The sequence below is a fragment of the Oryctolagus cuniculus genome, chromosome 3, assembly GCF_051225735.1.
Source record: "Oryctolagus cuniculus isolate XC-2025 breed Fujian yellow rabbit chromosome 3, ASM5122573v1, whole genome shotgun sequence".
Lineage (NCBI taxonomy): Eukaryota > Metazoa > Chordata > Mammalia > Lagomorpha > Leporidae > Oryctolagus > Oryctolagus cuniculus.
Window position 1 is genome coordinate 150,219,977 of NC_142869.1, and position 72,089 is coordinate 150,292,065.

General features: G+C 38.5%; 1 long non-coding RNA gene and 1 pseudogene across 1 annotated transcript; both read left to right on the plus strand.

The window, feature by feature from the left end:
- Window positions 1-1,094: 1,094 nt before the first annotated feature.
- Window positions 1,095-14,839, plus strand: LOC149127556 (uncharacterized). The gene is made up of 3 exons (XR_016231007.1): window positions 1,095-1,183; window positions 13,266-13,475; window positions 13,629-14,839. It is a non-coding gene; the product is annotated as an uncharacterized LOC149127556 (long non-coding RNA).
- Window positions 14,840-46,186: 31,347 nt separating this feature from the next.
- LOC127491938 (U2 spliceosomal RNA) lies at window positions 46,187-46,408 on the plus strand (annotated as a pseudogene).
- Window positions 46,409-72,089: the final 25,681 nt, after the last annotated feature.

Genomic DNA, 72,089 nt, shown 5'->3' on the forward strand with positions numbered 1-72,089 from the left:
GGCATATCATGGTCTAACACCCTAAGCCATATTCAATTTCCATTCCTCGATGGGGAAATCTTTCTTTTCCACTTTGCCCCCTCACCTCAATTTGGGACATCTTTGTAGGGGCATTCTAGCTCCAGTGCTCCTACATGATTGGCTGTGGATTGCTACTACACTGCGAGCCAATCTCTCCTTCTTCCCATTCTGCTTAACTTTATTCCTTTTCAGGCAGGTGTTGATCCAAAGAACAATCATGTAGAGGATAGCACTGATTTACAGATTTCCTAGAAAAACTCTCTTTACCTCTAGTGACACTTGAATGTCTGACTTTGACTCTTGGCTAAGGCAAGGGCAACAGGATTTATCATGTGCTGTTAAACGTCTGAAACTTCCCTGACAACCCCCAGAGTCAGTGCTTTTTTTTAATGATGATTTGCAAATAGTTTAACAGGTTAAGCAGCCTGGTTTGACAGCATGACCAGAGAAACATAAAAATTTTATTGTAGCTTCTGCTTTGAGTTCTCCCAAAGCCAAGATATCTCACATAGATCTTGGTGCAATCCAGATATGAAACATGGTCCTTGTGCATATAAGGGCCTGGGGAGTTAGCATCTGGATATCTTTCTGCTTCCAATGCTTGCCTGAGCTTGCTTTCTTTTATGGCACTGCATTCTTTGCCTTTAAAATAAAAGTCTCACTGAGTGTGCTCGGAGATGTCTCTAAGTCCTTGAAGTATATGTACATGGAAAATCTTTGCAATTCTTCAATAAACTTCCCACATGCATATCTTGGTCTCAAAGTCTATTTCCTGGGGGAACCTTGACCTATGAAAATAATGAATTCTTAAAAAGTGTAGTAATCGGATAAGCTCTAGAGTTTTCAACAGCAGGAAAGTGGAGATTGTCTATCTGGTGTCCTTTAACCTCTTTTTGACTTCTATGACTTTGCTATGAATTGAACTGTGTCCTCCAAAATTCATTTGTTGAAGCTCTAATCCCAGAATCTCAGTATGTGGCCTTACTTGGAAATAGGATAAGTGAAGTTATAATTAATTTAAGATAAGGATTAAGGTGGTTCCCTCATCCAATGTGACCATTGTTCTTATGTACAGGGGAAATTTGAAGATGAAACTGAGATCAGAGTGATGGAGCAGAAGCTAAGGAACAATGAAGATTGACAGCAAACCATCAAAAGCTAGGTGAGAAGCTATGAATAGATTTCTCTCTCATAGCCCTCAGAGGGAGCCGAGTCTGACATCACCTTGATCCCAGAACTCCCAGCCTTCAGAATTGTGAGACAACGAATTTCTATTGGTGAAGCCACCCAGTTTGTGGTGCTTTGTCATGGCAGCCCTAGCAAAGTCTTTGCTTAAGATTCACACCTCCAAGAACCTAATTCTGATTTTTATGCTGATCAAACAAACAAAAAATGACTACCACAGGAAACAAGGTAGCAAAGAAGGTAAGAAACAATCTGAAACAAAGGTGATGGATAAAAATGACTTTTGTGTATTTGGCTTCATAGTAGTGATGAAAATTCTGTGTGGCGATATCAAGAGGGAATTAAAAATTTAGCTTTAAAGTTTCAGAGACAGGCTGGTATTAGGCATATACATAGAATAATTTTTACATTATAGAGAAAATTTTGAAGAAATTGAACTGTTTATCAGGAGCAAGAGTGAGTCCAATGAGGACTTACAGGTTGCATCATAGCAGAGATGTGATGGTTTCTGTGGTTAGGGCTGGAGGAGTTGATGAGAAGCAAATTGCTGGCTGGTAGCTAATATTTTCAGGCCAACCAAAAAAGAGGAATTTACTCAATGAAGTTTGGGTGTCAAGTTTTATAGCAAGCAATAATGTGGTCTCCAAGAACTTGGACACATAGCCAAAAGCATATTGTAGAAAGAAAATCTTCAGAGAAGTCATATTAAAATCTGGTTGGTATAGGAAATTCACTGAGAAAAAGAACACTCTTTTCAACAAATGTTCTGTGACAGTTGGATGGCTACATGCAAAGGAACGAAGTTGGACTAGTCACACAGTATATAAGAAGTAATTAAGAGAGAAACTTAGTATACTCTTAGGAGGAAATATAGACATAAATCTTCATGATCTTGGATTAAGCAATAGTTTCTCAGATATGACATAAAAAAGCAACAACAAACAAATTGATAACTAAGAAAATAACAAAGGTTTTATAGTTTAAAGGACATCATCAATTCACAACTACAGTTTGCAACTACAATTCGCAGAATTAAAATAAGGACAAAGAGTTGACTAGGTATTTTCCCAGAGAAGAGAGAAGAGATATAAATGACCAATAGGCACATGAAAAGATGCTCACATAATTAGCCATCATGGATATGCAAATGAAATCCATATGAGTGGTCGGTTTGTGGTGCAGCAGTTAAGTCACTACCTGGGACACCCTCATCCTATATTGTTGACCTTGGTTAGTGACCTGGCTACTTTGCTTGGGATCCAGCTTCCTAATAATGTGCATACTGGAAGGCACAGATGATGGCTGAAGTACTCTGTCCCTGCCACCAATGTAGGAGACCCATATTGAGTTCCAAGGTCCTGGTTTCAGCCTGACCAGGCCATGGCTATTGCAGACATTAGGGGAGTAAATCAGTGGTTAAACAAGTGCTTTCTCTCCCTCTCTCTTGCTCTCTCTCTCTCTCTCTCTGCCTTTCAAATGAAAAAGAAAAGTAACTAAATAAAAAATCACAAAGAGATCATCACTCACACAAACTAGAAAGGTTATCATTTAAAAAGAAAGCTGGGGGTGGGATTTGGCCTAACAGTTTAAGATACCTATGATCCTACATTGGAATACCTGGGTTTGATACTTAACTCCAACCCTTAATTCCAGCTTCCTGTTAACAAGACCCTGGGAGGCAGCATTGATGGCATAAGTAGATGAGTTCCTGCCATGTAACTAGGTGATCTGGGTCGAGTTTACAGCTCCTGGCTTTGATCTGGGTCTGGCCTTGGGGCCATTGTATATTTGGGTAGCCACCTAGCAGATGGGAGCTCTCCTTCTCTATATCTGTCTGCCTCTCACATAAAATAAATATTTTTTCTAAAAATGTAGCAATAAGTTTTGATGAGGATGGAGAAAATTTGAAACTATTATAAACTGAAGAAGAGTATAATTGATTTGGAAAGAAGTCTGACATTCCTTAACAGATTTAACAGAGCTGCTATGCAACCCAGCAGTCCCACTCCTAGACCTGTTCTTGTGAGAAATTAAAATATATATTCACACAAAAACATGTACACAAATGTTTGCAGCAGCTTTACTCACAATAGCCAAAAAATGGAAAGAAGCCAAATATCCATCGACTGAAGAATGGATAAACAAGATGTAGCATAAGCTTGTTTGGTGATAAAAAGGAATGAAGTTCTGTCTTATGCTACAACATGTATGGCACTTCAAACAATAATGTAAATGAAAAAAAAATCAATGACAAATGACCACATATTGTATGATTCTCTATACTTATTATGAAATATTCAAAATAGAGAAATCTAAAGAGAAGGAAGAAGACTAGTGGTTGCTTAGGGATGATGAGGGTTGGGGATAAGATGGAAAATGGGAAATTATGATGAAGCAATGTGGGGTTTCTTTCTAGAGTGATTCAGTATTTTAAGATTAATTGTGGTGATGGTTGCACAACTTTGTTACACTAAGAATGCTTGAATTACATTCTTCAAGTGAGTGAACTGTATGATATATGAATTCTGTCTCAATACAGTTTTTAAAAATCCAAAGATAGAGTTACGAATGTAGACATGGAGTGTGAGTTTCAAGAGTAGGCACAGTTTTAGCCATGTGCAATATTAGGATCAAATAGATACAAGGGATTCCCATGTTGTTAATCAATGGGACAATGTGAGAAAGTATTCCCTGACTAGCAAGGATCCATAATTGGCTTAGTGAGGAGTCCCAATCAACATTAAATTATTTTATCTTTTTAAGTAAATGTCAGATCTTCTCTATTGAGTCCCTCCGTCTATTTTCTTTTCTTAATGACCTCTTAGCCATTGGTTATTAGAAGAGTTTAATTCTGGTGTTTAAGAACTGGTCGTTCATGTTCAATATTTAAATTGCACATTTGGTGTAAAGCTATTCTTTCCCACTGCCACCCGAAGAGCCTGTAGCTGTGCAGCGCAGGGGGCTGTTGTCAGCTTTTAAGACATTTTCCATCTCTCCCCTGTTCCACCATGTCTCTTCCATATTTGAGGCAGTAATGAAGAAACTTAAGAAGGCACAACTTTGCCTCACTTATGAGCAGATCCCTGGGTTCACATAGAAAGAAAACCATGGTCCTGCTGTTAACACTCTGATGAGGACTTGACTTGAAGAAATGTTTTAGTTATTCCTTGCCTTATTTACTCCTTTTCTGTTATCTTTCTGAAAACTGGTACAGGATTGCTTTCTTTTTCCAAAATGTCGCAACTTCCTTCTGCTGCTAGTGAACCTTGAACATTATTACTTAAGCTATTTTGCCCAAGTCTTTTGGAAGAATGTTTAATTTAAGCAATCTCTACTCTGGCCCCAATCCTATGAGTTACTCATCAGCTTTTAGTAATTACAAGTTGCTTATTTTAACAATTGATTGGAGGACTTTGTACTCACAGAGTCCTATACCTGCGGAGTTGACTTTTCCTGCTTCTGATATTATTTTCATACAAGAAGTGTGGGGTCTAAATTGTTAAACACATCAGCAGATATTGTCATTGACTACCCATGCTCTACTCTTCCTCTTTCTTATTTCTCTGCTACATTTCATGCTATTCATTGCTTTTTCAAACATAGGTTGCCACTGAAACTCTCTGTTCAAATCCAGTGCAATCATTGGCAGCTAGACACAGCATACTTGTACCTCATCACTCATTGTCTTTCTACCTTCTTTTGATATAAATCATACTACTTAGGTGGTGCCATGCTGAACACAAAGGGATGTTAAGTACTAAATAGTTGACTTCTGCCTTTCCCAAACACTACCATATTCACTGGTGACTTGGGCAACAGTGGGACGGTATTTCTATGCTCATCAACTTATCAAAGTTGGTGGTATCTTTTTTGACACCACAAAAAATGACACTGATTGTACAGAGACCTTGGATGGCTCACATTTTTTCAAGAAAATAAATGGCCCTGGATTGTGGAAATAATCATATTACTGACACTTAAGCCATCCCTCACCATTCCAGGGTAAAAATAATTTAGGTTAACATTTATTATGTTGATTAAGAATCTTGTGATAGGGGCCAACACTGTGGCCAGAGGATAAAGCATCCACCTGAGGAGCTAGCATCCCATACATACTACACAAGTTTGAACCCTGGCTGCTCCACTTCCAATCCAGCTCCCTGCTAATGTGCCTAGGAAAGCAGCATAAGATGACCCAAGTTCTTAGGTCGCTGCATCTGCCTGGGAGGACTGGAAGAAGCTCCTGAATCCTGGCTTTGGGTCATCCCAGCTCCAGCTGTTGCATCCATTTGGAGAGTAAACAAGTGGATGAAAGTTCTCTCTCTGTCACTGTCTCTCTCTCTGTCTCTCTCTCTGTCTCTCTCTCCCTCTCCCTCTCCTCTCCCATCCCCTGTAACTCTGCCTTTCAAATTAATAGATATATCATTTTTAAATGATATTTTGTGGAAAATGGGGAGAGAGGAACCAAGCATTTGCCACTTTTTCATTCCAACTCCACAGGGTGCAACAATTCAACCTATGAGCTGTTCAAGAATGAGAAATTCTCACTTCACTTTATATCCTTTTCAAGTAGATACTTTTGGACCCACAGCTGCTAACATTGCCAGATGCCAAGCAACATAGACTTCTAGACAACTCTCAGATCTACAAGGAAAAGTAAGAACCGCAAATGGGTAGGGGTGATTCAGCACCACTTGACCTCAGAATTAGAAGTGTGACATTTACTTCTCCTTAGCCAAGGAAGGCCCATTGCACACAAGAAAAAAAATGGAAAAATTATTTGAGTTCTTTCTAATTCTTGGCAAAAAAAAATATCTATTCATTCTTGAGTTTACATGACCATCACATATATAACTTGAAGGAGAAATTGAATCTCCTTTCTATAGTATGTATTTTTTTTTAACCAGTGAAAAACTAGGAGAATGACTACTTAGAGAAATTACGTAAAGGCATGAGATACATGGAGCCTTTGAAATCGAGTCCCGCCCTTAACTACTGAGTGTTTTCCAACTAACTGCCCTTTAACTGCATGAGGAGGGCATGCCTGCATACACTCTGGGGAGGGAAGATTAGGAGAGTCGGCACAATTACAGTAAGTCTGCTTTATTTTCCTAGACTTGAAGTCATAGCCTTTATCTTCCTTTAAGATAGAAGAAAATCTACTAACCTCACTTTATTCCCAACTCTGGCTCATCATGTGTGAATTTTTCCAATACATTTTTCATTTATCTTTTCTATTTTCTTTTTCCATATTTATTTTCTATCCTTTATGAGTATGCATGACTTTCATGTTTTCACACCAAAATAAGCTTATCTTAGAATTCTAGTTTCCATGAGTGTTTGAAGCACCCTGCTATCATAAGTATCAGAGAGCTCAGTTTTCTTACAATCCTCTCTCCCTAACAATCTTTTGCTTAAGACTTACAAATAGCTCTCTGCTGCCCAGCAAGTCAGTTTCAATCCCTTTAGCTTGATCCTTTATCTCTCAATGATACCATTATCAACTAACACCTCTCTCCACTCCTGTGTCTTGAGCTTATTCCTCACACATCTCCCTACCTTCCTACTTCCTCCTCATGCCTCATGCCTCCTAGTCTCCCATCAGAGTATCCTTCCTACCCCTCAGCTCCAACCTGCAGCTTTCCTCAATAATGGTAAACCAGTGTTCCTGATGCCCCAGAATTTCTGAGATGTCCCTCATTCCTTCACCCCATTAGGAATCAGGGCTCTGTTTATATTACCAGTATGGGATTTGGGAAGACTTACTTTCCTTAATTTGTATTATGAAAGCAAAAATTGTTGGTTTTGTTCTTTGCACACACACACACACACACACACACACATACACACAGGCACACCTGCAACATTGAAAATACATTTTTTACTTTTCACTTTTATTTTTTTAAGATTTTTATTTATTTATTTACAGGTAGAATCACAGCCAGTGAGAGAGAGACAGAGAAAAAGGTCTTCCTTCCATTGGTTCACTCCCCAATATGGCCACAACGGACGGAGCTGCACTGATCTGAATCCAGGATCCAGGTGTTTTTTCCTGGTCTCCCTCGTGGGTGCAGGGCCCAAGCACCTGGGCCATCCTCCACTGCTTTTCCACAGCAGAGAGCTGGACTGAAAGAGGAGCAGCCGGGACTAGAACAAGTGCCCATATGGGATGCCAGTACCGCAGGTGGAGGATTAACCTAGTGCGCCATGGTGCTGGCCCCGTTTTCACTTTTAAATAACTCATATTTTCCCTTACCGGAAAAATCAGACCTGATTAAGTCCTAAATTCCTCACAGTCCACATAATTTTAGCTTTCCTTAACATCATCTTCAGTCTCCCTTCTTTGAACATGTATGTCACTTTTAAGTAACACATGTCCATTTATTTCTCATATTTTGCGCTTTTTTCTCTATTATTCAATGAAATGCATGACCTTCTTGAGAACAGCAGCCCTCCTGTTTCTATTTCTGTCCAGTCTAGTGCCAGACATAGGAAAAATGCTTACATTTCTGTTATCCATTATCCTCCCCAAGAAGTAGAATTTTCTGCCATTTTGACACATGTATCTGTCTAAACTATGACTGCTCATCAACGTTTGTAAAAACCAAACACATTGATAATCCATGTATTTTATAGAAGGAAAATTACAGTCTCTAAGCTCTGGGCAAATTTCATACACATGCAAAAATACTCAAAAACATAACTGCAGGGATAATGAACTGCATATTTCTGAGTTGAATGAGGTTTTCAAGGTAATCACTACCATATATTTAGTGACAATTCTTCTGAATGCCTAACAGTTTCTGGGAATCCGTGGATGGTTTACTCATTAAGCTGTTGCTTACAATCTATCCCAACTTGTTTTTCCAACACTAATTTATCCCTTCACAAATTATCCCTTGTTCAGGAAAAAAAAAAGTGTATGAGTAACACTTTCCATCCATCTTGCCAAACCTGTTAAGAAACATTCCACTTATTCTTCCAAAGCTAATGTTTACCTTTTCCAGTAGACATGACTTTCATGTGAAGTCTGATATTTTAGAAGTTTTCATTTGCTAATTTAGAAGCAATATTTTGCCTAGGTTATATAGGTATTCACCACCATTATTTTTACTGAATCCTGTATCAAATTTGATTAAGAAACAAATCACTGGAATACACTAGTGAGAAGTAAATCACAACTATTTTAACATGCACCTGTAGTAGCCTGAATTTGTACAGATATGTGGAAAATCCTACAATGCTGGAAGATTGCCACTTTAATTTAAAAATAAAACAAGTTTGCTTCCAAATGAATTTTAATAATATATTCCAAAATGATACTCTCTTATCCTTGGCTTTAAAGCATTCAAAGAAGTACAAAAGCTTTCTGGAATTTTATTTATTTAAATGAGTTTTGAAATATATTACTCAATAGTGGCTTTTGTTCTTCTTTTAGAGAAAAAAAGAATAAACATGTGACTTCATTTCTTAATAATTTGAGCACATGTACTACACATTTACTTATTCTTTCATAGAGAACCAAGCCGATTTTGTGCATATGTAATAAATGATCTTTAAAGATAATGAATGTTTTTATGCATTTTTATGATTTATATTATTGGCTCACCAACTATTCCCAGGGAAAATGAGGTGGAATACTTCCAAATATGCCCTTCTCACCTTCCTCCTCACACCTCTCTTTCCTGCCAAAATCTTGTTTTCACAGTTGTATTTTGTTACTGATGCTCTCTCTGTGTGGTCCTTTTCTAATAAGGAAATAGAAACAGAGAAACACCCTGATTGATTTTCTCTTTTACCGTAATCCTGGTCTTTTGGGAATTTGCAGGCCAGCAGTTTGCTGGCAGTCTCCCCTCTTCCATTCTTCCTCAGGTGGTTATTGGATGGGGAGAGCGCATTGTGTCTCCTGGCTGGGGGTGGAACAGCTGTTGACCATAGTCCTTTTCTCTAGTTTCATCTATACCTGCAGTTACACCACTGCTGCTGAATGGTCACAAAAGTCAAACAATGTGATCGTTTTTACAAATTAAACTGGAGTTTAACTAAAAAGTCAAGTTACGGCTTTGACTGGCGGGGTGAAATACTGATTGGTATAAGGATGGCCTAAATTGTTTGCTGAAAAATTTAGAGCCGTGTCATGCTTGATATGCATCCTAGAAAACACTGAAACCCAATGCCACAAGGCTCCACTATTGCAGAAACAGAAGGTTAAGTGGACATTCCCGCATTTAATTTATTACTCAGATATAGTTTATGAGTGAAGGTTTAAATGGAGTATTTCCAAAATATTAGTATATTGAACTAGATTCAAATTAAAAAAATTTCTTTTAAAAGAGCAGATTCAGAAGACATACAAACCCCAGATTTGTAATTGAGCTAGAATTTGGCTGGTAACAGAGACAGCAAAAATCAGTTGACCTTCACTGAATGCAGCATGCATGGCACTGAGAAATTAGTTGTCATTAACTTCTTCAGACTTTACAAGGATTCCGTGACTGGACTAGGACTGCCATACAAATTACCACAAGCGTGGGGGCTCAAAACGACAGAGAACCTATTCTCTCACAGTTCTGCAGGCTGAATGTCCAAAACCTGGCACAGATGTGCTACTTCTGAAGGGTCTCAGGTGGAATCCATTGTTTGCTGCCTCCACCTTTTGGTGGCTATTGGTATTCCTTGACTTGTACTATATCTGTCCAATCACTGTCTGCATGGTCACACTGCCACCTCCTCTTCTTTGGTTTATCTTTTATAACAACACTTGTCATTGGACTTAGCTCCTCCCTCCAGATATTACAGAATGATTTCTTCATTTAAAGGTCTTTAGCCTAATTACCCTTGCAAAGACCCCGTTCTCAATTAAAGTAAATACAGGTTCTCAGGATTAGGACACACTCCACAGGGATCATCATTCAATTCACTGCAGGTAGGTGTGAATAGGATTTCCATTTTACAGACGAAGAAAATGGAGCACTACCCAACATTGTGGGGCTATGTGATAGGATCTTAATATTTTAGATACACGGTAATCTCTATTTAATGCTCATATTATTCATGAGGCACATACAATTGTTATTATTGACATTTTACAGAAAAGGAAACCAGGACTGAGCAAACTTAATTTGCCTATAAAAACAACCCCTTCCAAAAGAGGAATTATTTAACAAAATAAATGATAAAATGAAATATGCAGTATGTCAGATAGCTTTAAAGGCTATTGATCAGCTGGCATGTGGCATAGAAGATGAAGCTTCATTCTGAAATTCCTGCATCCCATACGGGCACTAGTTCAAGTCCCTGCTACTCCACTTCTGATCCAGCTCCCTGCTAATGACCTGGAAAAAGCAGCAGACAGTGGCCCAAGTGCTTGCCACAGCAAACCTAGAAGTTGTTCTTGGGCTCCTGGTTTCCACTTGGCTTAGCCCTGGTTGTTGGGGCTACTTGGGGAGTGAACTAGGGAACTGAACTTCGCTCTCATTCCCTCTCCATCTGTAACTCTGACTTGCAAGTAAACAAACAAATAAATAAATCTATTTTAAAAAGAGCTATTGATAAAAAATAAATGAGTGAAGGGGAATAGAGGACACTATGAGTGCATTATATTTTTACAAAGGTAGTGATTGGAGGAGATCCAAGAAGGAAGAATGTGAGAAAATGAGCCAAGTGGGTACCTGCGAGAAGAGTATTCCAGATAGAAAGAACAGGAGATGCCAAGCTCATGGAGCATGTTTTGTAACTCTAGTGGAGTCTTAGCAGTGGTATCTGTGTGAATGAGTGTATAATGATGGGAAGTAGTGACTTTTCATTTAGCAAGGCTAGGTGTGAGGCACCTAAAGAAAGACTCACATATAAATAGAGTAACACATATGGCTCTAGATCGGGAGCAAGATCTATATAGGAGAAAAAAAATTTAGAAGTCGTTATCAAGTCCAGGCTCCAAATCCAGTGCTCATTCCTCCATACCAGAAGGAAGCAATTTAAATAAATGACACTTCTGTGTGACAAGTGCCAATTTGTACCATGTTGACAATTGCATTATAGAAAGTAAGATTTCATTTTTAGACTTATCCTGACATTGGCACACTCAATGAATTTCATAAAATGAAACCACATGCTCACAGAACCATAAAATAAGCTCACATAGGGTTTTCCCTTACATTTTAAAATCATGGACTCAGATATGGGTTGTATTCATCATCTAAAGGCCATTTATTCAGTATCATAATATTGTGTTTGATGTTAGCCTAGTAGTTATGCTGTGACAAAGGGAACAGGCCTAATATCCAGAGTGTCTGGTTCAGAACTCAGTGGAGCTCCAGAAAGTATACTAGATGGATCCTCACAGCCTAATCCTCTCTGCAACTGGAAGAGGATGATTTTTATTCCACTACTATTTTCATATCTAATGAAATACGAACTTCCTAAGAATAAGAACAAAAACCACTTTAATTTATTTGTTTATTCTTGACAGTTATAACTGTTGGGCTATATCTGACAAACTTTCAGTGCAAACAAAACCAAGTTGCTGCATTGCAAACAAGCCCAAGTGGCACATCACGCAGTTTCCTGCCAGTCATTGAAAGGAGACATCGCTACAGAGAAATTCCTACAGAGAAATTCCTACTGGGTTCTATATCTTGTATATGTTTCAGGAAGAATTACATTCATGGCTGTCGCTCCCAGTCTTCGTGGAGGAACGACACAGGACCCTGCGTTGTTCTTTTGTCTGCTCGGCCCTTCCCGGGTTTGCTGCTGGTTCTTCCCGGGTTGGCTGCTGGTCCTTCCACCTCCATGGAAGGGCAGTTCCCCCTGCCACATTCCCCACTTCCGCGGGGGAGCGGCACACCGCCGGCCGGCTCTCCTGGGGGCTGCACAGGTGTTCCCCTTAGATGTTCCTGGTGCATGCCGTCTCTCTCCTCCTTTATAGTCCTCCTCCGCCAATCCTAACTCGGCTGCCCACACGCCGAGTACGCTGCTCTCCTCCAATCAGGAGCAGGTCCCACAGTTTATTGGTTGAACTGGAGGCAGCTGTGTAGAAGCTGTTTCCCTTCTCAGCGCCATATTGTGGGAAAGCAGATGCATAGAATAAGTCTTAATTCCAGTAACTTAGTCTAGTCCGAGTTGCTCCCCACAATGGCGAGCTAATGGTCACTTCAGAATCTTCTCAATTCTTAAGATAGCTTGATTTGCCCTTCTTTGCTGCAGGAGGAGGTTGGGGAGGGGAGGAAGAGTAAGTAGATTTCTAGGCAATGTCGGTTAAATGGGTGGGAGTACTGTATTGTCAGCAAAGACTAAAGTCTACCTGAGCAAGAGATTTGCTAAGCCTGTCCTGGATAATGGGCAAAACCAAAATCTTAGCTTCAAAAAGACTAGACTTGGGTGGGGTGTGCAGTGGGGTGGGAAAAGGACAGGTGCAACAATGGGCAGGCAGCTAAGAGTTTGGATTCTGGGAGAGGAGACAGAGCATCAGCAGGTGCAGATATGTAAAAGGTTGTCAAAGTTGGACCTAAACAATATGTAGATAGCAGCTGTCACACCTGATTTGCTATTAGGCAATATGGTGCTTACATTGGCCGTGAAAGGTTTGTTAATAAATGTTATCGATTAATTTGTAAGACACATGGGTATAGTTACGGTCTTTTCTATAGACTACATACCACATGTTTCTTCTTCTCCTTCTCCTCTTCCTCCTCCTCCTGCTTCTGTTTTCTCCTTTTTGCTTTCTCCTTTCTTCGTCTCAGTCTCCTTCGCCTTTTCCTTCTTCTCTCTGCTTCCTGTGAAGCTCTGGCTGTTGCAGCCATCTAGGGAGTGAACCAACAGATGGAAGACTTCTTTCTCTCTTCCTCTTTGTAACTCTGCCTTTCAAACACATAAATAAATCTTAAAAAAAAAAAAGCAGTTGTGAAAGTAAACCTTATTCTTAGGTCTGTGACACAAACAGTGATGTGCTTTACTGACTGTCAAGTTAAATCACTGTGCTACAACTTTCTGGTAAACATCACTACAATGTGAATTTAAAGAGATATCACCTCTTTTTTTTTTTTTTTTTATTTGGCTAGAAGATGGTAATCACCTGGTACCCAAAGGACAAAGTAAAACAGGGGAACAAATGCCTCTTCCCTCTACAAATAACTGCAAAAATGTGGATCTGCCAGGATTCCAGAAGACAGAGGACATTCTGCTTCTAAGGAAGGGCTATCTCTCTGACTGTGCTGTGTGCATCTTCTCATGGGGTGCAAGATATTTAGCAACTGCCACATTATTTATAGGTATGAATTACACAAATTAATCTCATAAATAATTCATTTTGGGAATTGTGAATTAGAAGTGCACTGCAGTAAAGTAAAAAGTCTATTTTTATAAACTGATATCAATTGCCATTGTGAGTTAGATGACAGTATTTTTTCTAACCATATTTTTAGAACACTGCCTGTGGCTTTGAAGGTTTGGGATCAAGATTGTGCAGAGTGAGGTGAAGAACACAAGTACTGAGGTAATCCATTGGAGGACTCCACCACTTTACAGAGAATTGAGGTAAATTAGTTGGGATTTCTGGTGTGAATTATCCAGATAATTATTTCAATTTTGCAATTCACTTTGGGTATATACATAAGCAAAAGCTTTTAGTGTGAAATTTAAAAATTTTTTTTTCTTAATGAGAGCTCTAATAAATACCAACTCATGTGATAAACTAGCTTGATAAACAAGACAGTAGCTCTTGTGCTAAGAGAATGTTGAGTTGTCAAACTAATTCACCAATCAAAGAACAAGAGTCTCACTAAGCTACCCCATAATTCATTTTAAAAACTTGAAACAGAAGCAAAAATCTGACTTCCTCGCAGTAAGACATAAGAATGTCACTGTGGACCTATGAGAAAGACAGTCGCAAGTTTGTTTGCTAGTAGACTCCTAGGGAGCTGAACACAAAAATCCAATAAATAATTAGCTCTCCTGTGACAGGCTTCTGAATTACTGTGATACATTAATTGGACAAAATTAGCATGAATTAAGGCAAATAAGTATAACATGTAATTTATTACTTACTAAGCATGGTGCTGCAGTGGAAGCTTCGGATTTCCCTTAAGATTGCTTTAACAGCTATAATGCATTCCTTAATTTACTCTGTGGAAAATCAATTTTTTCAGAGTTCATTAAGCACCAATATGTTACAATGCAACTCTCTGGAGCATAGAGCCTCAATACATTATGCAAATCCATGCCAGTGTGGTACCAATATGTAAATAGCAGTAATATTATTGTCAGCCTCCTATTGATAACTCTGACCAGAATTAGAACATCTAGAACTTCTTTAATCTGTTGACTTATTTTGTGTGTGTTAAGGTTGTTTTCATGCTGCCCTTTGCTAAATAAAAAGGCCATTTTTTGGTAAGGGATAACGAAGTTTGTCAATGGCTGGAAGCTGTGTCACTTCTGTTTAATTTCATCTCTTTTTGTCTATACTAAGCAATCAATCAACAAGTGTTTTCTAAGTATACATTATGAATCCTCAGTGAGAAAGAACATGGATCTTTTATTCACTAATTTGTATCAAATATATATATCAAACACTTTTTCACCACCTCCATTTATGTCCTCTGAGCCAGAGAAATCATCTAAGACATCAAAGCCAGAAATTCACAGAAATATATCCCAGTTACTCATTTCTTTTTTTTTTTTTTTTTTTTTTTTTTATTTTTTGACAGGCAGAGTGGACAGTGAGAGAGAGAGACAGAGAGAAAGGTCTTCCTTTGCCGTTGGTTCACCCTCCAATGGCCGCCGCGGCCGGCGCACCGCGCTGATCCGATGGCAGGAGCCAGGAGCCAGGTGCTTTTCCTGGTCTCCCATGGGGTGCAGGGCCCAAGCACCTGGGCCATCCTCCACTGCACTCCCTGGCCACAGCAGAGGGCTGGCCTGGAAGAGGGGCAACCGGGACAGAATCCGGCGCCCCGACCGGGACTAGAACCCGGTGTGCCGGCGCCGCTAGGCGGAGGATTAGCCTACTGAGCCGCGGCGCCGGCCCCAGTTACTCATTTCAATTGGCATTGGTCTGCATCAGTCACAGTAGCAACAAAATGAAATACATGATATGATAGCAAATGATTTTGTAAAAAGCAAGATGTTAGTGAAGAATGCAATCCAAAGCAATTTGATTGACTCTTACATTTTGTAGAATGATGACTATTAAAAAATCTACAACATCTAAGGTTTAAAAGTTGATAATTTTGGTGTCTCAATAAATTGCATTTATATAATTCTTTCTGGTTTTTTCCTCAGATTGTTCCTTTTCATTTCTAATTAATTTCTCCATCATTTATTTCCTTGGATTATTATAGCTTTAAAAATCAACTTAGTCCCAGTGTTCAGTAACTGAGTGCTGTGGACTGGATTGTTTCGCACGTACCTCTTCTGATAAACTCAAATGTTGAAGTCCTAACTCCCCATTTGATGGTATTTGGGATCAGATCCTTTGGGAGGTAACTAGATACAGGAAAGCGGAGCCCTCATGCTGGGATTAGTGCCCTTGTGAAAACAGACACTAAAGAGAGAACTTTCTCATCCTCTATGTCTCTACCCTGTGAGCATACAAAGAAAAGGCAGTCCTTAGTAGGCCAACAAGAAGCTCCTTAATAGAATTCAGCTATGCTGGCACCTTTTCTCAGACTTTCAATATCCAGAGCTGTTAGAAATTTATATTATTTAAGCCATTGAGTCCATAGTATTTTGTTAAAGCAATCTATACTAGCCAAAAATAGGGTAATAATTGGACCAATATAAATGTGTCTAATTTGGTGGTCTAAATGTTTTGCACGGGCTGGCACTGTGGCTCACTAGGCTAATCCTCTGCCTGTGGCGCCGGCACTCCGGGTTCTAGTCCTGGTTGGGGTGCCGGTTCTGTCCCGATTGCTCCTCTTCCAGTCCAGCTCTCTGCTGTGGCCAGGGAAGGCAGTGGAGGATGGCCCAAGTGCACCTGCATGGGAGACCAGGAGGAAGCACCTGGCTCCTGGCTTCAGATCAACGCGGTGCACCAGCCTCAGTACACCAGCTGTAGTGGCCACTTGGGGGATGAACCAATGGAAGGAAGACCTTTCTCTCTGTCTCTCTCTCTCTCTCACTATCTCTGCCTGTCAAAAAATATTTTTTCTGTTCATTTTTAAGATATTAGGTAGAGTATCTTTATTTTGGCTGTAAAATATCACATGCATATAGAAAATCTTTACAGAGGGTAAAAGTGTAGGAGTTGTCTCTCACTGATTCATTGGTGTCCTGTAATGAACTTGCATTGATGTAAGAGCTAAATATTATTTCAACAAACAGAAACCATATAAAACCATATGAAGATTTTGAAAAAGATTTAATTATTGGAAAGCTAATAAAAGAAAGAGAAAGAGAGAGAGAGGAAGAGAGGAAGAGAGAACTGATTCTATCCACTGGTTCACTCCCCAAATGGCCACAACAACTGGGGCTCGACCAGGAGCCAGGAACTCCATCCAGGTCTTCCACATAGAGACTCAAGTGCACCATCATCCACTGCTTCCCAGACACATTAATGGGGATCTGGATGGGAAGCAGAGCAGCCAGGACTCAAACCAGCACTCCAAGATGGGATGCCAAATTTCAAACAGAGGCTTAATACACACCCCCACCATGTGGAATTTTTTCCAACTCAATCTATTTCTAATCCTTCCCATACTCCATTCATACCATTCCAGTCATACTGTCCTCTGTATGTACTCTGTATTTTCCTTCCAATGTGCACCATGCAAACTCCTTCACAAGGCCCCAAGTATCCTTTTTAAATGTGCAATTACTTTTTAAAAAATATATTTGAAACAAAGGCAGAGTCAGAGCAAGAGAGTGAGAGAGCAAGATCTTCTATCCACTGGTTCACTCCTCAAAGGCATGTGACAACCAGGGCTGGACCAGGTTGAAGCCAGGAGCCAGGAACTCCATCTGGGTCACTCATGTGAGGGATACGGATCCAGATATTTGGTTTATCATCTGCTGCTTCCTGGGATCTGTGTTAGCAGGAAGCTCAATTGGAAAGTGAAATAGTCAGGACTCCATCAGGCATTCGATACAGGAGGCAGGTGTTCTGAGCAGTGGTTTAACTTGCTGTAGTGTCTTAACCAGCAGATAGCCTGATTGCTGGCAGGCACCTTTCTCCATACCGTCACCTTCTGCCACTCAGGTAAACTGCCCAGGGGTGGCCCAGGCCCACCTGGAAAGCTACGTGACCTTTAAGCTGATTGGAGAGGCATATTGGCACCAGTGTCGGCTCTGTCTGGTGTTCCCTAGAGTTACTTACTTTCCTTCTCCCTGCCCTTTAAGAAGTACATGGATGTTGATAAATGGACATGTTCGCCAAAACTTGTCTCCAGTGCTCTTTGTGGGGAAGAACGCTGCCGCCCTGCTCTTCCCGCCGCAATACCACATGGCCCACCCCAAGAGTTTTAAAGGAAACCTTAGTGATCTGCCTTGCTCCTGCATCCTACCATTCTCACATCCCACTGTTTTTGGATCCTACAACACATGAACATTGTTTGACTCTCTTGATGCTGCCACCTTCACACTGGAGTGAGTAAGTTCTGAAATGACTGGGAAGAAATCAAATAAGGAGGCTAAGTGAGGGACTGGTGTTATGGTGTAAAGTGTTAAGCCTCCACCTACAAAGCCAGTTTCCTGTATTGGCCCTGGTTTGAGTTCCAGCTGCTCCAGTTCTAATCTAGCTCCCTGCTGATGTGACTGGGAAAACGGTGGAAGATGGCCCAGGTGCTTAGGTCCCCACACCCACGTGGGAGACTCAGGTGAAGTTTCTGGTTTTAGCCTGGAGTTTCAGCCATTTGGGGATTGAAGCAACCAATGGAAGCTCTCTCGTAACTCAGCCTTTCATATAAATAAAATACATTTTAAAAGAATAATAAAAAAGAGGCCAAGGGAAAGGTTTAATTGCATGACTTTGTTTCTCATGGGTACAAAGATTATGTGGGAATACCCTGACACCTTTAGAATATTTTGACCACACCTGGCTAAAGTCTGGCAGCAAGAGCACGTGAATATTTATTTTATATTGTAGATTTTGTGAATGTGTTTGATAAACATATGTGATGTTAAGGTCAACAAAGCGTGACTCATAAAATATTTATAGGACAGAAGGTTATGATATACTGTGTGAGATCTCTGATTTATAAGGAGTGGCTAGAAATGAATTTACTTGATAAAATAGAGCCTTTATCATTGCTGCAGCATATAAAATATGAACCCAATCTGTACTATAGAACTTAATGTGACTTTTATTGCAGGTGCTTTGGTTGTTTCTATTTGCTTTAATAGTTATTTTTAGGGTTCTTTGTAACATTCATTTTAAAAATTAATACTCTCAGATCAAATTAAAATTTATATGTTGGTAAATAACATATATCATGAAAAGATTATGTCGTGAATGAGAACATTTTCTGAATATAATAGCAATGGAATGTTTTTATGATTTGTCATCCAAGTAATGCTATTAGAAAAAGCTTTTAAAGGTAACTAATTTCTCAAACATTTTCCAAGCACAGTTTTTTCTTTTCTACTATATATGTATGTGTTTGAAAGCACTTTGAATCACTGAATCTTTGGGTATGAGATTAATAACCACTTTTACTGTTTGTGTACTTGTGTGTTTAATAATCCTAACTTTTTTGCATATCTCTTTTAATATGCTTTCACATCAATTATGAAACCCTGTGCTTTGGACAATCATGCAAATAAATAGTTTCCTAGTTAGGATCACTTCATAAGGCTATTTTTATATAATTACTAGCTGAATATTCTGAGTTCAAATCCTGTCTTACTTTCTAACTATACGGAAGATGTATCAGGATACCAAGGGTATATGGAGCACTTAGAATTACCAGCTAATGAGATATATAATGTTTATTCCATTTAATACTTCTTTTCCAGTTTTTTTAAAAGATGTATTTATTTATTTGAATGACAGAGTTAAAGAGAAAGAGAGAAATCTTCCATCCTTTGGTTCACTCCCTAAATGAGCATAAGCTGGGGCTGGGCCAGGCCAAAGGCAGCAACCAGGAGCTTCTTTCAGATCTCCCATGTGGGTGCAGGGGACCAAGTACTTGGGCCATTGTCCACTGCTTTCCCAGGTCATATGCAGAGAGCTGATTCAGAGGTAGAGCAGCTGGGATTCAAACTGGTACCCGTATGTGGTGCTGGTGTCACAGATGGCAGCTTGAACACTGCGCCACAACAATTTGTTTTTTCTTTATGAATTAGGAGAATGACACTTAAAGACATTAGGTAATTTGCCCAAGATTGCACAGCTTGTAAATGACAACGCTTATATTAGAACCCCAGCCTGTATGAACACAAATCCTGGTTTCAATCACAACTCCAGATTACATCTCTTTAAAGCATAATGATTAGGGATATTGTTCCCACAAAACAAACACTTTGCTGCCAATGATCTTGCCCACCTGAGATCTAAATTGCAAACTTTCCAGAGCACATGAAGAGCTTAATATTAATTTCTTTTCTTATACTCATCATGTCCCGTTATGTGAAGTTCTGCCACAGTGTCATAGTCTCTGACACTACTCAGTTAAACAGAAATCCTACAAAGAAAATATGGATGAAAGTGCTTTCCAGCTTCTCAGTCTTAATCTTATTGATGCCTCACACCCTCACTCCCTTGGGAATTTTTTTTTTTTTTTGGTTTTTAGTCAAACTTTTAATGACAAGATCATACAAGAACAGTTTCTCATTGCTGTACATTAAGACTTCAGGCTTCTTCATGGAAAGATCATAGTTGGTAAATTGCTCTTCTAAGCTCTGACCTGACTTTATTCAAATGCTCAAGGCATGTGAACTTAGTTGGTTCTAAATGAGGGAACTCCAATTCACATGCATTATCCCAAAGTGAAGTGAAAGAGAGAAGAGTTCTCAAACAAACTAAACAGAGAAGCCCAAGGAAGCATGCGTTGTGGGAAGACAATCAAAAATGGTAGATAAAGAGTAATGAAGATAGAGCCAAATATCAAGCCTGAATGGGAAGTAAGAAAAATATCAAGACTTGGGGAAAACTGTGAAGCAAAGGCCAGGGCAAACAATTTCAATTGAAAGTGACAGATGATACCTATACAGGCAATGAGCTGCTTGAGGAGAGAGAATGCTGAATTTAGAGTACTTAGTGTTTATAATGCTAGTAGGCATGCCAGACTTTGCCCAGGAAGAAGACACTATCTTTACTGGTTAATAAGTATGCATACTTTTTTTCATTGTGCAACAAGTATGCCTAGACAGGGACATCATCTCTATCTTCCAAGACTATTGGCTAAACAAACATCTTACAAAGATGGTCAAGAACAAAGGTAACCAGTGCCTCTACTCCCAGGATGGGCATAAACTTGAGGGACTGATAAAATTTTTATTCCAGCAGTGTCTGCACTATGTTTCTGTAGGATCTTCATACACCATTCCACTCGTAATGCTGATGGTGTCGTTGATTGTTCCAGCTAAACTTGGGAGCAACTGTTGTACCACCTTTTTAAGTTGGAGTACTTACATCCTAAGGATAACTACCCATGGGATATATAGTGGTTATTCCTCCTGAAATTTACCACTGGAGTAGCCTAATTTTGTAGAGATCCCCAAAAATCATCCAAATGTTTCTTGATCCACTGGTGGTATTTCCACAAGAACCTGAAGGCCTCTTATGAACACCTCTAACGTCACTGTGTTTTCAATCAGGAGATAAGGCTTCCCAGAGTCTGTTGTTCAGTTTCAGTAAAAACCTAGTGGTAAGTTCTATCTGATTTTGTTTTCTTCTTCTTCTTCTTCTTCTTCTTCTTCTTCTTCTTCTTCTTCTTCTTCTTCTTTTTTGACAGGCAGAGTGGACAGTGAGAGAGAGAGAGAGATAGAGAGAAAGGTCTTCCTTTTGCTGTTAGTTCACCTTCCAATGGCTGCTGTGGCCGGTGTGCTGCAGCCGGCGCATTGCGCTGATCCGAAGCCAGGAGCCAGGTGCTTCTCCTGGTTTCCCATGTGGGTGCAGGACCCAAGGACCTGGGCCATCCTCCACTGCACTCCCGGGCCACAGCAGAGAGCTGGACTGAAAGAGGATCAACCAGGACAGAATCTGGTGCCCCGACCAGGACTAGAACCCAGCCGGCGCCGCAGGCAGAGGATTAGCCTATTGAGCTGCGGCGCAGGCAGTTCTATCTGATTTTCAACAGGAGTCACATGCTAATGATGTCAGGGAGGTGATGTGGATGGAGGTTGTCACCATTTGCCAGAGGTTATCACAGGCTAACTCATAAGTTAGAGAGACTTAACAAATCAAAGGAGTCAGATTGTGGGTTCTAGAGATACTAGTACATTGCTGCATACAGCTCTTTCTAATAAGAAGATTCCACTAGGACTTTGAGGATGGAGAGTTACAAGCATATAGCACCTCAGTTCTGACTATACATTCAGATGTATCAGCAAAAACAGAACAAAACAAAAGAAACATTGAACTGGCCTAAATGTCGCCACCCACAATGCCACATTAGCTTCCCCTCACCTCTGTGAAGTCTGCTCAATTCTATTGGCTTTCAAGACATGCATAAAAGACATGGAAAACTCCCCCCACCCATTATCTATTTTCCAAACATACTATCTACTTCCATGCTCTGTTATAGTTCATACAATTATCTCTGCCCTGTATGTACTTCTCATCTGACTTTCTCTTTCTAGTCTGGCCCATATGTGGCGACAACCATAAAGTTGCATATATTTGCTTTCCCTTCAATCTTCCTGTTGCTCATATCTGAATGGAAGGAATCATGCTGTGATGTAAGCATCTATATTTCCATGTCTCTCTACCCAGCCAGGCTGTGAGGTTCTCAGGGAAGGAGCCATGTCTTGTTCATCTTTCCCACAACGCTAGGTCTGTTGCCATGTTTGTTTATTGAGCATCCTTCAAAATGGTGAAGTGAAAAAAAAGTTTTTTTGACAGGCAGAGTGGACAGTGAGAGAGAGAGAGACAGAGAGAAAGGTCTTCCTTTGCTGTTGGTTCACCCTCCAATGGCCGCTGCGGCCGGCGCACCGCGCTGATCCGATGGCAGGAGCCAGGTGCTTCTCCTGGTCTCCCATGGGGTGCAGGGCCCAAGTAGTTGGGCCATCCTCCACTGCACTCCCTGGCCACAGCAGAGAGCTGGCCTGGAAGAGGGGCAAGTGGGACAGAATCCAGTGCCACAACTGGGACTAGAAACCGGTGTGCCAGCGCCGCAAGGTGGAGGATTAGCCTAGTGAGCTGTGGCGCTGGCTGCGAAGTGAAAATTTAAAAATAAGCTAGTGCATAACAGAATAGCACAAGATTTGCTCTACACTACTTTCTGATATCTAACTAAAATAAATCTTGATTTTGTCTTTTTATCAAAATGAAATATATTTTCTTATCAAAGCCAAGTATGATAAAATAATACTAGTAGAAAAACAGTTATCATTTACTGATTAGATTGTTTATACAACACTGAAAGTAACAAAATTCAAGTGAGTTGGCTTTCACTCATTTCTACTGCAAACTTCATTTGGCTAGAATTATGTCTGATAGGCAACTTAATCATAACAGCACTATATAAGCCTTCATTGAGTATTTACAGTAACATAAGCAGCATATATTAGTGGCTAGCCAAGTCCCTCTTCCTTAAGTACTAGATGTGGTCAAGTTTTCCGACCTTTCTCTGCCTCAGTTTTCCATTTGTAGAGGGCAAGCAGTAATAGCATCTATCTCAGAAGATTGTTGTGAAGAAATTAAACAAGTTATTGCATGTAAACAGTATAGAATAGTGCCTGGTATCAATATATGCTCAATAAACTACACAGCATGTGTTTGAGTTGGGAAGGGGATCCAGGATAAATAGGCACTAATTATATGATGCATGTATCAATGGACAAGGATAACCTTTGTATAGCTCTTTATGTCACATTTTGTATTTTACTTGATTGTAGAAAAATAATTTTGAGATAGATACTGCAGGTAATTTTCCTTTATCTTGTTGTATAATGAAATAAGGTCTTAGAAATGAAGAATGTTTTATTAATTGTTCCACAACTTGACCAAGTTAGGACATTTAGCTAGATTTTTATTTTTTATTTTATTTTATTTTTATTTTTTTAAGTTTCAGCACTTAAGAAGAATTGTGTATTGATTACAGTATTCAACCAAAAGTATTAAGTAGAACAAACAAAAAAATACTAAGAGGGATAACATATCAAGTTGCTATCAACAGTCAGGGTGAGGGCTGATCAAGTCACCGTTTCTCATAGTGTTCATTTCACTTTAACAGGTTTCCTTTTTGGTGCTCAGTTAGTTGTCACCTATCAAGGAGAACAAGTGGTATTTGTCCCTTTGGGATTGGCTTATTTCACTCAGCATAGTGTTTTCCAAATTCCTAACAGGGATCACTTTTCAGTTAAAATTTAAACACCTAAGAATAATTGTGTGTTAATTACAGAGTTCAACGAATGGTACTAGAACAAAAAAATACTAAAATGGATAAAGTATTACATTGTACATCAACTGTCAGGACAAGAGCTGATCAAGTCACTGGTTCTCATAGTGTCCATTTCATTTCAACGAGTTTCCCCTTTGGTGCTCAGTTAGTTGTCGCCGATCAGGGAGAACATATGATATTTGTCCCTTTGGGACTGGCTTAATTCACTCAGCATGATGTTTTCCAAATTCCTCCATCTTGTTGCAAATGACCGGGTTTCGTTGTTTTTGACTGCTGTATAGTATTCTATAGAGTACATGTCCCATAATTTCTTTATCCAGTCTACTGTTGATGGGCATTTGGGTTGGTTCCAGGTCATAGCTATTGTGAATTGAGCTGCAATAAACATTAATGTGCAGACAGCTTGTTTGTTTGCCAATTTAATTTCCTTTGGGTAAATTCCAAGGAGTGGGATGGCTGGGTTGTATGGTAGGGTTATCTTCAGGTTTCTGAGGAATCTCCAGACTGACTTCCATAGTGGCTTAACCAGTTTGCATTCCCACCAACAGTGGGTTAGTGTCCCTTTTTCCCCACATCCTCTCCAGCATCTATTGTGATGTGAGCCATTCTAACTGGGGTGAGGTGGAACCTCATTGTGGTTTTGATTTGCATTTCCCTGATTGCTAGTGATCTTGAACATTTTTTCATGTGTCTGTTGGTATTTGGATTTCCTCTTTTGAAAAATGTCTATTGAGGTCCTTGGCCCATCTCTTAAGTGGGTTGTTTGTTTTGATGTTGTGGAGTTTCTTGATTTCTTTGTAGATTCTGGTGATCAACCCTTTATCAGTTGCATAGTTTGCAAATATATTTTCCCATTCTCTCAGTTGTCTCTTCACTTTCCTGACTGTTTCTTTTGCAGTACAGATGCTGTTGTCCATGCCTATTGCACATGAGCACATTTTATTCTTTTAATTCCATCTCAGCCAGGATAATGTTCAACGAATCTGCTAACTGTTGGTATATAACTTTCAAACAGTGTCTGAGACTGTGAGCTGAAATGAATGATCAACAATGATCTCAATGTGTATAGAAATTTTAACCAGATTTTTTTTTCAGCTCAAATAAGACTATATAACAAATACAGATAACCATGTTAAAATTTCTAAGTATGCATTAAATTTTAGTGACACCAAATCTATTTTTGAAATGGGAGGATCAGACATAATAAATATAGAAGTGAATTTTTTCAGTCATCATTTTCTTACCAGGGGGTTTATAGTGTTTGGCTAGCTTTAGTCAGTATGTATCCCACTAACCTGTTTGTTGTGTGTCCTCTTCTAGGGTAGAATGTTTGTTGCTCCTAACTTAGCTGTTGCTTTTCTCAAGAATGGTTTCATCTGTGTTGCTGTACTTGCTGCAGAGGCTATAGTCATCCCTCAGCAATAATTCCACATGTTCTTATCATTACTGGGATTTACTGTCCTCACTGAGAATGCATGGACACTCATGCTTCATGATTTTCTAGTTGCCTTCCCCCTTTGTCAGGTGAAATATTTTTATTTATTTATTTTTTTGACAGGCAGAGTGGACAGTGAGAGAGAGAGACAGAGAGAAAGGTCTTCCTTTGCCGTTGGTTCACCCTCCAATGGCCGCCGCGGCTGGTGTGCTGTGGCCGGCACACCGCGCTGATCCGATGGCAGGAGCCAGGAGCCAGGTGCTTTTCCTGGTCTCCCATGGGGTGCAGGGCCCAAGTAGTTGGGCCATCCTCCACTGCACTCCCTGGCCACAGCAGAGAGCTGGCCTGGAAGAGGGGCAAGCGGGACAGAATCCAGTGCCACAACCGGGACTAGAACCCGGTGTGCCGGCGCCGCTAGGCGGAGGATTAGCGTAGTGAGCCGCGGCGCCGGCCCATGTCAGGTGAAATATTTTTCTGCCCCCCCCCCCTTTTTTTTTTTTCAAACAGAATCCCAAGGCAATTGCCTCTACTTCCCATGCCTTTCAGCCTGGGGTCTTTCATAAAAAAATAGCCATCGAGTACTTGCAAGGCTCCAGTGGCTGACACCTCCTCCATTTACTGTTTCTAAGCATTTAAGGGACTTTCATCCACCCTTCCTTCAGGAAATCCTCTATGTTGAGCTGGAAAGAACAAATGTTGGGCAGAACCACCAGAAAGTCAGCTCCCTGCGGGAAATAATCAGAATGTGCCTGTTGGATATTCTTTCTGCCATCAATTTGTAATTATAATTTGACTAAAATTTTAAAAAAGGAATCCATCAAAAGTTTGTGGCAATATGCCTAACTTCTTCTATATTCAGTTCTTCACGCCACATTACTTGTAGTTTCAAAATATCAAATTTCAAATATTTTATTAAAAATTTTGCTAGGGATGACATAGAATAAAATGAGAACCTTGCCATGAATGCAACATCTTGTTAGAGTAGCTCTGATTTGGAAAATTCCATAAATATAAATATTTGGTATTTACATAAATAGTTAACATGTTTGTGTTCAACAGCAACCACAAGTCACTGCAGCCTTAGAAACAGGAGAGGAAGGTGACATGAATGGTTTCTCTATAGCACTCTTCTACCATCATCCATTTAGTTAAGGGGAGGGAAAAGGGAAAATGTCGAACTTAAGAAGGGAGCCTGGGATGCTTGCATCCTCTCAAGGAGAGTACAGCAAAATTAAAATCAGCAAATGAGGCCTTTATGGATTCCTACTTTCCATTTAGGCAAAACTTCAAAGGATCATTTTAATAGTTTGAAAGTTCAAATTCTCATACCTTAAACAAATAAAAATTGAAATTGACTGGTGGCTACAAAGTGGTTTAATGGAAAACAAATCTAACCAAAAATTGGCACTGAATCTGGAAAGTTCCCTCATCTTCAGCAAAGCATAAAGTGGGTCTGGGCGGGGTAGGGCAGGAAAGGGTGGAACTCTGACATCAACAGCTACAGAAAATGTCTCATCATTGTCTTCACAAGGATGAGCAAAGTCTGACCTACTAGTTTCTTTAAATGTGCTCCCCAGTGAGGGCCTCAGATTTCAGTAATCTGCTTTGCCAAAATTCAGCTCTGAAGGAACTTGACTGGAGTCAGTTTTTTTCTTCTCTCCTGGCCTCCTTTCTTCTTTCCCTTCTTCCTTCCCTCTTTCTTTCCATCTTCCTTCCTTCCTCTCATTCTTTCTCCTTTCTCAATCACACCCTTATCACCTCAAATATCAAATTTATGTTCCATTAGAATAAATGGACTACTAGGATAATGTCCCATTTCATGTTATGCCTTTGTGAAGTATCCCTTTGCATATTTCTGAGTGATTCAAGTTCCAGGATGTAAGAGAAATTAAAAACGTTGATAGGCTTGGGTGTCACCTAGTGTCATCTGTCATGTTTTCCCAGCAGTAGCCCAGAAGCCTGGATCCAAAGGCTTTATATTTATTGTAATATTGTCAGAGAGATTGAGGAGATGGTCTCCAGGAAATTTATTGATGGTGTGATGATCAGTAACATATTATCCATGGTTTCTCTTCTTTCCCACTTCCCACTTGATGCCATGCATCTATAGAGATGATTTTTAAAAAATTATTTAAATTAATTTTTTAGCTTGAAATTTACAAAGATGAGGTTTACAAAGATATAGATACAGAGAGAGATCTTCCATTTGCTGCTTCACTCACCAAATGGCAACAATTGCTGGGGCTGGGCCAGGCCGAAGCCAGGAGCCTGGAGTTTCCTCTGGATCACCCACGTAAGTGCAGGGGTCCAAGCATTGGGGCCATCTTCCACTGCTTTCCCAGGTAAGTTAGCAGGGAGCTGGGTTGAAAGTGGAGTAGCTGGGACTTGACCCCATATGGGATGCTGGCATCATAGGCAGAGGCTTAACCTGCTATGCCACAACACTTGCTACTGGAACTGATTCTTAGTGTTGAGAATATTGAAAGCAAGAATCACCAGCTTCTTTGACCCTGAGTGCCACAAATGGTGTTGCTGAGCAAGAGTGTCCCTTTGGATTGGATGTTTGCTTATCCATTCAAAGGAGCTCATTCTATTGTGTATTTATGCATCCTCATGCGTCTTGCAAGGATTTTGAGTTTGATGCAGTTTAAAGACAGCATCACCTCATGATGGTAATCATGTTTTCCAAAAACAAGCTTATTTATATTTCACTGAACCAAACACATCCATATTATCAGCACTGAGATTAAGAAATAAAATATTATGACCATTCCAGGAACTCTTGTGTGATTTTCCAGTGACTCCCACCCCCAGCAATACCGCCCTGATGTCTAACTGGTCCTGGTTTTGACCACCTTTCTGAAATATTTACTAGTGTTTTCAGATATGTCGCCTCATTTAATACTTATGACACTTGAAGATAGGTAGATCTGCATAGTCAATCAGGTACTGTACTCAACACAATCTTTCATTGCCTTGATGATGCCATTCCACTATTGGGAAAGGGTGAATAAACCAAGCAAAATCTTCCTGCAAATCTTTCTATCATACTGAAATAACTCAACTTGAGACATCATGTAACAGATAATAAAACCCTACCCACTGTGAGTGCCTGTTATTTTGAGAAATGGGAGACTCAACTATTGCTGAACTTCTATTTCCCCTAAAGCTTTTCTTCCTGTTGCTTGTGTTGAGGGCTCCTGGGTGCTGCTCTGATTAGAAGTGAAGAATACAGTTGTTAGAAAATTTGCTGCAACTATATTCTTGACTCTTAAAATTCATATACTTATTACTGGGATATTGCAATGTCTCCGAAAATACATAAAGCATTATTGTTATGCTTAGCATGAGCCATGTAGTGCTTTCATTTGTGGAATTTAGTTTGATGGAAATAGCTCATTAGACTAGAAAATGCCTACTTTGTTTTCCTTTCTTAACAAAAATCTGTGCACGTTTGCAAAGCAGGTAGAGTTAAAACTCAATGTAGCAATATTTTAGCAATTTTTTCCTTCCTTTTCAAAAATAATAACAGAAAGGGGAATTTATATATAATACACCATAATTTATTCAAATGTAATGAATGCATACAATTTTTGTCCTCAAGTATTAATTATAGGGGAATTTACAGTAATTTATAATGCATTAGAAGATTATTTTTTGAAGAGAACTTAGCCAAAGTCAATGGTAGCTCCAGCTCTCACTTATAATAATGGAGTAACTGCATTGAAACTTGATTTTTAATTCTAATCATATAATTGAAAAATAACATTTTACATACCCCAAACATGATGAGCTCATTAAAAACCTTTTTATTTGTTACTTTTTAATATTTAAGATAATTATCATGTTTTAAACAAAATTGTAGCCATTCTTTTCCTTAGTTCATTATAGACTAACAAATAGCATAGGAGTTGCTTCTTAAATTATGTCACTGTATTTGTACAAATAAACTGAAAATATATTGAGTTACATTGTTCTATTTTTCAGTTTAGAAAACGTTCCACAATTATACATTTACATGGTATTGTAGCTCAAGAATTAATAGACTTCATTATTTTATATAAAATAAAAGCAAGATATTCCAAGGTTAGTATAAGGAAGTAGAGTCAGTTATTGAATACTGCCAGGTGGATTTTGCGGTTTTATTTTGGGATGTTTTTCCATATTTACCTCTTTGGTATTCACAGTTCTAACCTTTTTCATAATTGCCTTGAGAACTGGATGTAGTATTTAGGCTATTCCGTTTTGATCCAATGACGGACACATAGTCTTTATGTTTATAACCTTCAGTGTAGTTGAAAAATGTTCAGACAGGACTTTATTAAAGGATAAAAAAATAGAAACAAATTCAGAAGTGCAATGGCTGTTTAAACTATTCTAAGCTTATGTGGAAGAACATATTTTCAACTTTTTTTCATCATGACTCTTTTCTGCATTCCTACATGCCTGTTCTTATGTGACAGAAGACGTATTTGACCACTGAGCTTAGGAACATCTTTATAAACATATAGAACTCTGTTTTTAAAACATGATTTATTTATTTTATTTGAGAGGCAGAGTTACAGATGGAAAGAGGGAGAGGCAGTTCTTCCATCCACTGGGTCACTCCCCAAATTGCGGCAACTGTCAGAAGCCAGGAGCTAGGAACTTTCTCTGGGTCTCCCATGTGGGTGCACAGGCCCAACCACTTGGGCCATCATCACCCACTACTTTATCAGGCCATAGCAGAGAGCTGGATCAGAAGTGGAGCAGCAGAGACTCAACCAGAACCCAAATGGGATGCTGATGCTGCAGGCTGAGGCTTACCTTACAGTGCACAGCGCTGGCCCCACAAACATCTAGAATTCTGGAAGACAATAGGAAGCTGTAGAGGCAGAAATAGAGTATAATAGGTCACTTTTTTTTCTTGACAGGCAGAGTGGGCAGTGAGAGAGAGACAGAGAAAGGTCTTCCTTTTGCAGTTGGTTCACCCTCCAACGGCCGCCACGAAAGGAGCGCTGTGGCCGGCGCATCGCGCTGATCTGAAGCCAGGAGCCAGGTGCTTCTCCTGGTCTCCATGGGGTGCAGGGCCCAAGGATTTGGACCATCCTCCACTGCACTCCCGGGCCATAGCAGAGGACTGGCCTGGAAGAGGGGCAACCGGGACAGAATCTGGCGCCCCTACCGGGACTAGAACCCGGTGTGCCGACGCCACAGGCGGAGGATTAGCCTAGTGAGCCAAGGCGCCGGCTGTTAGGTCACTTTTGACTGCAATTTACAGACACCTGGAATTGACTGGCTTAGGTAGCTTAGAAGCATGCTGGAGTAGTTCATGTTTCAAAGAAGAAACTTCAATAAGGACTGGAATCAGGGACACAATATTGTTCTAGCCTTGTTTGTAACAGTCTCCAATACCTGGTCTAGCATTTTTGTATTAGTCTCCCATCTCTGTAACTCTCTGCTTGGTTTCAACCTATGTTTGGTCCTTCCCAAAACAGATGGAAAAAAGGCTTTCATACATATATATATATATATATATATATATATTTCCATTTACTTCTGCTAGGAAAGGACTGTTGGTTTTGTTCTGTCATGGCTTCAAGCCTTGGAACAATCATTGTTGGGAGTCTGTCCCAAAGACATGAGAATCTGAGACCAAAAGAAGGCGAGGTAGGCTGAGAAATTTTGTTGGCTGATATATATATATATATATAATAGTTTATTCTATAGTTTGTACTTGCATCTTGTTCCATCTCTGTTGGTCAGTGAGGGCTGAAGCCCATTTCTTCCTGAGTTTACTCATGGGAAAATTTACTTGGTGTGAATATATTCCCACATGAAGAATATATGTTCTTCCTAACAACATGACGAGATTACTGTGGTACCACTTCTTTTGAAATAAATCTCTGATATTTTATTAAAATTGATTTGTCTCATTCTTGAAATTATGAAGAGACCCCATGTAAGCTCTGTGCAAGAGTATGTGGATAGTTTGTTCACCAGTATTTTCTTTCTGAACCTCAAGTCTGTTTCCTGATGCTAGTATTATGTACATATGTCAGTTTGCCCTGTTACAGTTACAAATAGACTAGTGACTGCATTTTTTTAAAGAAAAATAGAGGTGACTTAGCACAGAGATGTGTGTCTTTCAGTGGAGTACAAGGAATTTTGCACAGTACAAAAAGTAGATCATCTTTTAAGAAAGCAAAGTCAAAATTCATGGCAATAATAAGTGAATTCATTCATTTGAAGACTGACTTTCCCCTCAATAGTTTAACATGGGAAACTGATTAATGCTTCAAAAGGATAATTGGGTAACACAATAGAAGCAAATCACATGACTGAACTTGGACATAAACTGGCTACTTCTACTGATGTGAAATGGAAACGATCATTTATTTTACCATTTGAATAATTGCTATGGATAGAAACATGATTCATTTAATGGTGGGTATGAGTACTAAGATACTTCTAAATAAGAATCTTGAGCTATGATCCAGAACACCTATTTTGTGGAGTTCGTGTTACTTCATGGGGCACAGGGATCTCCAGGCAGAATACTTTTCTGTTAACATCATGGCACAGGAGAGAAAAACCTTTCCCTCAAAACATGTTGTCGATAATCAAATGTAAGAGGTAGAATTCCAGCTCTTGTCATGATAGCCCGAGAGAGCTATCACAATTGACATGTATCATTTTTATCAATTTCCCACCTTCCTGAGGCCACTGATTGTTCCTTTTGTCATAGGAAAAGCCTAATAATGTCCAACATTACTTTAGAAAAGAAACAGACCAATTTACATAAAATAATTTACAAAAAACCAGTTAGCTGACAACTCTTTTGCTGAAAGCCAATTTGCCAAATGGCCAATTTGCCTAAAGCTAATTTTCTAAAAATCAATTTACTGAATGACCTATTCTCTGAATTGATTGAGGATTAAAATTCTGGCACCACCCTTTGTAGCCACCTTTGTCCCTGGTCAGGCATTTGCCTCTAGTGGCAAAGCAATCACAGATTATGCCAAGGCCTGTTTCAAAGTGTTTGTCTCACATGCCTGAGGCTTTATGCCTTCCATTTTAGAGGAAAGAAAACTGAAGTTTACAAAAGTTAGTTAGCTTGCTTACTTAAATCAATTAAGTTTGCAGACTATTATGTGCATGTGTTTAACTGGATTCAAAGAATCCACTGTTGTTAACTACTGTGCTGTGTATTTTTAATCACCTGTAGTGTTCTGTATGTAGAATTAGTTAGGGCAACATATGCTCTTAATGACCAAGAGTTTTCATGACAAAGAAAATGAATCAGAAGTTATAATACCAAGATATTATCTAGCACCTTGTGAAGAAATGGGATATTGGGATGATTAAATGTCCTGTTTGAAATGATTACCTGTGAGGTAGGAATTGTGGTGTAGGAGGTTAAGCCACTGCTTGGGATGCCAGCATCCCACATAGGAGTACTTGTGATTGGATCTCACCTCTACTCATCCACACTCCTTCTATTGAACATACTGGGAGGTAGCAGATTATAGCTAAAGTATTTGGGATTCCTGCCACCTGTGTAAGAGACTTGGCTTGCTTCCCTGGCTCCTGGCTTCGGCCTGGACCAGCCCCAAATGTTGTAATTATTTAGGGAGTAAATCAAAAGATGGGACATCTTTCTCCTCCCTCTCTCCCTCTTTCTCTCTTTGTGTGTCTCAAATAAATAAAAATATATAAATCTTAAATGACTGTATTATGCATTGGTAGAAATATCTAGATGTGATAACAGGAACATTCATAGTCCTACATCTATATGGGAAAGAATGAAACTTTGTTTTATTTTTTTAGTTATAAGACACACACACACACACACACACACATACACATAGAGATAGAGAGAGATGATTCACCCTCTAGTTCCCTCCCCAAATGACAGCAATAGCTGGGGATGGGCCAAATTAAAGCCAGGAGCCAGGAACACAATCCGGCCCCCACGTGGGTGGTAGGAACCTCTTAACTGCCGCACCAAATGACTGGTCTAAAATCTTATTACATGGTTTAGGTTGATTCAAAAGACTTAAGAGTGTGGACTCATTGTTTAAACCAAGAGGAGGCTGGATTCAGAGTTTATTTCAAACTAAGGGTCAAACAAACAAGAATTCAAAATATTGAGAGAAGAAAGTTATAAATTCATTTTATGAATTGTCTCTGCTGTCAAACAAAATCATTACTAATAAAACTTTTGAGAATAACTCCAGACAGAGAGGCTATTCTTGTGGATTAGCTCATGTCAGAGTCCTTTCTCACAGAGTAAGATCTTCAGGTACAATTCAATGACCTGCAGACAACAGTGAAACTGAGGCCCAGGTGGTTCTGGTGTGATGCACTAAGCCAACTGAAGCCATTTGTTTTTCACAGTGGCTACAGTAGGTAAGAAGTCTATTCATATCCTCAAATTTAATGCCTGTCCTTTCTTTATTTTTTTTAAGAGTTATTTATTTGTTTGAAAGGCAGAGTTACAGAGAGGCAGAGGCAGAGAGAGAGAGTGAAGTCTTTCACTCACTGGTTCACTCCACAGATGGCTGTAACAGCCAAAGCTGTGCGAATCCGAATCCAGGAACCAGGAGCTTCCTCTGGATCCCCACATGGTTGCAAGGGCCCAAGGACTTGGGCCATCTTCCACTGTTTCCCAGGCCACAGCAGAGAGCTAGATTGGAACTGGAGCAGCGGGGACTTGAACCAGTGCCCATAGGGGATGCCGGCACTGCAAGCGGTAGCTTTACCTGCTATGCCACAGCGCTGTCCTTTCTTTTTCCTTATTGTTTTTTGGTTATTTGATTTTAAACAAACTTATCTTTTACTTCCATTTCCAAGAACTTTTAAATTTGAAAATCAGAGGCAAACAAACAGGAAAACAGACAGAAGAGAGAGAGTTTTCATCTATTATTTCATTTCTCAAATGCTTGTATTGGTCAGGCCTGCACGGGGGCTAGAACCAAGAGCCAGGAACACAATCAAAGACCAACATGAGGGTAGTAAGAATCAAATTACTGAATTGCCTCCCAGGGTCATCATTAGTAGGAAGCTGGAGTAAGGAGCTAGAGTTGGGAATCAAACCCTGGCCCGGCACTTTGTTGTGGAAAATGGACATTTTCTTAAAAAAATAGTATTTGTTTTTTTTTGTTCGTTAGTTTAAAAGGAAGAATTACAGAGAGATGTAGAGACTGAGAGAGGGATCATCCATCTGCCGGGTCCCACTCCATTGGCCACAGCAGCCAGGGCTGGGTCAGGCTCAAGCCAGGAGCCAGGAGCTTCTTCTGGGTCTTCCCTGTGGGTGCAGGGGCCCAAGAACTTGGGCCATCTTCCACTGCTTTCCCAGGCACATTAACAGGGAGCAGGATTGGAAATGGAACAGCTGGGACCTGAACCGGCCCAATATGGGATGGCAGTGTTGGAGGTAGTAGCTTAACCCACTTCATCACAGTGATGGCTCTGGATGTGGACATCTTAACTACTAAACCAACCAAATGCCTGCTACAGTGCCTTTCCTTTTGAAAGGGAGGATGTGTTCTAGATATTTCAGGAGAAAAAGAATTTTTTAAATTTCTCTTTTAGTAGGCAGGATGGTACAATAGCAGGTTGAGGCATCGCTTTCAAAGCTGATACACCAGTTCCAGGCCTGAGTGTTGTTGTTGTTGTTGTTTTTAAGATTTTATTTATTTATTTGAGAGGTAGAGTTACAGACAGTGAGAGAGAGAGACAGAGAGAAAGGTCTTCCCTCCTTTGGTTCACTCCCCAAATGGCCGCTATGGCTGGAGCTATGCCAATCTGAAGCCAGGAGCCAGGTGCTTCTTCCTGGTCTCCCATGTGGGTGCAGGGGCCCAAGCACTTGGGCCATCTTCCACTGCTTTCCCAGGCCACAGCATAGAGCAGGATTGGAAGAGAAGAGGATTAGCCAGGATTAGAACTAGCGCACATATGGAATGCCTGCACCGCAGGTAGAGGACTAACCCACTGCGACACTGCCCCGGCACTGACTTGAATATTTTGCTTCCAATCCAGCTCCCTGCTGGTGCACCTCAGAAGGTGACACAAAATGGCCCAAGTACTTGGACCTGGCACACATGTGGGTGATCAGGATGGAGGTCTGGACTCCTGGCTTTGTCCTGGACCACCCTGGGGCCATCACAGCCATTTGGGAAGTGAAATAACAGGTGGATGATCTCTGTCTCCCCTTCTATCTGTCATCTTGCTTTTAAATAAATAAATAAACCTTAGAGGGGGGAATCTCTTCTAGATTTTAGGTGGGAAACAGAGTCACTACATTATATAAAAGGATCTTCAAAAATTATGGAAAAGGTATATTATGAAAAATCTGCAAGAATTTCTATTTTTTGCACCAAAATCAATTTATTTTTAATTCCATTTCACATGAAATACTTGAAATCCCCTCATATTTCATACCCATCTTGCATTCTGTAATACCTTTCAATTAATTAGGAAATGGCAATTTCTTTAGAAATACATATTCTTTGGCCAGGATTCAGCTTCCTGGTTCCCTGAAAAGAGAAACTTATGGTAGTGCACAAACTGCTCAGCCATGTTCTTTCTTCCCCATGCAAAACATGTAACAAATAAAATAATCACACTAATGATACTTATTTTAAAAGATCATCATATATTGTAATATAATGAAGTTCTAATTGCTGATTGCTTATTCTTGTTTGTTATTTATTTTTAAGTAACTGAGTTTATTAATGACCCGTGCTTACTATTTTTTTTAAAAAAAGAAAGAACAAAGAAGAAAGAAAACTCCTTAGCCCCCATCCCCATCTTTGTGAAACAGCTACTGCAGGATTAGACACTAGAGATTAAATAGATTGGTCCAGTCATAACCAGCAATAAGAAACAAAAGGAAGCTGGGCTTGATTCAGAGATCTGCTGTCTAAAATCGATCACTTTCTATCTCTTCTTTTTTCCTTTGGATTTTTCTGTTTTTGCCAAAGAAAATCATCATCTCTCTTACTTTGTCTCTTCCTTCTGCTGGCTGAGAATCTTTTTATGATCTGGTCAAATCAAGTGAGTACAAGGGTGGAGTTAATGATATGTCTTCTTAAATGAAACAAAAGTTTTACCTTTTGTAGTGTAACCAGACAATATCATGAAGCAATAACATCAATCCTTAAAGTATTTTCAATCCTCTTTAGATTCTGTAATAACACCTTCTCCTACATCTCTTCTTCTTATAATTAAAAATTTAATTTAATTTACCAAGTACATCAATGTTCAAGGGAAATTTCTTATTAAATTTTATTGTACCTCTTACTTTATAAATGTATAGCAACATTTACTTCCTTACTTTATTTTAGTGAATTTAGATAGTGTTTCACCCTTTCTTAAAGTTGAGCTCCTCTTTGGAAACTATGTACATAAAAGGTGTCATAGAATCATAAAAGGAGCCTTATTTTTATTCAGTTGGTTGATTTATAGGAGTTTAATTACACTATAGTCCACATCATATGAACCACAGGACTAGATTGCACTTAGATTGCTCTCTCATGCCTTCATGTATTTAATTTTCTTTACTGCATTTTTGTTTTCTACTGTGTTGCGTGTCTATTTATAATATTGACTACTTTGTGTTATTTTAATAACATTTTGTTATGTACTGAGCCACTGGATGTAAAAAAGGTTTTCTTTTACACAGTTTTTAAATTTTTTTTCAAGTAAATTTAGTTATTTATTTGAGAGTCAGAGTGGGAGATAAAGAAAGAATGAATTCCCATCCACTCCCTGAAATGCTCACAATGTCAGGAACTAGATTGAACCTGAAGTTGGGAGCTGAGGATTCAATGTAGGTCTCCCATGAGGGTTGCAGGAAACCAATTATTAACCCATCATTGTTGCTTGCCAAGGTGTGCATTAGCAGGAAGCTGGAATCAAAAGCCAGAGCTGGAGAAGACTTCGGTTTCCCTGATATGGGAGTTTGGCTTTTTAGCTACTGTATTGACTGCTAGGCCAAACACCAGCCCCATAGGCAGATATTTTTGATAAATTCATGTGACTGCTGTTCTATTGACTTCATTTAGATGGGTCTATAGTAAAATTTTTAATCTTACCCAAAAATAAATGGCAGGAAATTATAGTTAAAGCTCTGTTCAACTTTTAGCATCCTGTGCCTGACTCAGAGTATCTCCAGCTTTTGTTTTCTTGCAGCAGAATTCAGAAGGGTGGGGCCCGAGAAATCCTGGCCTCTCAATTGTGTTTCCGTAGAGATACAATAAACTCTAGAACTGATGTATTTTACCTCTCCATACTCAGCTACTAAATAGGGAATTTTATTGAACATGATGTGTTAATATTCAATGTGAACTTAACCTTAACTATAATTTAGAATATTTAAATCCTGAATGCTATAAAGAAGATTTATATATTTATTTATTTGAAAGATAGAGTTATAGAGAGAGAGGGAAGGATAGGAAAAGAGAGAGAAAGAGGGAGAGAGAACTTCCATCTGCTGGCTCACTCCTCAAATGGCTGGAATGACTGGGCTGGGCCAGACTGAAACCAGGAGCCTAGACCTTCATCCAGGTCTCCCATATGGGAAGCAGGGCCCCACGCTTTTGGGCCATCTTTCTCTGCTTTCCCTGGTGCATTAGCAGAGAGATGGATAGGAAATGGAACAACTGGGACTCGAACTGGTGGTCATATGGGATAATGGCGTGGCTTAAACTACTGTACAATGCTAGACCCTAAGTCCTGGAGTTTTTAAAAGCCACATATTTTTCTCCATATATTTGTATTGTTATTTTTGTGCTATCATATTTCATATCTATATATATATTTAACTTGCCTAAATGATATGATACTTGAGATCTTGTACTGTTTTCCTTTTTTTTTCCCTGAAGATTTAGTCATATTTGCCATTTGCATTTCTAGTTTCTTGCTTCTAAGCTAGGCATAATATAGAGAGGGTATGCATTCACTGTATTTTACTTATGTCCCCTCAAGCAATTGTGTGAGATATTCTCCGGGGATGGCTCACTAGGTCACTGTTTATATCGCTCTGATTTTTGCAGATTTTTCTCAAACGATCATTGTATTTTTAGTTTTATTGTCACATTTGTGCTAGCCCTTGGGATGTCGCAACTTTCTAATTTTGGGGAACTGGTGGATGTAAAGTTATATTTTCATTTGCATTTTTCCTAATAGTTAGGTTGAGCGGCAATTCAAATTCTTAACAATTTGTGTTTTCATCTGTGAATTACTCTTCTTGTATTTTGATTTTTTCTTTTTCCTATCAGATTTTCTACCTTTTTAAATTAAGATTCTTTTAGAGTGTACATATTATTTTGAAAAGTCTTCAACTTTCTTGTTCTATCGACCACTAATGCATGGTATACTAAATTTTGGTTTAGTCTTTATCTTACTGGCTTTTTATATCCTATTAAAAAGTTCTCCCTCATTCCAAAACCACACAGATATTCACCAATAATTGCTTTTATTAGTTTTATATTTCCTTCACTAATTTTTTGCATAAAGACATTTATTTAACTTCAAAGACTAAGCAGGTGGTCTGAACACCTTTCTGACGTAGAAAATAAAGTTGAACATGTGGTTAAAATACATGTCCTGGGAGTGAATCAGCTCTTCATGTTTAACTTGAGTGTAGTACTAAAAAAACTGAAGCAATAGCTTTACAAAAAAGAAGCACCTACACCTTCTTTAAACAGGAAAGAAAATGATGTTTTCATAATTCTTGATTCCATGCCAGGAGGCAGGAGGCAGAATATGGTACTAAGTGGATGCAAACAGGTATTCTTGGAGCAGAGAAGTAAATGTTTGTATTTGCTTGAGTAATAGGATTCCTATTATGTAGCAGGAGTGTAAGTGGATTTCCTGCTGTGTGAATAGCATTTTTGTTTTCAAACATTTCCATTCATTGCCTGCCTTTCAAAAAATAACACAACAGAACATCTGAGAATTATGGCAGCATTAAAGTTTCGGCTTCTTGAAAAATCTTAACGTATATTTTGTTCTTCATTTTGTTTTGTATTTGCGTTTGTTGTCTATTTCAGTGAATAAATTAACCTAATTTTTAAATTGAGCTCTATTAGTTCCACTTATTTTCTATTGCGTGAAATTTGTGTCAAAAAACTCAGAGGATAAGGCCCCAGAGGAAACAACCTATTTTCCAATTTAGAAGTTAATTCACTACAAAATTTCCTGGATTTTAACTTTGTATTTTATTTATTTTTTTTGATCCTACATCTCCCATTGGAAGTATGAAAAGATTTTTTTTGAGCACTGAAAAAAAGTACAATGAAGGTAGACCTCGAAAGAATAGAAAGCTTCTTCAAAAAGTTCATGGAAAGTGCTCTCTGTAAAAAATGGATTTCAAAATATTTTCTCCAGCAAAATTTTTCCTTTGATGAAATTTTCCACAAGTTAAAACACTTAACTTGTGGAAATTAATTTATGACAGATGCATGTGCATGTGTGTGTGTGTGTGTGTGCGTGTAAGCTGTGAGAGAGAGGGAGAGAGAGAGAGAGAAAGCATCATCCTCCAAATTCCCCAAATAGTCCTGGTGCTAAAGCCTACAGCCAGGAGCTCAACTCAGGTTCCTTTCATGGGTGGAAAGAACTCAGTGACTTGTGCTATCACCTGCTGCCTCTCCCAGTCTGCATTACAGGAAGCTGGAGTCAGGAGTCAGAGCCAGGGATCCAACCTAGACACACTGATGTGGGATGCAACAACTCTAACCACTGTCTTAACTGCAAGGTTCATATGCCTGTGGCATCAAAATTTTTTTGAAGTACTTGTGTATATGGAAAACATTCATAGTTGAATTGACCATTGTCTTCTGGGGTGCTTGAGTGTTCTATGAAGCTGCCATTCCTGACCTAGAGCTAGAGCTAAGTAAGTGGAGCCCAGGGACAGGAATGGGGGTGCGGGAGTGGGTACTGATATAGCAATGTTCCAAGACATCCGTGTGGTCACCCCTGGTAATCGCAGTGGTTTTCCAGTGGGAAGAAGAGACTGCAGCTGCTGCTCTGCAGAGTGCCCGTGCCCAGTCTGACCCAGGCAGCTGGCCTCTTTACTTGTCTTCTTTTATCCTTTTCTGTTTTAAGCACAGATGTGTGCTTGGATGTGAGACAGCTTTTCAGAGGACATCCTGGGATAAAAAGTAACTTTTTTGTATTTATTAGAATTGATTCTTCAAATTTCATCAATTTAGTAAATATTAATGGCCTCAAAGAAATCACGCAATACTTAGTCTTATATTTTCTCAGTAAGGTTATTATTAGCAAAATTCTTTTGAAATTAAAATTTCAAAATATCACATAACTATTCTTATGTTTAAATGTACTTTTTAAGGTAATCTCCCCTTCCAGGGTTGGCCTTGCCATGAACATATGATTTAAGGGGTATAGAAAAACCATTCTATTCATAAGTATTTTCCCAGCTTTTTATGAAACCAGAAATTCCTCTCAGAGAGGTACCCTTTCCTTAAGGCAATCTTTCCAGACCAATTCAAATGCAGATTTTCTCACAGTATGGTCATTTGATTGCAACCCTGCTATGGGAGAGCACTATGCTGTGAACTAAAAATGCCAGTTGGCATACAATAAGGTTCCTGTCCTTAATGGACCTACAGTGTTTTTGGAGAGGTACATAACTGAAGGTAAAAGAACATATAAGGGACATGTGTGAAGATCATTACATTTTTCAGTGCAAATCATTATATCTGGGTAGATCATTACATTTCTAGAAGTTAAAAAAAAAAATCTCCAAGGGCTAAAAATCAGAGAATTTGTTGACCAGGTACTAGAGTCTGACCCTGAAGGAAAGTCGAGCTTCAGAAGGTAGAAAATCAATAAAAAATATTCTAGACAAGGAACAAGAAAGAAAGTCACAGTAGTAATATGTTCTGGAGACAAGGAAGAGATCAGGATGATGGAATGTGTGAGTTCTTGCAGGAGGTTGCTGACAGTGAGCAGATACTGTTATTGAAAAATGGTTGTGTGACAAGGTTAAATGGATGGACATTTCTTATTATCATTTTAGATCTAGCTTATGAAAAGTCTTATTTCTGCAAATATGTATAAATCAAAGAGGGTCATTCTGTTTACTATCTGAGCTGTCAAGAGAATGAACAAAGGCTGTGTATGGATGACAACCAGGGATTCTCCTAAACAAAACTGAACTCATGAAATTTGTTTTTGATTCCCCGTCATCTCATTTTTCTAGAAACCTAAATGCTCTGGCTACTCATTTTGCTTTCCCTTGCACTGGAAATAATCTGAAGGCTCTGGGATTAGCTTCTGTCTGCCCATAAATGGGATGTGCTCAGAAAATACTGCATAACACATAAACCCACTATCCCTTGCATCCCTGCAATCACTGGACACTTTTCAATGGAAAACCTTATTCTGCCTCTCATAATGATCTACACTTCACCTTGACTGACTCCTGTTCCCATTGCAGTGGACTTCCCGAACACGTCTCTGACCCATCTGAATCTGGAGACTCCCACATCCTCACACCATTTGTGAAATGATTCCTTTCCTGCCTGATCTTCCTAGAGACCTGGTAGTCCCTACATACAGAGCTTCCATGGCTACTCACCAAGAGAGATTATTCATTCTTTCACATCCAAAGGACAAGCATCCTTCTCACCTCCCAGCATTCCTTTCAGGTCTTATTTTTCTCAGATAAATCAGAATCCTCAGTGCTTTGAAGCTCTTTGCTTCTATCCATGCTAAGTGACAAAAAGAGAGGGAGTGACAGATAAAGGTTTTCCATTGTCGCTCCCCCTCTTCGCGGACGAACAACACAGGACCCTGCACTGTTCTTTTGTCTGCTCGGCCCTTCCCGGGTTTGCTGCTGGTCCTTCCCGGGTTGGCTGCCGAGGGAGGCTCCGTGGAGGTGCGGCTCCCCCTGCCACTTTCCCCGCTTCTGCGGAGGAGCGGCACACCGCCGCCGGCTCTCTCGGGGGCTGCTCAGGTGTTCCTTCAGATGTTCCCAGTGCATGTTGTCTCTCTCCTCCTTTATAGTCCTCTTCCACCAATCCCAACTCTGCTGCCCACACAACAAGCACGCTGCTCTCCTCCAATCAGGAGCAGGATCAGCTCCTGCAGCTCATCAGTCAAATTGGTGAGAGGCAGCTGTGTAGAGGTTGTTTGGTCTCTCTCTCAGCGCCATATTGTGGGAGAGCAGATGCATAGAATAAGTCTTAATTCCAGTAACTTAGTCTAGTCTCAGTTGCTCCCCACATTCCATCTGCTAGTTTTTGCCCTAAATTGTTGCAACACCTGAGGTTGAGCCAGGCCAAAGCCAGGAATCAAGAACTGCATCTGACACTCTCACAAGGGTAGCAGAGGTTCAAATACTTGAGCCACCTTGCAATGACTTCTCAGGTGCATTAACGGGAAGTTAGATTGGAAGTGGAGCAGCAGGTACTTGAAGCAGCATTCTGATAAGGAACATCATAAGTGGCAGCTTAACTATTTGCACCGCCACTCCAGCCCCCAGTCAGGTGTTTTGACCTATCATATTATTTTCCCTTTCGATCCAAGTCCATCAATCACCCAGAATGAGTTAGGTTTTCACCTTAATGTCTTCATACACCATTTTAGCACATTTCCCCTTTGTCTTTTCCCAGTGACATTTATACCTTTTTTTCATTTGAGAAAAATCACTGTACTGGAGTGTGGAGAACAGGTTGACATAGCACAATATCCCAGACAACAGGATCCGTACATCTGTGGACCACTCTCTGGACATTGAAATTACCTGAAGTGTTTCTTCCTCTAGACTAATACATTGAAATATTCACTCCTTTGATTACAACTTTCTATCTCGGTAACTCTTCAAGAAGTTACTAATAGTCTCCTCGACTTCATCCACTCTCTTAGAGATACCCAGTTTGTTTTACTGTTCTACTTCCCTCCGTGGATCAGCTAACACAGGCCTTTCCTTTCCTCCTTTTCCTGAGTGGATGCTACAGTCTATTATTTTAACTACACTGTTTATATCTTCAGAATACTTAAGCCATTATTCCTTAGTCTTATCCACCCAGATGAAGATCTTACCCACTAGATAAACTTTCACTGCTGGATCTATCTATGTATTTTCTTCATTAAAGAGTCAGCGGGTGAACATACATGATCTTGTACATACATGTGAAGTCATTTCAAAAACTTTACAGAAAATGGAATTAAAAGATACCATGTTTTAGTGCAAAAAATTGAAATCATGGATACAAAGTGTTTTCAAAAAGTTCATAGAAAATATTTAGTATAAAAAAACGTTTGAGGGTCCATGGCCAGTGTTGTGGCATAGTGGTAAAGCCGTTTCCTGCAACACAGGAATCCCATATGGACAGCGGTCAGAATCCTGGTTGCTTTACTTCTGATCCAGCTCCCTGCTAAAATAGCTTGGGAAAGGCAGCAGAAGATGACCCAAGTGCTTGGACCCCTGTCACCCATGTGAGAGAACTGGATTAAGCTCCTGGCTCCTGGCTTCGCCTAGCCCAGCCCTGGCTATTGTGGCCACCTGGGGAGTGAACCAGTGGATATAACATAATCTGGGATCACATCAGACTGAGACCACTCCTTACTGTCTTTTAACTTTGTCCAGTCTCCTTATCTTCAGTGAAACTAGTTCAGATCAGTCTACTAGTATCAGGTCCGAGTTAGTACTTTAACTGGTTGCTCAGAGATCAATTTGTTACCTAGCTAATGAAGCTTTAGCTTTAGGGTTCTATATTTATGCGGGCCTTTTCACATAACCTGGCCTTAGAATTTTGGGTTCTTCTTCTTATTAGAGTGCCTTCAAATGGTCCAAGCTCTGGAACTACCACACCTGGATCTGTTCCATAGACATACACATTCTGTTGTCTAGAATATTGTGCTATGCCAACCCATTCTCCACACTGCCAGTAGAGTGATTTTTTTTTCTCATATGAAAACCATACCATGCTACTTGCTTGCTTAAAAATCCTCCAATGTCTTCCAATTGCATTTAGGTTTTAAGAAAAACAATTGCTAAATATGTGTTTTAGGACCGTTCTGACCTGACCTTTGCTTTTCTCTCTGTATCACCTTTGATTGCATCTTTTGCATGTTTTCCCGCCATTCTATCATCTACAGGGACGTAAGCAGGGTGGATTCTGTCCCTCTTTAAAGATCAAGAAAATAAAGCTCACAGAGGGTAAACAATGTTCCCAAGCTTACGGAACAAATGACTTATGCAGCTGAAATTTGGGCCGAGCTCCTCTGATCCCTTTTGAAATTTATTTTTCCGTTATAAATATCATGTGTCCTCTATGAATAAATGTGCTCATACTGAGGCTGTGTGTGCTGAAAACAGAGTATTTGTAAGTACTTGTAAGTATTAGTTGATAAGGTTTCCACAATTTGGTTTGTGTGTAAACAGAATTCATGTTTTATGTATAAAAACTAATCTTCAGATTACTAGATTTCAATTACTTCAATAGTCAAAATTTTCATATGAACTCTTCGCAGACTTTCACATTTTAAGCAATGTGTTTGCCAGTCCGATGCATTCATAAAGGGGGTAGATCCTATGGGGATATTTCCGTTTCTGTGTGAGTCTGCATGGGTTTCGGAGTAGTGCGCTGTCAGCTTAACACTTGGCTAAAGTTTGTATAGATTTCTTCCCAACTATAACCCCTGGCCTCGTTTTTCTCAAAGAATCAGAGAGAGAGAGGGAGAGAGAGGGAGAGAGGGAGAGAGGGAGAGAGGGAGAGAGGGAGAGGAACAGCTTGCAATTGTGAAGTCTTTCTTTGCTCCTTTGAAATGTGACTCTTCCCCCAGAAATGCAGCCGTCAAGGCAGATCTAGTCCTTATCTCCCAGCCCCTGAGGTAGTAGGAGTCTAACTTCCTTTAGGGCCAATTAGCAAACACAGAGACCAAATCAGGGTAACAAACCTTCCCTAGTCCTCCAGTACTTTCCCAGTGGTTCACTCCAGTGCCTAAAAACTCTCTGCCTTTCATTCCAATCAAGTTGAATTCAGTCCGTCTTCCCTAGTGCAATGACATCTTCCTTGACATTTTAAAACAAGTGTCTGGTATAATTTTTCTTTTATAGTGCCCACTTACAAGAACATTTATAAAAACACAGAGAAATATATCTGTGGACACAACACAGATACCAATCTTGATTCTTTTCATTTCGCTTGCCAGAAAGAATTCATCCTAGATATTTTTTGTTTGTACATGGAGAAAAAGTACAATTCAGGAAGATCAGATACTCTCCTAGAGCCCGTTGATTTGTGTAGGGACCCTCCCCCTGCTTTAAACAGACTCTGACATAACTTATCACTTTGACTCGTGCTTCCCTTTACATTCTGAGCAGTGAAGATTGTTTTCGCAACTGCATTTTCCCTACTATATAAAAGCAGACAGCATTGTTTTCCTTGCTGATAGTGCCTTGAATTATTTTATGACATGGTTTCATTTGTCTCCATGAGAGCAGAATATTGAGAAGGATGAATATAAGGAGAGGCCGCTCATCCCATCAAGCTCTTTTCCTTTTAATGCACCCTGGAGAACATTTAATTGCTTCTTGAGTGACCCCTAAGGTCTTCCTAGAATGAGCTTGTTGTCGTCTTTGTAGAGGAGACCATCCCCATTTCATTCGAACTCATTGTGACTTAATTATAGGATACATATAATAAATTGGAGGCAATCAGTAATCCTTAATCAAACAGGGTAAATTTGTTTCACATGCAAGACACAATGGGCCCTTGTGAAATAGATGGCACACTTTCATTTACTGAATGATACCCAGATTAATTAACTCACCTGATAGCTGTGGTTCCAATTTCCCAACTGCAACTCCAGTCTGTCTTATGGTTGTCCTTCTTTCTTCTCTGTTTTATCATTCTATGAAACAGATTTTTAACAGGGTTTCAGATTCAGTGATTATAATTTCTTACCACATAGATGATCTTGTCTTTATATGAAATAAAGCATATATTTGTCTATAAATAACACATTTTATGTATATATATATTGGCATTATACATTAGTTAGTATTATATATTTTTAAGTATGCACACACATCGCTTCTCGGCCTTTTGGCTAAGATCAAGTGTAGTATCTGTTCTTATCAGTTTAAATATGCACACACATGTACCCCTACATGCTAGCACACAGTGGAGGGAGGTGGCAGAGAAATGCTGAAATTTCTACTAACGTGACGTTTCTTTAGTTACAGCTCTATTATGAGTCTGAGTTCACTGGGTTGATTTCCAAAATTTTGTAATAATTTCTTCAAGCCTCCAGCAGTGCCTAATCACTTTCTAGAGAAGAGATTTTAGTTGTTTAGCTTCTGTTTGTTGTTTTCCCTGAAAATTACTGTATGAGATTTAATTGATTTATATTGCATTTATCTTACAAAAAGTTGAGGTTTTTATTAAATTTAAGTATCTGTTTAATACCTCTCATTGTATATCCTAATTACTTTTGGTGACTCAGTATAACATTTAATAACTATTAGTTTTCTTTTGAAGAGTTCTTAACCAGGAAACAAGAGTTCTTACAGCTACATAGATAATTAACTTGAAGCTTGTCTGTCTCCTGAGAGACATCAAATATGTAAATGAGGAAGTTAAGCCTTAACAACACATGGTGAGGAAATCACTAAAAGTTTTATCACATGAAAGCTAAAACCCATGATTAAAAAATATATATCAATATGCTTTGAAGAACTAATATATGCTTCTTGCTTAGGATTTGTGAAATTTATGAGCTTTAAATTCTTTTTCAAAGTTGTAAGAGCTAGCCAGATCTGTTAACAATAACAACAACAACAACAATAAAAAAACATAACTAAAATCGTTTAAAAAACAGAAAAACACAAGAGAGGGAAATACATTAAAGTGTTTTACAATGCGGATCATATTTTTGGAGCTCAACAAATGTTTAATTGACTTGTATCAAATTTTCTTTTCTATTTTACAAATTCCCCATTTGCAATGCCTAATGTTCTTTCACTCTTTAATCATACTGCTTTTTCAGAGCTAACTAATAATTGATATCTTTGGTCTGTCTTTATTATTAAAGACTTACAGAGGGAAGAGCCATTTTATGTTTAATGTCTTAAACCTGATTAACCAAATCTCTTCATTTTCCTGTTCATGACTGTGTTACATAATATAATTCCAGAAAAATATGGAGGAAAAGACCTTTTGCATTTCTGCACTCCATTTTTTAATCTTAAGAGAAAACATTCTATCATTAATATGTTTTAGTTACCTGGACAATTATTTTATGATTGATGAATTATGTATTTTTTCATTTATAGTGGAACTGAATGGAATGGGCTAAAGAGAAAAAACTGCTTGTAAACTTCCAAAAGAATGGTTTTCCTGAAAATTAGAAAGCTTTTGTATTGGGGCTGAAACTGTGGCAAAACAGATCAAACCACAGCCTGGCATGCCTGCATCCCATATGAGTACTCGTTCATGTCCCAGTTGCTCCACTTTTAATCCAGCTCCTTGCTAAGCAGTAGAGGATGATCCAAGTGCTTAGGCCCCTGCCACCCATGTGGGAGACCTGGTTGGAGTTCCAGGCTCCTGGCTTCAGTCTTGCCCAGTCCTGGCCATCTCAGTCATTTGGGGAGTGAATCATCAGATGGATGTGCTCTCCCTCTTGTCTCTCTCTCCCTCTCTCTCTCTCCCTCTCACTCTCTACTTCTCCCCCCCCCCCTTTTTCTGTAACTGGCCATCTCAGTCAGATGCTCCTGGCTTCAGACTGTCTCAGTCATAGCTATTGTGTGATTTGAGGAGTGAACTAGCAAATAGGAGCACTCTCTCTTTGTCTCTCAAGTAAATTAATAATAATAATAGCATCTATACTTGGTACGCATATATCCCCTAACGCAGACCTTTCAGAAGCTAATGTGGTTGGTGCCACGGTATCTCTGCAGGGCTGGCATCTGCTTCCTGTTTACACAGGTCCATACTGTACTGACTTTTCCCTCTACAAATCTGGGCCGCTTTGGCCAGACCTAACTTGGGAAGCAGGATTAGTATGGAATGTGCATGATTTCCTTAAGGAAATTGTCTGACTCCTAAGTAAACATATTAAATAGCACCTGGTCAGGAATAAAGGACATTTGTGTATTTGCCCAGTTTTCTTCAGCCAGAATTTACTGAGTGCCTCCCAAGCCACTGAGCCAGAATGATCGAAGGCAAAATGGCCAAGTGAAGAAAGGCAACTTTAAGAAAAGGACCATAATCTTATTTCTTTATGATAGTAAGGATAGATTTACATCTTTTTGCCCATCATGCTAGTTTGTACATTGCCTACATGATCATATTTCTCAGTTTTCCGAAGGCTAAGATATTGCCAGGGTTCTAATTGCAACATTGGTCCTGCCCAGCACTGTCATTTTTAATGACAGTTTTTTTTTTTTTTTCCTGGAAGCTTGTTTCAAGGGTCTCATAATCATGATGCTTGGAGAGCTCTGAATGGCCCTGGCCAATTGACTGGTTATCACAGAGCTGCATGGCTTGGATCACATTAGGTCTGTGGATGGAACTTCATAGCCTCATAGGCAGATATGATTCAAATTATGCGTCTTCACATGGACTTGTTCCCTCTTGTCTCCAGCTTCTCCTCAACATCCTTCAGAATTCTTCAATATACAGTGAAATCAACAGCCTACTTTGGTATTGTCTTTGCCTGTTCATAAAGCTCTCACATATTCATAATCTCACTTCGTCCTCCTGGCCTTGCTCGATTATGGGCTACTTTTTGGCCTCCTTGCAGAAATAAATTTCTTTTTTTTAAAATACATATTTCATTTAAATTATACAAGTTTCAAATATTTCCTTTACACCATTAGAGGAACATAGGGGCACTTCCCACCACCTGCCCTCCCACTCACACTCCAACCCTCAGAAATACATTTGTAAATCCCCTAACATGTCTTCTCTTTGAAGTGCCCTCTTGAATCAACAACAACAACAACAAAAACAAAATACTCTGTAGGAAACAACAAAAAGAGCAACAGCCCTGTTGCAGAGTAGCAGTTGTTTGGCAGTTGTATTTTGGCTGCACAAGTTGATCAACGAGAGTTCTGATCACCTACTTTTTTTTTTTTTTTTTTGACAGATAAGAGTTAGACAGTGAGAGAGAGAGACACAGAGAGAAAGGTCTTCCTTCCGTTGGTTCACCCCCACAAATGCTGCTACACAGGAGCAGGTGCTTCCTCCTGGTCTCCCATAAGGGTGCAGGAGCCCAAGCACTTGGACTGTCCTCCACTGCCCTCCCAGGCCACAGCAGAAAGCTGGACTTGAAGAGGAACAACTGGGACGAGAACCCAGTGCCCATATGGGATGCCGGCACTGCAGGCGGAGGATTAACTGAGTGAGCCACAGCGCTGGCCCCTGATCACCTACTTTTAAGTTGATTATGAAGCAGCTCTCCTTTAGTTCTGCCTTTTTGGATTTCCCTCTTTGGAGTCAGATTCACGATGGACTGGCTCACTGCATCAGGAGAAAAAATTAAAATAAAGACTTGTCTGGCTAATTCATTACCTAAAACCACCCTTGTAATAACACACATGATTTAAAATTTGGTTGCAAATATTCCCAATTAAAGTTAAACAACCGATACTTTTAGGAACCCAAAAAAAAGTTTATGATTCAACATTTGGTATTTTAAGAGATAATTTAATTTTACTTCCCTTCAAAGTAAAGGAAAGATTTGAAACCTTTAAATTATTAGAATACTTGGCTTTTGGGAATATAGTAAGAGATTATTTTTAGTTAAATTACTGGGACCATCCTTAATAACTTGTGATAGCTACATCATTCATGACTTAAGATTGCCTTAATTAGGGAATCTTTTATTCCATTTTACTTTTCACTATTAATTCTTACTAATGTTTCCATTTTCTCCTTAGTATTATTGACGTAATAGACATCTTTTGACATGTCAAATTCATAATTGTTATTTATACTTAAATTTATTATATTTGGAAGATCCATGCCATGCAGCTATATAAAACACAACAGAAATAGGTATGTTTTCCTAAAATCCATAGAAATGCAATTCCAGATGTTGAGGGTTTGGTAATTTTCATTTCATTTGGCTAGAGAAAGAACAAGGTGCCTTGTGACTACTTTCTTTTGTTAAAGAAATAGTTTAGAAAGAAACATAGATTTGAAAACACATATTGTAGAATATTTCCAGGATAGTTTTTTTTTACATTCATTAGTTGTTTACTGAATTGGTTGTGACTTGTAACCATAAAGATAGGTAGAGAATAAGCATTAACTCTGAACTTAAGAAAAGCTATATTTGTCAACTTGTCATTCTACCCTCTGTTTCTTCCCATGCATTTTTTGTGCAGCGTCACCACTTGCAAAGGTATGTGTATTTTGATAAGTGGAAATGTCCTTTTTTTAAAAAAAAGATTTATTTATTTATTTGAAAGGCAGAGTTACAGGGAGAGAGAGAGAGAGTGAGAGAGAGGTCTTCCATTCACTGGTTCACTCCCCAGATGGCTGTAATGGCTGGAGCTGTGCCAACCAAAGCCAGGAGCCAGGAGCTTCTTCTGAGTCTTCCACGTGGGTACAGAGGCCCAAAGACTTGGGCTATCTTCTACTGCTTTCCCAGGCCATAGCAGAGAGCTGTATCAGAAGTGGAGCAGCCAGGACTAGAATGGGCACCCAAATGGGATGCCAGCACTGTAAGTGGTGGCTGTTCCCCTTAGCCACGGTGCCAGCTCCTGAAATGTCTTTTAAAATTGCTTTAAATTAGATCAAGTTCAATTGTGAAACACGATGAGTTCAACTAGTCAACTTGGGTTGAGAATTTTTTCATTGAATTGATAGGGATTTCCAATTTAAAATAGGTTGCACAACATTTAAAAGGCAATGAAACCTATTTTTAAAATATGTATTCATTGTTATGGTAACCAAATTAACAATCGCGGAACATCTTCCAGCATTCTAAAAATGACATAAAACAAACTGAAATCTAGTCATCAAGTATTGAACCTATATTAATTTTTTTCTACACAGAGCCAAGAGACACTTTGCAGCTATATAGATGCGAACATGTTTCTTCAGGTTGGTTTCTCATGGATGCTTTCTATATACACTCAACATTGTGTATTAATCAAATAGCATTTTTAAATGCACTATGATTTAAACCTGGTATTTGCTTAATAAGTTTGGTTTTGGAATTTGTTTTGTGTGCACACTATCTTCAATTTAATTTTTTTGACATGGTGCCCATGCACAGTATAAAAAAAGTGTAATTGTGGTTTTGTCCTTTATAGCACAGGACAAATAAATGTCAAAATCAAATGGTGGTGTCCCTCAAGGGAAAACACACTTCAGTGATGAAATATTCTTCCTTACTTCCCATCGCTATTCCTCTGAACACCCAGGTGAAGCTGCCTCAGGACCTAATCAAATGCTGCCAATTTGCATATAATAAAAATCCTGCCATGAGATTTTAGACTGTTAGAAGGAAAAGTGCATAGTCTCTAAAATGGTGCTTTATGAAAATATGTATACATCTGCTCAGAATCAACAGTTTATGAACACTCAGAATAGTTTATCTGGACCCCCTGTGATACAAGAGCCTCTGCTCTTTTTTTTTTTTTTTTTGTTGATGTGTAGTCAGTTTAATTTTTGGCTTAATAAAATTCCTTGGAAGTGGCATACAGTTATTTTCTATGTTCCTTGAAAATGCTGTGGTATTGATAAAATGTCAGACTCTTTCTTGGGAGTGATGATAACAATCAATTTTGCAAAGCAGTCATTAAGGTCGCTTTACAAAGTGCTCTGTGAGGAAGCAATCTTTCCCAGGAATTCTCTGTACTTACATGATAGCAGTCTTTAGAGTTTTTCAAAAATAACAACTTGCATAGTAAATGTAAGAATTTCTTATTAAAGTTTTCCCCGTCCTAAATATTTTGAAAGAATGCATTTTTTAAGTCCCGTGATTTATTATTGAAATAAGTTCTTTGAATCTCATGATTTTGGTTATCAGGTAATTTAAGAAAAGAAAACCTTGTTTTCCAATATTACTTTTGAACATATAAAGTGAAACTGGACAATTTTTTTTAATCAGAGTTACCATCAAATCCAAAATCAAGTCCATAAATACAAATATTAAATTTGAGTTACTTTGAATAATATCTCCTAGAAATTATAGTAGCTACCTACACATTTGAAATGTTGAGTCCTTTTTTTTAAACAGTAAAGTCTAAATATTCTTTTTCTGAAACTGAAATACTCAACTGGTAAGGGATTATATTTGAATAAAGAGCCAGTCTCAAGTTATTCGGTATGTGGAGAGTTATTAATTATCTTTGCATGTGGCACAGGGGCACAGCAGGAATTACCACGTGTTATACAGCCACAACAAATACAGTTGTTTTTAAGGACTTGATAAATTACAGAGAGTGATTTGCTGTTTAAAGCCCATAAGGTCAGAAAGAAGAAGGCTTAACTGAAAAATGAGGAGTTGAGACTAGCCAGAAATTTCCTGTCTAGGTTAGAATTCAGGAAGTTACTTGGTAACATTTTTTAATATCTTGCACTGGAATTTTTGAAAGTAAAATTGGTTCTCATTCCCTGTCAGGAGGAGAAGAGGAGCCTCCTATTTAGATCTATGTCAGTGGACTTCCAGGCCACACAACTCATCTTTACAGGAATTTTAGTCTTCTGAAGTTCAGATTATGTCTTCTGAGAAGTAAAAGTTACGTAAAATAAGATCAAGTTAACAATCACAACACAAAGAAAGATCTGACTCTTACCCAAGAGCAAGCTGTCAAAGATTTTACACTACTTTTATTTAATGGAATCATACGGTCATTCTCTGTTAATTACAAGAAAGAGAATTTATGTATTTGGGTAATGAAGGTTCTGTCTGTCTTTGGAGTATAGAGAGAAAAAGAGGGAGAAAGGGACAGATTATGCTGAGAGATTCTTCAATTTCAGGATTCTTCAAATATAGGCGAAGACTGTTGCTGAAGGTCCCAGAAGTTCATGTGATGGAATGATGTCAAAATACATGGGGGCAATTTTACTGGATATTGTCAATGGCTTCAGTTTTATCCTATTCATGAAGTGTTCTGCTCTTTTTAGAATAACTTAAACTTGTTCTAAAAAGAGCAGCTTTAAAACTGGTGCTTTTATAATCACTCCTGGGCACTTCAATCCAAACATCTATATAGCAAAAGTAGGGCAGTAAACCTTAATATTTTAAGAAATAAATGAGGGGTACCGGCGCTGTGGCATAGAGGGTAAAGCTGCCACCTGCAGTGCCGGCATCCCATATGGGCGCCAGTTTGAGACCTGGCTGCTTCACTTCGGATCCAGCTCTCTGCTATGGTCTGGGAAACCAGTAGAAGATGGCCCAAGTCCTTGGGCCCCTGAAGCCATGTGGAGACCTGGAAGAAGCTCCTGGCTCCTGGCTTCAGACTGGCAGAGCTCTGGCTTTTGCAGCTATCAGGGGAGTGAACCAGTGGATGGAAGATCTCTCTCTCTCTCTCTCTCTCTCTGCCTTTCCTTCTCTCTGTGTGTAAATGTGACTCTCAAGTAAAATAAATAAATCTTTAAAAAAAGAAGTAAATGAGGAAAGTCTAACTCCAAATTGTAAGGTTTTATTTTTGCTGTTCAAATTTTATAAATTAACATTTTGATTAATATTTATTTTAATTGTTTCATCAATTGATGAATAGATTAGCTCTTTAAAATACTTAAGTATTTTCCCCAATCTCCCTCTTTAAATGTCATATTCTTTTCCTAGAGAAAATGTCTATATCTCATGGTGTTTATGGCAGATTAGCCAGGACTCAGTTAATAATGATCAGCATAGGTTTGCTTCCAACCAAGGATCTTGTTCTTATTCTGTGAATTATTTGGCATTATCTAAAATTTTAAGATAATTATACATTAAATGAACACTAAAAATAAAGTTTTAATAGGTCCATGTACAATTTTTCACCCATTTTTAGATTTAGGAGGTATTTTAAAAGGGAAAAAAAATCAAGGGCTTATATTACAGAGTAGTTGTATTTTTCCACTTTCATAACTTGAAAAAAAATTGCATCACGGCAAGTGGATTTAAATGCTAAAATACTCCCAATTTTATTTTATTATGACAACAGCATTTTCATCTAGTTGAAAAAAGTGTATATTTATGACTGCTTCATTGTGCCATCAATGGAGCATACTTCAGAGACTTTTGACTTGAGGTCATTTCACAGCTTCTGCTCTCAGAGGATTGTGGCCCACAGGAGAGACATAAGATCAGGCAGGGCTGCACAATCATCTGGCCTCATCTTCTCTTGGTCAAAAGAATAGGCCCCTGGGAATTTGTTTTGGTGTCTATTCAGGGCAACAAATCCGTCAGTAACAACAAGAAAAAAGTGGGGTAAAAGCAATGGCCTGGGGAAGAATCTGGCTATAGCGGAAGATGGTAGCCTGAATTTCTAAACATTATTGAAGATGCTTTTCATAACCTTCAGAGGCAGATTTTTCTGTACAAGGAACAATTTTATTAATTCCTTCACCAAGAACAGCACAATTCTAGCATTCATAATACAAAAAGGTTTGAGCATTTATTTCTCTGCTTCAGTACTCATTAAAGAGTTGAACCTTTGGGTGGGCATTGTGGCACAGTGTTTTAAGCCCTTGCTAGGGATGCTCCCATCCCATGTTGGAGTATGGAGTGGAGTCACAATTACATATTTTTTTCTGATATAGCTTTCTGCTAATAGACCTGGGAGGCAAAGGCACTGGCTCAAGTGCTTGGACCCCTGCCACCCACGTGGGAGAACCTGATGGAGTTCCAGACTCCTGGCTTTGGCTTGGCCCAATCCTGGCAGTTGTGAGCATTTGAGGAATGAACCAGAGGATAGAGGATCCCTCTCTCTCTCTCCCTCTCTCTCTCTCCCTATATATGTGTGTGTGTGTGCCCCTCTCCCTTCAAGTAGATGAAAATAAATAAAAATTTAAGAAAGAGTTGGACTTGAGCTTTTCTTAATTAGTGAAGACTACGGCAGTTGCCATCCCTGCATTCTAGATGATTAGTTTCTCCTGGGTTATCGTTCGTCAGTTGGGACTGATATGTTTATTAAAGCTTGCAGGGAGAAATGGAAAGTTGAAAGTGTCAGTAGATTTTTGCCAGGTACAACTGACTACTCAGGAAGAGAGCCTTTTAGCTCACTCACTAAATCCTTGTTGAGAAACTGCTAGTGCAAAGCACTGTGTTAGATTTGAAGTAAAAGAAGATTGGCACCTGCCCCAGTAGTGGGGCTGCAGATGAAGAAACACACAATTACAATCACACACTTTGAATAGAGATGTATACAAAATTTCGTGAGAAAATAACAGGAGCCCTGTGACTTGTGCCACTTGAATGTGATCCTGATCAACTTCAACATGAAAGACTAAGAAGTAGTTACTTGTGTGTTTCATGTCAGGAAGTGCTTCTCAGCTTATTTACACACTTCTTGAAGCTGACGTTGAGTTTACTCTCCTGGAAAGGACTGGGTGCTCACAGATATCTTGGGTTGTTTCAGTGACTCTTGGACTAGAGTCATCTTTTTTACCACATAGTGGGAGAAAATATTAACGAGTCATACCTCTGCTGAAAACTTGTATCTAGAATATTTCAAGGACTCTTAAAAGTCAGTAGGGAGTTCTCAGAGCTTGCACTCACTCTGAGAGCTGCCTGCTTGATGAATGTTTTGTTTTCATTCACTCCATCTGAGATTTAAAAAAAAAATCAGTAATATAAAACAAATGACTTCTTAAAGAGGCAAAAGATTGGAACAGATATTTTATCAATTAGGATATATGGGTGGCACATGAGATTAAAAAATTTCAAATATAATTAATTGTCAGCAAACCACAATTAGATAGCACTATACCCAAATTAAAATGGTAAAAATGAAAAATACGGATGCTACCAAGTATTTGTGAAGACTTAGAACTATAGCACTTACACATTTTTGGAGAGAATATAAATGGTTTAACCACTTTGGAAAATAGTTTGGCATTTTCTTTAAAAAGTTAAATATATTTTGCTGTATAATCCAGCTGTCCCTTGTTTGTGGAATGATCCAAAGGCAATGCAAGCATCTGTTGTATAAAGACTGAAACAGGAATACTCAAGAGCAGTTTCATTTAGCAGCACCTGACTGGAAACTACTCACATGTCCATCAACAGGTGAACAGAAGAAACTGTAGCATATCCATAAAATGCAATCCTACACAGCAATGAAAAGAACCAACTATCAGTAAGTGCTCCAACAAAAATAATCTGAAAATAATTATGTGAAGTGAAAGAAACTAGACAGAAAAGAGTACATATCATAGGATTTCATTTTTATAAAATCCTAGAAAACGTGAATCAATGTGCAGTGTCAGACAGCTGATATCTGCAAAACAATTTTATGTATGCCATCTAAAAGTCACGTTTGTGAAGCATTTTTTTACTGAAATCTCTGGGAATAGGGTAGAGACTGCTGAAGGACTGAAAGGAACTGTCGTGGGGCATAAGAAAATTTTAGAGGGCTATGAATATATTAATCATCTTGATTGTGATGATACTGTCATCAACATATACAGGGTAATTCAGATAGTTGTTGGAAAATAGTATTCAATGATAAATTTATTTTTGATGCAAGAAATTTGAATCCATGCATATTTCTTTTATAAATTTCTTTGTAAATAAACTTTTTTTTTAAGATTTATTTTATTTATTATTTGACAGACAGAGTTACAGAGAGAGGTAGAGACAGAAAGAGAGGTCTTCCATCCGCTGGTTCACTCTCCAGATGGCCACAACGGCCGGAACTGTGCTGATTAGAAGCCAGGAGCCAGGAGCTTCTTCTGAGTCTCCCACATGGGTGTAGGGGCCCAAGGACTTGGGCCATCTTCTACTGCTATCCCAGGCCGTAGCAGAGAACTAGATCGGAAGTGCAGCAGCCGGGGCTCAAACCGGCGCCCATATGGGATGCCGGCGCTTCAGGCCAGGGTGTTAACCTGCTGTGCCACAGCGCTGGCCCCTTGTAAATACTTTTAAAGAGTTCTTGCACATATATCAAAACTTATCTAATTGTGCCCTTTAAACACATGTTCTGTATTTTGTGTCTTTGTAACTCACTAAGTCTGTTTTTTACAAAAAGCTGTGGGAACATTCATGGTACACTGATTGCTAATATATCCAAATCAGAAGTAAATAAAAAGAATTCTGAACAAAAATTAAATTAATTTTTTTCTTTCTGTGCCTCTGTTTTTAGTCATTTGTCAATGGTATTGTACCACATCATTAGTAAAAATGGTCAGTTAGATTTATTGGAATGCATAAAGGTAAATCATAGATTAATATATTTCTGAAGGGGAGCCTCTATAGTCTTTGGCTGCCTGGGAAATCCATTTTTTATGGAAGCTTCATTGCACTCAATACATCAGAGATTAGAAGCCTTAGCTACCTTTTATTTAAAACATGTTTGCTTAAATTACAACAAGTTATTTTACGGCTAGACATATGAATGCCACGTGCTAAGTAAATTGTACATTATGTAGAAGGAATGTTTAAAAATACCCTGAAGTTGTAGAAATATGAGATGCATATAGAGAATGATAATTTAAGCAGTTTCTGTCATCTCACTGATGTTAAACCGAGCTTTCTGTAATTCTTGCAGCAGGAGAGACATATGTCTTGAATGTATTTTAAATATACGCCAAAGCTAACCCTTTTAAGGGCATCATTGAATTGATAATTTCAAACAGTTTGTCAAACTTAGATATGTTCCAGAGAGGGAAGAGAAATCTTGAATGCATCATTTAGTATATTTTATAATGTCATTTTTGAGGATTCATGTTTACTTTGACTGCCTGTCCCACTGTACCCAAAATATGAATAAATAAAGATGAGCATTTGGTTTCTATGTCCTTTTACTACACAATGTTGGATGAGTGTTAAAGCTAATGTAATGGGATACAAGCCATATCCTCCAGTCATCACTCTGTTAATTTGATAATTGCTAAATACTGATCTTAATGAAGTTAACGTGCCTGTTATCCATAACCATAAAATGTTTCTGGTATAAAACAGTTCCACTGTGTATCAAAGGAAAATTATATGGTCACACATATTAGCATGTAAGGTGGTGCACAAATTTTGTTGAATTACATGATGCTGTCAGCTCTGTGTAGAAAACTCTAATTTTTTAAATAGAAGGTCTTGATTTCCAAGCTCTTTACTTGAACAAATTTATCTGTTATTTTATGAAGCATTTTTATGTGTAGAAAAAGTGCTACTTGTTTGCACATGCTGGTTATGTGGCATTCTTACATGATTTCATGCTTTGCTGATGGAAAATTAGACCCTTGTGTATTATAAAAGAATAGAAGATAGCTATAGAATCAGGATGCAATTGCCTCAGGACATTCTGTTGACAGCTAGAAATATATACAGACAAAGCAATGTCACTGGATGCTAATGTGAACTATCTCTGCTGATGACTACTGTAAATCGCTCCAAAAGAAGAAGCCAAAATCTTCATTGAACGAGGGTTTTACCTCAGACTTTGAGTATGGAGGTAATTTCTACACTTTTGTGTGATGAAACCATAATGAATATTTTATAATTACATTATGCCCAAGAATTCATAAATATGGTCAGAGAGGCTAATAGATGCAGATAAAGTTACATGTAGATATGAGATAATTCACTTGTTATTTATGTATTAGACTAATAATCAGTGTCTTTCATGCATACCAAAGATGAATCATTCATTTATTGGATTAGTTTTGCCATACCAGTATTCACATAATAATTTCTCTGTCTGTTAAAAGTTTTCAATTTTCTCCTGTGTGAAATTGAGTAAGAAGTATACTGTTATTTACCTAACAATAATATGAGAGAGTAATAATATATTTAATATACCTTATGTGAAACTCCTGTAAAGGATGTCAAAACAGCCCTATAAGTTACTGTGTTTTTAGTGGTCTTTTTAACCTTCCAACTCATCTATAATAACCATCACAAAAACTCTATAGTGCACAGCTTAGTGCATAGGTGTGAATCTGATGCCAGTGACTCAAATTCTGAAAGCATTACCTGGCTTCATTCCCCTGTGTAACTATTTACCTTGCATTCAGAGAACATCAGCAGAGAGTAGGAATAAATTGATGTTGACGGTTTCAGTCCTACTTCCAGGGCCCTGTTACACTTTACAACTTGTGGCTGAAACACTGGAAGTCAGAAAAAAAGGTCCAGTAGTCAAGAGCAGAGGTCTTCTTTGGTGATGTTAACAGTCTTGGTAGTTTTGGCACCCGAAGCGATTTTCCATTACAATGCAGCTGCAATATGTGTGGAAACATTTTCTTTAACCAAACAACCATGTAGACAGGCTGTGTGTAGTGTTCCTTGAAATGAGTTTGGAAAAACAAAACAAAGCCCTTCCTTGTTGCTTCTAATTGTCACTCTTTGAAATGAACTGTAAGTGAAACCTTGTAAGTAGAAATGTCAGGACTATTTGGTTTTCCTACTGCAACTGCTCCTTGGTAGTCAGTATCAAAGAGCAATACTCTGCCAGGTTTAAGACTTGACTGAAAAGCATATAGAACAGTCCTTGAAAATCATGACAAATATTCACAGCAATGAGACTCTGGCACGGAAATCCTGAGGGCAGTGGATGGTATTGGAATTTCTGTATAGGATGTGAGTGAAACAGATGAGGTGGGAGTAGCCCTTCATAAGAAAAGTCCTTTGTTGCTATCCTGGGCTGACCCCACTTTATAAACCTGCCATATACAACTGTGGGAGCACAAATGGAACAGAATGAACAATCATCCATACAGCCTCCTTGGATAGAAGATCAGGGGCCCCAGAGAGCATTATTTCTCATTTTAAATCAAATGATATACTGAAATAGAATAAGACCGCAATGCACAAAACATTTTCACTGTGACACAGTGGAGTGCCTAGAAGTAAATAAAGTTCACATGCTTTGCTCCTATTTGAAATAAAAAGCCCTTTCTAGTCCAATTCAATAAATAAGCTCTGCAGGTCTAAAGTGGGGTACCAATTTCACTAATATGGAAACGCAATAAGCCAAATAAGTCAGCTCATTAACAGTCAGGGTGAGTGACTCTACTTGGAAACGTTCTCTAGGCAGAAGGAACATCTCTGCAAACAAAAATGAAAGAAAGTGGATGCTGATGAGTTAGAAAATTATCTTCCAAATTCATCAGCACTGTGGTTTTTAGTTGAGATAGTTAAGCAGGCCCAGCTAAACTTCACTTTTCTCTAAGTTGAGCTTCCTTTCTGGGATGACTGCCACCACCACAGCTGAGGTCTTCAAACAGCTCAGCAATAGTTTCACAATTATTATTCCCAATGGGGGTCCTGCCTCTTCTTATGCTCCCCAGTGCTGACCCTTATTTGTTGTATTATCCCTCTTGATTTTCTTAAGATAGTATGTTACCAAAAAAAAAAAAAAAAAAAGATAGTATGTTACCATGTTAACCCTGTGAAAAACATTCCTGTCTCCTCCAGGCTGAAGTATTGTCTGTAACCTAGAAGTTCAAAGTTCCCTACAACCAAGTACAAGGTTCCTTTTTTGAAACTCTTTTCTTTTTCTTGCAAGAACTATAAGTATTATTCTTCCTTTTGAACTTTTGTTTAAGCCAGAGTTTCGTTGAATTGCCTTCTCTCCTCTTTACCCTAAGCAAATTGTACTCACTCATTCATTCATTCAACAAAAAAGGCATTTAGTACTCATGTATCAGTCTGTGTCAGGCAGACAGGATATGATTGAAACAAGCATAGCAGGGTCTCTGCTCTCAGAGAAGGCAGAAGACATACTACGACTACTAATATGGAGAGATGATGATGAGTACTATAGAAGGAAAAGAAAGGGGGTTGATACTATGAAGAGTGGTAGGGCCACTGTGTGTACACGGATGACTTCATTGGAAGTGTCATTTGAACCGAGAATTGAATGCCTCTAGAAACAGGCACACAAAGACTAGGATTAGACAGTTTTTCAGGGAGTAACAAATATAAATGCTCTCAGGTAGAAAAACCATCTGACAAATTCATGGAAGGAAGAGAAAGCAGTAAAACCAAAGAGAAATGTGCTGGACTTAGAGAAACTCTTGGTTTTCTATGAAACCTACCCTGTGTCTTGGAATATTATGGCACAGTACTAATTAACTCTTATCCTGTTTTCTCTTGATTTCGCTGTGTTGTTGTCTGATTAGATTTTGAGTTTACTCTGATAAAAATAAAGTCATCTCACAGGTGATTATGCAGATCTACAGGCTCTCACAGTGTATAATGCACACAGAAGGTTTCTAAACATAAAAAATATATACGGGTTTAACTTAATTATTATCAAATTTTGAGGAAGATTTATATGGAAAAGTGGAAGAACTGGAATAGTTAAAATGAGAAATCGCTGGGAGAAATCAGTCTACCCAATGTCAAGATTTGTATGTTTACAGAAACCAATACTGTATCATATGGCACACAAATAGACATGGGGATCAATGGAACAGAATATAGAACCCCTAAAGAGCTCCAGACAAGTTTGGACAACTGATTTTTGATAAATATATAAAGGTAAGTCAAGGTATGGAGAGAGATCTTTCCAACAAATGGTACTAGAGGAATTGAATATCCTAGGCCAATGAATAAATAAATAAAGAGCCTTGTATGAAAGTTAATTAAAAATAGGTCACAGACTTACATGTAAAACAGTCTAAAGCATAAAACTACAAAATGATTAGAGCAAAACATGAGACTATCTTTAGGATCCAGGACCAGGTAATACTTGATGCTGCAGCAATATTCATAAAATAAAAAAACTGATACATTAAACCCACCAAAATTTAAAATTTGCTTTACGAAAGATCTTGCTGAGAGGACGAAAAGAATGCTGCAGAATTAAGAAAGTATTTTCAACCATTTATATAGTTTAAAATTAATATCTACAATGTATGAAGAACAGTCTAAACTCAACAGTGAGAAAGTACTACCCAATTAGAGAGGGCAAAAGACGTGAACTGACATTTCACATAATTGTATTCACAGATGACAAATGAGCACTTGAAAAGATAATTGATGTAATTAGTGATTAAGAGATTCAAATTTAAGTCACAATGAGACATCATTCCATTTTGTTTTATAAAATAAAAAAGTATTGATAATATAGAAAGCTGACAAACATACAACGAAACATCATCACTCACGTATTCCTGGTCAAAATGTAAAATAGTATAACTTCTTTTTTTAATAAAGTATTTATTTAATTGAAAGGCAGAGTTACAAAGAGACCAAGAGAGAGAAAGAGAGATATTATCTATCTGCTGGTTCCCTCCCCATATGGTCAGAACAGCTGGAGCTGGGCCAGTTAGAAGCCAGGAACCTGGGTCATAAGTGGAGCAGCTGGGATACAAGCTCTGCAGGTGGCAGCTAAATGCACTGGACCACAAAGCTGCCCCTGTAGCCACATTTTTTTGATTATTGATTTATTTGAAAGACAAAGTTACACAGAGGCAGAGATACAGAGAGGTAAACAGTATAACTTCTTAAAAGATGCAGCTATTACATGACCCAGTACCATAAAGTTCTATACTGGTATTAATTATAAAGAAATGAAAATTTACAGACTATAGTCTGGTTATGATTTGACCCCATCATCATGTATATATTTGAGTACAAAGTTATAAGTGAATAGCACCAAGAGGGTGAACACCTAATTCAGTTATGGCATTTCAGAAATGGGCCTGATAGAAAGTGCTTATGATACTGGGGATGTACCCTGAGAAAATAATTCTTGCAATGGGGTTGGTTATAAAAACCTGAGTGTGGCCCAGCCACTCCTGCGTCCTGCTTTCCAGTGGTTATTTCCCTGTATGTGTTCCACCACTGCCATCCACCGCCTTTACCAAGGACCAGACCAATGGGACCACCATATCATGGACTTGAACCTTCCAAATGGTGAGCTAAAGAAACCTTTCCTCTTTATACAGGCTGTTGCCTCAGGTATTGTATTGTAGTAAGTAAAAACCAACACATTGTATTTGCACAGAAACTTTGTTTACACAAGGTTTATTTGTAATATCAAAAGTTGGAAGTAACCCAATATTCTACCATGGGTGAATTTTATTTTTTTAAAGTGATGGGGCTGACATTGTGGCTTAGCTGATTAAGCCACTGCCTGTGATACCAGAATCCCATAGAGGTGGCAGTTTAAGTCATGGCTGCACTTCCAATCCAGCTTCATGCTAATAGAACTTTGAAAGCAGTGAAAGATAGCACAATTATCTGGGCTCTTGCCACCCACATGGCAGACCTGAATAAAGTTCCTGGCTTCTGGCATGGGTCTGGCCCAGCATCAGCATTTTGGGTACCATTTTGGGGAATGAAACAGTGGTGGTAAGATCCCTCTGTCTGTCTGTCTCCCTTTCCCTGTGTAACTCTGCCTTCCAAATAAATAAAGAACTAAGTCTTTAAGAAAAAGTGATACAACCGTATCATGGAATACTACTTAGAAAGAAAAGAGGAATGAACTGTACATCTAACAATCTAGATAATGTCATGAGTATTATATGAGTGCTAAATGCCAGTGTTGAAAGTTTTTATGACTGTACAAATGTAATTCCATTTATGTAACCTTCTCAAGGTTATTGGATTAAGGAGGGCTTGGTGTAGGAAGTGTTTATGTCTACAGAAGTGCAATCTGAGGGAAATCTGTAGACATGGAAATGTTTGGTCATTGACTATTTCAATGTCAATACTGGTTGTGATATTGTACTACCATTGTGCAAAATATTGTTACCATGGAAAAAACGAGGTACAAAGTCCTAATGACCTCTTATTTCTAATACTACCCAGCCATAAAAAGAAAGAATGAAATCCTGCATTTTGCAACAAAATGGATGCAATCGAAACCGTTACGTTGAGTGAAACAAGCCAGTCTCAAGAAGACAAATATCATGTCTTCCCTGATATGTGGTAGTTAATATAGAATACAAAAAAGTATAGGAATGAAATGGAATTGATTGTTGTTTTTAGCCCTTGTTTATACTCCTGTGGAAATATGATCTTCCTACATTTCACTTAGTGAATATTATGGTTCGTGTGAATTAAACCTCTGATTATAGAATAGATTCAAATTATGTCTCTGCAAAAATTAATGAAAAAAAGGAGAGAAGGAGGATGGGGGAAGGACAGAGGACAGAAGGGAAGTATGATTATCTTCTTAGAAGTGTGCCTATGAAATACATGACATCTGCTCACTACATGTGAGTCTATACTTATTGCAAAATTAAAACTTTAATAAAAATATTAGCTCAATGAATTATGATGATGAATAAATGAAGTCACATAAAATTAATATGTATTTTAAATGATGAGCATTTTACAAATTTTGTAGTTTCATTTTATTTGAAAGGCAGAGAGGCAGAGCAAGCAACTGGGACACAGAGAGAGTTTATCCCTCAAGTGCCCACAGTAGCCAGGACTGGGCCAAGCTGAAGCAAGGAGCCCACAACTCCATCTGAGTCTCCCATATGGGTGTCAGGGACCCAAGTACTTGAGCCGTCATCAGTTCCTCTCGGAGTGTACATTAGTGGGAAGCTGGGCTGGAATTAGATTCAGGACTTAAACGAAGCCCTAGGGATCCAGGTGTCTCAAGTAGCAACTTAACTACTGCATCACACACCCCACAAACACTCTGACATATATTGAAATCACTGAAACTTCACTATAACCATGAAAAGTAGTTATTATTTCTGCTCAAGAGACTTAGATACACAGAGACTAATCAATTGCTCTAGGCATATGGCTAGTAAGTAGCAGATTCTACATTCAAAATGGCTATGACCTTAATCCTTAAACTGTTGCACATGAATTAGTTAGCTTTCCCTTACAATGATGAAATACTGCAGGCAGCCCACTTTACAATGAAAAGTCTATTTTGCATTACAGTTCTGGAAGTACAAGGTCCAAAGAGTATGGTGTAGGCTCTGGTAAGAGTCCCCTAGACTGCATTACCTCATGGGGAGGGGTGCATGCATATCTCTGTCTATAACTGTCTCCCTGACTCTCCTTATGAAGCTTCCAGAATTTAAACATGTGGGCTCCAATCTAATGACCCAACCTAACCCAATCACTTTCCAAATGTCCCACCTCTAAATAATACAGTTAAGTTCCTATCCCCTTAATACCATTGTTTTATAACTTTAAGGTTTAAATTCTATGTGTGGTCAGGGAAACAAATCATGTTCAAATCACAGCAATACCTCTGTAAATTAATAATAGTATTATGAGCAGCCAATTGATGTGCATTATTTCTAAAATTACTAAAGAAATCTGCTGAGATTAGAAGGCAAAGTCTCTAGCATACTCTTAAGGTTAGCATAAGCAAAGATCTGGAATTGGTCATTCCATGACTTAAGAGCCATCTTCCATAGCCTTGGCAGCTCATGACAAGAGCCTAGGGTGATTACTGAGGCCATAAACAAGAGTGTTAATTTGTTAAGTCAACAACAGAAGTCACTCCTCATGTAGGATCTCTGTCCTTAGTGTGCTGTGCATTGAGATTTAATGCTATAACTAGTACTCAAACAGTATTTTTCACTTTATGTTTCTGTGTGGGAGCAAACTGTTGAAATCTTTACTTAATGTATGCTAAACTGATCTTCTGTATATAAAGAGAATTGAAAATGAATCTTGATGTGAATGGAAGGGGAGAGGGAGTGGGAAAGGGGAGGGTTGCGGGTGGGAGGGACGTTATGGGGGGGAAGCCATTGTATTCCATAAGCTGTACTTTGGAAATTTATATTCATTAAATAAAAGTTAAAAAAAAAAAAGGCCATCTTCCTCTCTTCCACAGACAAAACTCTTTGCTTGCGACACCAGTTCTGCTTTCCTCCAGTGGCAACTTGGCTCTCTGTTCAGACCCATGATTCTACCTTGGTGGCCCAGAAACATGGTGGGAGGAGAGGAAGTCACCCCCTCATCTCCCTTCATCTCTATGCTCTCTGTTCTGTGACACTGTGGAAAACACATTTCTTCCTGAGGTAGTTTCCCTGGCTTGGTGATTTAGTTCTAGCTCTTTTTCCTTCTACCACTTTCACTTTTCCCCATACAGGTGTGAATGTGTTCCCTTCCTGCTTCCTGGAGTTCTTTCCTCAGTTTGCTTCTCTTTGAATAATATTTCCTCACCTTCACTTGTACATTTATAGTCTCAGGTATAACGGATCAAAGCCAAGCAGGAACAAATAGAATTCAGAACAGAATCAAACAAAGAGACCAGTTCCAGAGCAGTGAGAATGGTTAAAGGAACTAGGGAGGGATAATGAAGCATCTAAGAAGTGGTACTACCCAGAAAGCATTTTCATCTCCAAGCCTGAAAGTACAAGGAGAATAAATAGTGACACTGAGGCCTGGCAAAAACTGCTATCATAGATTGTGTTGGATGCACTGCAATCACGACATGTAGATTCACACATAACACACTCAGGGCCAATTTCTACTCTCTAATGGAAAGAAGGAATCCAATTTAGCCTACCACTGGGTAGCCAAACTTCCCTCCTCCCCCCTCAACACTGCTTGTCTATCAGTGGTTTAATGCTAGCATTGGTTTTGTTGTGGGGGTTTCAGGAAGAGCCACCTCAGCCTTTGTGCAGAGGAGTCCGTGTTGTTCTCACCACACCTTTTATCCATTCTTGATGTTCTGAACACTGTTTATAAGGACCCTCATTCAATCTTGGGGGTGGGTGAAGAAAGAGGCATTGAACATGTAAGCATTAGAGTTAGGTTGTGCACCTGGGTGTTAGCAGGCTTCTCTGCTAGGGATGTCCTCTGCTGGGTATTTATGTATGTCAAACACTCTGCTCATTATGCAAGGTTTACGCTTATGATTATCCTCCTGATAGATGTTGTCAATCTTCTAATCTTGTCAGATCATGGTAGACATTCACTTCTAACTTTGAATTCTAGATAAGATTTTCTTGAACACCTTTAGCATTAAATCTTTCCTTTGTTTTCAGTATCATTTTTCTCCTGTCTAAAGTGCGTTGCTTTTATGGGAACTCTTTATGCTGATTAAAATATTAGAGGAATAAACTGCCTTACTGTGTAAATGTGAGTTAGAGCATTTTCCAAGATTTCATTCAAGTAGTTCATTCATAACTAGTATCTATGTGTTGTTTCTATACTTTACATATTTCATTCAAAACAGAGAATGATTAAGGACACTTTAGGAGTCCTAGAACAATGAAGAGTTCATGTTTTTACAAAGGTATATGAATGACACAAAATATCAAATACATAAAAGTCATACTTTTTCAAGAGTAAGGGTATAAGTTGAAGGCAGAAGATATGCAAATTATGTGTTAATTTATATATTCATAATGCTTGTTTTAATAAGTTTTTACTGAGGAAATTGTATCAGGCTTGATCAAGCTTGTGGTTTTGACCTCTACCTGAAGCTAATTGACATGTCTTTGACTTGGATGTCAGGACCATCATAGTTCTATGATACACATATTGTAATGCAGTTAACACACCCTTGCTATCCTATTCTCTTGCAGCATTGCCTTGCACAGTACTCAGAAACCAAATTCCACATGACAAATGGCTAGTGAGAAATGCAGTTTTTACCATTCCATGATCACTCTTTTCTTTCAAACATACAGAGTCTTATGTAATTAAATACTGAAAATTCTTAAGCTAGAAAGCTGAAAACACATTCTTTCTGATGATTTTTTAATAAATATTAGGTATAGATATGTTTACAAACTATTCAATTTCACACAACAAAATACAGGCATTTTCCACACATTAAATCTATCAGAAACCAAAATGAGACACATTCAAACCAAAAGTGAAACAGATGTTTCCATCAGCAAATCAATACTCTATGAAATACTAGTGTATTTCATATCTGCTAGTATTCTAGTTAGAGAAAGTTAACACACACACACACACACAAATGGCAGGAAAGTGAGTAAATATAAAATACTTTTTTAATAAATCTTTTTTTTTTTTTTGACGGGCAAAGTTAGACAGTGAGAGAGAGAGAGACAGAGAAAAAGGTCTTCCTTTTCCGTTGGTTCACCCCCAAAGTGGCCGCTACGGCTGACGAATTGCGGCTGGCACGCTGCGCTGATCCGAAGCCAGGAGCCAAGTGCTTCTTCTTGGTCTCCCATGCGGGTTCAGGGCCCAAGGACTTGGGCCATCCTCCACTGCACTCCCGGGCCACAGCAGAGAGCTGAACTGGAAGAGGAGCAACTGGGACAGAATCCGGTGCCCAAACCGGGACCAGAACCCAGGGTGCCGGCGCCGCAGGCAGAGAATTAGCCTAGTGAGCTGCGGCACCGACCCAAATATAAAATAATTTTAATGGCATAAAGCAGAAGTTTTAAAGGGATTTATGTATAAACAAAACTAAAACTCAACACAAAAATATAAAAATATTTTCAGGATCCTATTTCATCATGGAAGAGGTGACTTGACTTACTTTAGCTTTTGATTAATAAAGTACTTCCATTACAGAGTAAATACTGAAAGAATGATAACATATAGCTACCAAATAGAAAATAAAACATAAGCAATACAAAAAATAACATTTTAAACAAAGAAAATTGTGTTTGTGGGGGAATGGGAGTTGGGGAGACCCACACACACATACATACATACACAGAGAAGATGGTAGAAGATAGAAGAAAATAATGAATCTAGATTTAGCCCAAATATATAAGTAATATATCAACTATATGAGAGTTAATTGGTCAAATAAAAAGATCTCAAATTAGATTAAAATGAAAAAGAAAACAAGCAGAGCCATAGACTGGTGACAAGCAGTAAATCTTAAATATTTCACAGAAACATTGAAACTACAAATATTTTACAGATGTATCATGTGAACACTAATTAAAATAAAGTTGGTGAAACATACACAAGAAATCTTGAAAGTTAATAGGAAATTCACGTTATGAGAAAACCATGTATGCATCTTAAGGGTTTTTTTTTTTTTTGCTGCAAAATAAATGTTAAGTCTAATCCTCTTGAACCTTTTTAAGTTCCCTCATATCACCATCAGATAGATTTTTGAGGATTCCATGAAATTAACTGAGAAGTTCCTTAGTGAGAAAAGCTTAACATATCATGAGAATAAAGAATTCTAAATTTATATGTATATGTAACATAGCCTAAATATTCTTTATAAAAACAGAAGTTGAGAGAAATAAGTGAATTGAAAAATCGATAATCGTAGTGTAGGATTTTAGCACTTGCCTCCCTAACAGATAGAACACAGTCAGCAAAACAAAATAAAAAAAAAAGCAGTATCATAAGGGAAAACTGAACATAATTTTAAAAAAATCAACTCAGTGACACATATGGAACACTGTACCCAATAACTGAAGAATACACATTTTTAAAAAGTTTTTATTTATTTTAGAGGCTGAGATTGAGAGCAAGAGAGCTCTCATCCACTGATTCACTGCCCAGATGCCTGCAGTGGCTGGGAGCTAGAAAATCAATCCAGGTTTCCCACATGGTTGGCAGTAACTGAACTCCTTGAGTCAACACTGCTGCCTTCCAGAGTTCACATTAGCAGGAAGCTGGAATCAGACACTGGAGCTGGGACTAGACAGCAGGCACTCTGATACGTGTCCCTAGGACACACATTTTTAAATGGGTGTGGAACATTTATTGAAATTGATTATATGCTGGGTCATAAGGTAAGTTTTGTTACATTTCAAAGTGTTAATGTTCTGTTAATGTTGTGAGTATATCCGGAAACTACAGGGGCACTAAGTTAGAAATCAACAACAAAATATAACTAGAGAATCCTAAGATAAAGAAATATAAACTAAAAGAAAACCATGTTTAAGCAACCTAAAGTGCAAGGGAGAAATCAAACAGAAATTATAGAAATAGCTTCAAGTGAGTGAAAATGAGAATACTATCTATAAAAATTTATGAGATACAGATAAAACTATGCTAATAGAAAAAATTTAACCTAAAATGTATGTTATAGAAAAGATAAAAGATTGAAACCAAAAATCTAAGCATTCACCTCAAGAACTTAGAAATTTACAGTAAATTAGATCTAGACAGTAGACAGAAGTGAAACAGATAAAATCCAAAAAACAGATTCAATAAAATAAAATATTGGGTATTTTACATATACCAGAACATATATGTAAACATATATAGAACATATGCATATATATTTTATTAATTATTTGTTCTTTTCACTAATAGAATAAAGGTAAATGATAGCATGATTGCATTAGTTGATGTTGAAGGATTTACTAAAATAAAAATATAACCACAAACCAAGTAGAAATAAACCAAAAAGCTATCATTTTGATCTTTTAAAGATTATTATGTTTAACCATTCACTACTTTGTTTATCTTGGTAAATGCTCTTGTATATATGAAAAATGACTATAAAATTCACTAAGGTTATAGTAGTAGACATACATTAATTAGGTCCGTAAGGTTGGAGTGGTAGACATACATTAATTAGGTCAGTTTTATTTATGGTGTTTAAGTGATCTGTGTGGTTACTGATATTTGTATCTACTTGTTTTGTGCTTCACTGAGATGAGAGAGTTGCTACCTGCTCTCAGTTTTTGTTTTATTTTGTATGTTCCATAGCCATACAAATAAAATAATTTTTGTTTTCTTGATACATAGATACCTTCATCATGGTAAAATTTTCATCCCTATCCCTGGAAATTTTACAATTTGTTATGAAACCTATATATTTTGGAGTTAATGGAAATACTGCAGTTTTCCTACTGCTAGTATTTTACATGCTTAAATTTTCTTTATCTGTGTTTTATATTTTAAATTACTTCCCTTTTTCTCTGTATTTTTTATTCTCTATTACATTTTTAAAAATTCATTTAAATTTTATTTAAGGTATACAAGTTTCATATATTTCATATATACAGATTTAAGAACATAGTAGCACTTCTCCCCACCCTCTCTCCTGCCCATGCTCTAACCCTTCCTCCACATCCCTCTCAGATTCCCACTCTTTATTTTTACCATGACCTATTTTCAATATACTTAATTATAGTACAGTTAAACCTACTCTAAATAACAGAGTTCAACAAAGAGTATGAAGAGAAAGAAAAAAAAAACAACAAAACAAACAACAAACTGTTCCTCAATAGAAGAGACAAGGGCTATAAACAATCATCAATTCTCAAAATGTGTATTTCACTCAAATACATTACATTTCAGGTACTCTGTTAGTTATTGCTGATCAGCAAAAACATGGTATCTATCTTTTTGAGACTGGCTTATTTCACTGAGTATATTGGTTTCTAGTTGTGATCATCTTGTTGTAAAACATAGGATTTTATTTTTTTTTCACACCTGAGTATACTCCATAGTGTATATTTACCATAATCTCTCTTTTTTTAAGATTTATTTATTTGAAAGGCAGAGAGGTAGATGTAGAGAGAGAGAGAGGTCTTCCATCCAATGGTTTATTCCCCAGATGGCTGCAATGGCTGGAGCTGCACTGATCCACAGCCAGAAGCCAGGAGTCTCCTTGAGGTCTCCCCACATGAGTGCAGGGATCCAAGGCCTTGAGCCATCTTCTACTGCTTTCCTAGGCCATAGCAGAGAACTGGATTGGAAGTTGAGCAGCTGCGGCTCTAACTAGCACCCATATGCAATGCCAGCACTGCAGGTGGTGGCTTTAACCGCTATGCCACAACACTGGCCCCTCTATAATTTCTTTGTCCAGTCAATAGTTGATGGATATCTGGGTGGATTCCATATCTCAGCTATTGTGAATTGTGCTGTAATGAACATGGGGGTACAGATAACTCTTTCATATGCTGATTTCTTTTGCTCTGGGTAAATTCTCAGGAGTGGAATGGCTGGATGATATGGTAGGTCTATATTCAGATTTCTGAGGTATCGCCATA